The sequence below is a fragment of the Salmo trutta genome, chromosome 23 (assembly GCF_901001165.1).
Source record: "Salmo trutta chromosome 23, fSalTru1.1, whole genome shotgun sequence".
NCBI classification, from domain to species: Eukaryota; Metazoa; Chordata; class Actinopteri; order Salmoniformes; family Salmonidae; genus Salmo; species Salmo trutta.
This window is the reverse complement of record NC_042979.1, coordinates 9,202,733-9,274,821: the sequence shown is the minus strand read 5'-3', so window position 1 is coordinate 9,274,821 and position 72,089 is coordinate 9,202,733. Positions and strand designations below refer to the sequence as shown.

The 72,089-nt window shown below is 44.2% G+C and overlaps 1 protein-coding gene across 2 annotated transcripts; it reads right to left on the bottom strand.

Moving 5' to 3' along the window:
* Positions 1-21,436: 21,436 nt before the first annotated feature.
* LOC115159245 (kinesin-like protein KIF2A) lies at positions 21,437-42,357 on the bottom strand. 2 transcript variants are annotated; one of them, XM_029708766.1, is made up of 20 exons: positions 42,181-42,357; positions 39,760-39,854; positions 38,666-38,794; positions 38,477-38,531; positions 37,630-37,761; positions 37,037-37,137; positions 32,733-32,828; positions 32,550-32,607; positions 32,198-32,360; positions 31,884-31,974; positions 31,666-31,729; positions 31,460-31,551; positions 31,102-31,244; positions 30,591-30,906; positions 27,931-27,998; positions 27,562-27,693; positions 25,512-25,656; positions 24,534-24,635; positions 22,409-22,544; positions 21,437-22,069 (listed from the first exon to the last, which is right to left on the bottom strand). In XM_029708766.1, exons 1-20 carry the CDS (start codon positions 42,242-42,244, stop codon positions 21,984-21,986), a joined length of 2,268 nt encoding a protein of 755 aa, XP_029564626.1. In that variant the 5' UTR covers positions 42,245-42,357; the 3' UTR covers positions 21,437-21,983. The 2 variants fall into 2 exon arrangements, with proteins under 2 accessions (XP_029564626.1, XP_029564627.1); XM_029708767.1 differs by having other exon boundaries at positions 27,592-27,693.
* Between the last annotated feature and the right edge of the window lie 29,732 nt (positions 42,358-72,089).

The window sequence follows — 72,089 nt, the reverse complement described above, 5'->3', positions numbered from 1 at the left end:
ATATGATAAAAGGTGAATCGCGTAAACACAGTTCACTTTCATAGCAGCCACGTTGTATACCTTCTCGCATCTATGCGCGCTCCTCCTCTCACCTTTTCCCTTTGCTTGTGGACTTCAATGCACAACACATCAGCTGTAGAAGACCAGGCGAGAACCTTTCCAAGCCAAACCATATCATAAACGCTACACACTACCTACATCGGTGTCACCATATTAGCTAAAGTAATGTCATAGTCAACATAGCTAATATAACTAACGTGTTAGTAAACCCGCTACAATCATGCAGTAACGTTACAGTGTACAGTCCGTAAGCAGTTTAGCAGTTACATCAATGTGCCCCGGTTCCTATAAATGAGTAAAACCAAAATCTTACCTAGACTTGAAAGAGTTCCAGTGGTGTGTTGTATAGTCATACCCAGCTAGCTAACATAGTATCCCTCTGTTTGAGCAGGGTGTTTGAGTCGACTAAACTAGCTATCAGTGTCTCTGTTACTTCTTCAAGGCCTATATTCAGTCCGATCACACTTCATTGGTTATGCACATTAAAGGCAATGTTCCTGCGCTCATAGAGAGTATAACACATTCACGGTCATCGCTGCATATTTTGCTGCATATGTCGCCTCATTTGGAAATTACCTTTAAATGTCAAGCGAGCTATAATGCAGATCTACCGCTGATTGGATTGAATCCCGGCCTTGTATCTGCAGACAAACGGCTGCCTAAGATAAATACATTGTTTAGACACCTTCTGGGTTGAAGTTATGAGTCACAAAGTCAATATTCCTTATTTCCACCCAGGTTTGTTGGCTTCTTAAAATACAATGATACTTTTTTCAGATTTTTTTCAGCTAATGGCATAATCTATAGGTCTATATGTACATACTGTAGGTAGGAATGAGCTATATATCTGAAGAGAAGCTTTGGAAAGTTAGAAAGCAAACAAAGCAAGACATTCTAATAAATAAAGCCTTGATCAATTTTCAGTACGTCTGTGTTTTTGTTGTTTATCTACAATGTAACACATACAATATGCAAACAATATATATATATATGACTTATTATATGACTGTTTATTTTACATTTAAAACATTAATTTGCAAAGTGTTAGTATGACGTACTTCCATAAACATTTCTGTAATGACAATTATTGTTCATATGGGATGCAAAGCTTGAAAAACGGTTAACACTTTACTTGACACCTAGTGCCTTTGGGTTGCACCAACATGCATTAACTCTTAAACTGGGTTAAATCAAGGTGTATCTATTAATCTTGTTGCACCAAATTTTAAACCTAGTTTTAAATTAAACCTAGTTAAATTAAATCCTTCCTCTAATATAAGTTTAGTTTTCACTTTAAACCTAGATACATTTTAAGCCTGTTGCTCAATTAATTAAAAAATATAAACTTAGATTAAAGATTAATTCTAAACTGACACTTTAGGTGGTTTAACTGATAAAATGGTAGCATATCTACTGTGGAGAGACCAGAACGAGTTCCTCAGAGAATAATTAGAGACAGGTTGAATCCTGTTGAGTTTTAACTCATTATTAGTAGGCTATTTACATGCCCATTTTGTACAACAATTGAATTGGGGTTTATGATATGCCCAGCCTTGGTACGAATGATAATGTTATGCAACATGCTGTAAGGGGCCTGATAACGGTAACATTGTAGTGAAGTAGCACTAACGTTCATTTTAACTTGCATTATAGGCATTGATATTTACCAGTTATTTATCCAAATCCAGGCAGCTGATGTTCTGAAAGAGCTGCAAAATCTGGACCCCTACAAATCAGCCACGCTAGACAATCTGGACCCTTTCTTTCTAAAATGATCTGCCAAAATTGTTGCAACCCCTATTACTAGCCTGTTCAATCTCTCTTTCGTGTCGTCTGAGATTCCCAGATTGGAAAGCAGCTGCTGTCATCCCCCTCTTCAAAGGAGGGGATACTCTTGACCCAAACTGCTACAGACCTATATCTATCCTACCCTGCCTTTCTAAGGTCTTCGAAAGCCAAGTCAACAAACAGATTACCGACCATTTCGAATCCCACCGCACCTTCTCCGCTATGCAATCTGGTTTCAGAGCTGGTCATGGGTGCACCTCAGCCACGCTCAAGGTCCTAAACGATATCGTAACCGCCATCGATAAGAAACAATACTGTGCTGCTGTATTCATTGACCTGGCCAAGGCTTTCGACTCTGTCAATCACCACATCCTCATCGGCAAACTCAATAGCCTTGGTTTCTCAAATGATTTCCTCGCCTGGTTCACCAACTACTTCTCTGATAGAGTTCAATGTGTCAAATCGGATGGCCTGTTGTCCGGGTCCCTGGTAGTCTCTATGGGGGTGCCACAGGGTTCAATTCTTGAGCCAACTCTTTTCGCTGTATATATCAATGATGTCGCTCTTGCTGCTGGTGAGTCTCTGATCCACCTCTACGCAGACGACACCATTCTGTATACTTCTGGCCCTTCTTTGGACACTGTGTTAACAACCCTCCAGACGAGCTTCAATGCCATACAACTCTCCTTCCGTGGCCTCCAACTGCTCTTAAATACAAGTAAAACTAAATGCATGCTCTTCAACCGATTGCTGCCTGCACCTGCCCACCCGTCCAGCATCACTACTCTGGACGGTTCTGACTTAGAATATGTGGACAACTACAAATACCTAGGTGTCTGGTTAGACTATAAGCTCTCCTTCCAGACTCACATCAAACATCTCCAATCCAAAGTTAAATCTAGAATTGGCTTCCTATTTCGCAACAAAGCATCCTTCACTCATGCTGCCAAACATACCCTCGTAAACCTGACCATCCTACCGATCCTCGACTTCGGCGATGTCATTTACAAAATAGCCTCCAATACCCTACTCAATAAACTGGATGCAGTCGATCACAGTGCCATCCGTTTTGTCACCAAAGCCCCATATACTACCCACCACTGCGACCTGTACGCTCTCGTTGGCTGGCCCTCGCTTCATACTCATCGCCAAACCCACTGGCTCCAGGTCATCTACAGACCCTGCTAGGTAAAGTCCCCCCTTCCCTTATCTCAGCTCACTGGTCACCATAGCAGCACCCACCTGTAGCACGTGCTCCAGCAGGTATATCTCTCTGGTCACCCTCAAAGTGTCACGTCCTGACCATAGTAAGATATTATTTTCTATGGTAGAGTAGGTCAGGGCGTAACAGGGGGTGTTTTGCTATATTTTCTATTTCTATGTTGTTGTTTTTGGGGATGATCTCCAATTAGAGGCAGCTGGTCCTCGTCTCTAATTGGAGATCATATTTAAGTAGGTTTTTTTTCCCCACCTGTGTTTGTGGGCAGTTGCATTCTGTTTAGTCTCTGTACCTGACAGAACTGTGATCTGATCGTTTTCCTTTTTGTTATTTTGTCTTTAGTGTTTTTGAGTTAATAAATTGAATCATGAGCACTCAACATGCTGCGCTTTGGTCCCCTCTCTACGACAGCCGTTACAGAACTGCCCACCACAAAAGGACCAAGCAGCGTGGAAAGGAATGGACCTGGGAGGAAGTTCTGGACGGCAAGGGATCCCGGACATGGGAGGAGATCCAGGCTGGAAGGGATCGCCTCCCATGGGAACAGGTGGAGGCAGCGAGAGCAGAGCGGCGATGAGAGGAGGAACTAAGCCCGGCAACAAGGCAAGCACAAGAGACAGCCCAAAAAATGTTTTTTTGGGGGGGCACACGGGGAGATTGGCAGAGTCAGGTTGGAGACCTGAGCCAACTCCCCGTGCTTACTGAGGGGGCAAGTGATCGAGCAAGCACCATGTTATGCTGAGATACGCACTGTGTCGCCAGTGAGCAGCTACCTGTCACAACGCCTCGCGCTTGTCGGGCTACGGTGGTTATCCAGCCAGGACGGGCTGTGCCAGCCATAATCTCCAGACCTCCGGTGCGCCTCCACAGCCCAGTACATCCTGTGCCTGCTCCTCGCACTCTCCCTCCAGTGCGCTTCCACAGCCCAGTACGTCCTGTGTCTCCTCTCCACACTCGCCCTGAGGTGCGTGTCATCAGTCTGGCGCCACCTATGCCAGTCCCACGCATCAGACCTCCAGTGCGCATCCCCAGTCCGGAGCCTCCAGCGAAGCTCCCCAGTCCGGAGCCTCCAGCGACGCTCCCCAGTCCGGAGCCTCCAGCGAAGCTCCCCAGTCCGGAGCCTCCAGCGACGGCTCCCCAGTCCGCAGCCTCCAGCGACGGCTCCCCAGTCCGCAGCCTCCAGCGACGGCCCCCCAGTCCGGAGCCTCATGCGACGGCTCCCCAGTCCGGAGCCTCCAGCGACGCCTCTCCAGTCCGGAGCCTCCAGCGACGCCTCTCCAGTCCGGAGCCTCCAGCGACGCCTCCCCAGTCCGGAGCCTCCAGTGGTGGTATGCAGCCAAGAGCCTTCTGCAACGGTCTACAGCCCAGAGCCTCCAGTGGGGGTCGGCAGTGCAGAATGGGAGCTACGCCCGGAGCCAGAGCCACCTCCGTAGTGGGAGGATTGGCGAAGGGGGGGTGTAGCACAGGAACCGTCGTTGACGGTGGCCACCCTCCCTTCCCTCCCTTTAGGTTTGGGGTTGTTTTTGTGGGTTTTTTTGTTTTGAGGTGCAGTCGGGGTCTGCACCTTCGGGGGGGGTACTGTCACGTCCTGACCGGTAAAAGGGGTCATTTGTCATTGTAGTATGGTCAGGGTGTGGCAGGGGGTGTTTTGTTTGTTTTGCGGTTGGTTTGTTTCATGGGGATTTGTTCTAGTTTTCATTTTCTATGTTCATTTTCTATGTGTGGCCGAGTACGGTTTCCAATCAGAGGCAGGTGTCTTTCGTTGTCTCTGATTGGAAGCCATACTTAGGCAGCCTGTTTTTTCCTTTGGGTTTGTGGGCGGTTGTTTTCCGTATAGTCTGTGCACCTTACGGAACTGTTTTGTCTTATTGTTTATTTTTGGTTAAGTGTTCACGTTAAATAAAGAAGATGAGCACTTTACACTCTGCGCCTTGATCCAATCCTTCCGACAGTTGTGACAGAACCACCCACCACAGAAGGGCCAAGCAGCGTGGTAAAAGGCAGCAGAGGTATCTGGAGTCCTGGACCTGGGAGGAAATCCTGGACGGGAAAGGACCCTGGAGGCAACCTGGAGAGTATCGCCGCCCGCCGGAGGAGATAGAGGCAGCGAAGGCGGAACGGCGTTACTGGGAGGAATGGCTGGAACGTCAGGAGGAGGCTGAGAGGCAGCCCCCCCAAAAAAACATTTTGAGCCGTGGAGCCAATCATGGAGTCAAGCCCGGAGCTTGACGCAAGATTCCGGAAGGAGGTACTGGAGGAGAGGGCACGACTGAGCAGGCGTGCAGAGGGGCGAGCGATGCATTACGGGGTGATGCGCACTATCTCGCCCATCCGCACGCACAGTCCGGTGCGGTCCGTACGGGCGCCGCAGCGTTGCCGGGCTAGAGTTGGCACTCAGCCAGGAAGGAGTGTGCCTGCTCAGCGCATCTGGCCGCCAGTGCGTCTCCTCGGCCCATTTTATCCTGCGCCTGCTCTACGCACGGCAGCCCTCATTCCCCAGCACAGCCCAGTTCGCCCTGTGCCAGCGCTCCGCCCGTGCCGGGCTACAGTGACCATCCAGCCAGGACGGGTTGTGCGGGCCGTGCGCTCCAGACCTCCAGTGCATCTCCAAGACCCAGTGTACCCTGTGTACGTCCTGTTCCCTGTGTACGTCCTGTTCCTCCTGTTCCTGCTCCCCGCACTCGCCCTGAGGTGCGTGTTACTAGTCTGGCGCCTCCTATGCCAGTCCCACGCATCAGGCCTCCAGTGCGCCTCCACAGCCCAGTACGTCCTGTTCCTGCTCCCCGCACTCGCCCTGAGGTGCGTGTTACTAGTCTGGCGCCTCCTATGCCAGCCCCACGCATCAGGCCTCCAGTGCGCATCCATAACCCGGTACAACCAGTGCCTGCTGTGAGCACTCGGCCCTTACTGCGTCTCCCCAGTCCGGAACCTACAGAGACGGCTCCCCAGTCCGGAGCCTCCAGCGACAGCTCCCCAGTCCGGAGCCTCCAGCGACGGCTCCCCAGTCCGGAGCCTCCAGCGACGGCTCCCCAGTCCGCAGCCTCCAGCGACGGCTCCCCAGTCCGCAGCCTCCAGCGACGGCTCCCCAGTCCGCAGCCTCCAGCGACGGCCCCCCAGTCCGCAGCCTCCAGCGACGGCTCCCCAGTCCGGAGCCTCATGCGACGGCTCCCCAGTCCGGAGCCTCCAGCGACGCCTCTCCAGTCCGGAGCCTCCAGCGACGCCTCTCCAGTCCGGAGCCTCCAGCGACGCCTCCCCAGTCCGGAGCCTCCAGTGGTGGTATGCAGCCAAGAGCCTTCTGCAACGGTCTACAGCCCAGAGCCTCCAGTGGGGGTCGGCAGTGCAGAATGGGAGCTACGCCCGGAGCCAGAGCCACCTCCGTAGTGGGAGGATTGGCGAAGGGGGGGTGTAGCACAGGAACCGTCGTTGACGGTGGCCACCCTCCCTTCCCTCCCTTTAGGTTTGGGGTTGTTTTTGTGGGTTTTTTTGTTTTGAGGTGCAGTCGGGGTCTGCACCTTCGGGGGGGGTACTGTCACGTCCTGACCGGTAAAAGGGGTCATTTGTCATTGTAGTATGGTCAGGGTGTGGCAGGGGGTGTTTTGTTTGTTTTGCGGTTGGTTTGTTTCATGGGGATTTGTTCTAGTTTTCATTTTCTATGTTCATTTTCTATGTATGGCCGAGTATGGTTTCCAATCAGAGGCAAGTGTCTTTCGTTGTCTCTGATTGGAAGCCATACTTAGGCAGCCAGTTTTTTCCTTTGGGTTTGTGGATGGTTGTTTTCCGTTTAGTCTGTGCACCTTACGGAACTGTTTTGTCGTATTGTTTATTTTGGTTAAGTGTTCACGTTAAATAAAGAAGTTGAGCACTTTACACGCTGCGCCTTGGTCCAATCCTTCCGACAGTTGTGACAATTATTGTAGTCCTTTTGTAGAACCACTTTATAACCTGTAACATCTAGGCAGTTAAGAGTTGAATGCTTTGCTCACATTGAACAACGATGTTTAACATGCTTGCCAAAAATTAAGTGTATAAACCGTATTTGATTTAATAGGGGCCTAGATGTGAACAAACACACACCTTCCATAGGTCCTCCAAATAACAATATGGTCATCATCATCATCGCAAACGACACCGCCCTTCGATTGTGATCTGTCTCTTAAGTTTTCTTCTGCATCTCTCCTATATAAGTCGTTTGGTAATAGCTATTTAATTATTTTCTAGATGACAGTCAAGTGAATTATTCATGCAACCGTGAAAGCTCGCTACTAAAGTCTGCAATATTTTCTTGATAGGTAAGTGTTTTTCTTCAAGGAGATAAATACTATATCATCAGATTATATGACAGATTATTAGTTTGACTTTGAACCTACTATTTCAATTTAATATTGGAAAATGTTAAGTGTACAAACTCTGAAAAGATAATGACATTGAAAATAATCCTTTATTTAATTTAAGGGTTAATAAAGTTCAAAGATCATGGTTCAAAGTTAGAATAAGCTGGATGAGCTATGTTCGATACTATCCTATCAACGAGACATTAAAAACTGTAATATCCTATGTTTCATGAGTTGTTGCTGGATCATACATTGTACAGTTAGCTGGGTTTTCTGTGCATTGGCAAGACTCTTGGTCAACAACCGCTGGTGCGTGATCGCTAACATGCTGACCACACCGCCCACGTTGCCTGCGCGAGTGTTGCAAAATAAATTTACACATTTCTTTTTCACCTTTATTTAATTAACCAGGTAAGCTAGTTGAGAACAAGTTCTCATTTACAACTGCAACCTGGCCAAGATAAAGCAAAGCATACATGTTATTCAATCACTTCATTCAAACTGCGAGCGTCTACATAGCGAAGCTCTAAAATAGAACTTGGTTCTATTTTTGACACTTGACTCTCTGCAAGTCCCGCCTCCAATCTCCTCATTGGTTTTTAGGAGCATGTACCCATGTGGGTGATTGAAAGCTAAACAGAGGTCCACAGTCCAGTTGGTGGTGGTAATACACCTTAAAGTTGGTTGCCAACCATCATATAAAGTCCGAAGAAGCCAAAAAAGAAGACTGAAGGAGGAGAGATTACAAGAATATGTGGATTAATTGACGGAGTAGAGGACCTTGTGCATTTCAGGTAAAATAACAACCCAATGTTTATATCACAGGACAAATTAGTTAGCAACAACTAGCTAGCAAGCTAGCTAAATGGCCATGAATATTACATGCTTTTCGACCTGTCCCCAAATTAATACAGGCGGTTCAGAGTTCGTTTTGATATTTCACCCTGTGCGTCCTGATCGCGTCAAGTGTGGATGGACAAAATCAACATGTGCGCGATGGCGCACTCGGACGCACGCAAGTGCTCGGTCTAGTCAGCATGTAAGATTAAGGAAGTCTCAATGTTTTGCTTGTCTGAATTAGAGTACTTCATGATAAACTGTAGACCATATATATATGGACCATAGGAATATTGGTGTAGACCATATATATATTCGTATATATTTGTAGCTGTCTATTTACCACCACAAACCGATGCTGGCACTCAATGAGCTGTATAAGGCCATAAGCAAACAAGAAAATGCTCATCCAGAGGTGGCGCTCCACAGAGATGCGTACAAAGCTCTCCCTCGCCTTCAATTTGGCAAATCTGACCATAACTCTATCCTCCTGATTCCTGCTTACAAGCAAAAAGTCAAACAGGAAGTACCAGTGACGCGCTCTATATGGAATTGGTCCAATGAAACGGATGCTAAGCTACCAGGACTGTTTCGCCAGCACGGACTGGAATATGTTCTGGGATAAATCCAATGACATTGACGAGTATACCACATCAATCATCAGCTTCATTAATAAGTGCATCGATGACGACGTCCCCACAGTGACCGTACATACATATCCCAACCAGAAGCCATGGATTACAGGCAACATCCGCATTGAGCTAAAGGCTAGAGCTGCCACTTTCAAGAAGCAGAACACTAATCTGGGCGGGACACAGAACTCCTGCTACGCCCTCCGACCAACTATCAAACAGGCAAAGCGTCAAAATACAGGATGACAATGATGCTCGTCGGATGTGGCGGGGCTTGCAAACTATTATGGATTACAAAGGAAAACCCATCCGTGAGCTCCCAGTGACACGAGTTTACCAGATGAGCTAAATGCATTCTATGCTCGCTTCGAGGCCTAAATGACTCCCACCCCGTAGCAATCACATCTGTAGCCATGAAATGCTTTGAAAGGCTGGCCATGGCTCACATCAACACCATCATCCCAGAAACCCTGGACCCTCTCCAATTCGCATACCGCCCCAACAGATCCACAAATGACACACTCTTTTGCACTATTCCTTTCCCACTGGACAAAAGGAACACCTACATGAGAATGCTGTTCATTAACTACAGCTCAGCGTTCAACACCATAGTCCCCTCCAAGATCATCACTTAGCTAAGGACTCTGGGACTGAACACCTTCTGCAACTGGATCCTGGACATCCTGATGGGTCGCCCCCAGGTGGTGAAGGTAGGCAACAACACATCCGCCACGCTGATCCTCAACACAGGTCCCCTCAGGGGCGCGTGTTTAGTCCCCTTCAGTACTCCCTGTTCACCCACGACTGCGTGGTCATGCACAACTTCAACACAATTATTAAGTTTGCAGATGACACGATGGGTGGTAGGCCTGATCACCAACTACGATGAGGCCGCCTATAGGGAGGAGGTCAGAGACACTGCCAGGACAACAACCTCTCCATCAACGTGGGCAATACAAAGGAGATGATCGTGAACTACAGGAAAAGGAGGGCCAAGCATGCCTCCATTCACATCAACGGGACTGTAGTTGAGCGGGTCGAGAGCTTCAAGTTCCTTGGTGTCCACATTACTAAAGACCTATCATGTACCAAACACACCAAGACCGTCGTGAAGAGGGCTTTACAAAGCCTAGTCCCCCTTAGGAGGCTGAAAATATTTGGCAAGGGACCTCAAATCCTCAAAAGGTTCTACTGCTGCACCATCGAGAGCATCCTGACTGGTAGCACACACAAAACTCACACACACGAATATTGACGACACACACACATACATTCACATTCCTTCACACTCTTCACATACGCTGCTGCTACTCTGTTTATTATCTATACATAGTCACTTTACCCCTACCTACATGTACATATTACCTCGACTAACCCGTACCCCTGCACAGTGACTCCGTACCGGTACCTCTTGTTTATAGCGTCGTTATTGTTATTTTGTTATTTTATTGTGTTACTATTTTTCCTTTCGTTTATTTAGCAATTTTTGGTTTGTTTGTTTGTTTGTTTAACTCTGCACTGTTGGTTAAGGGCTCGTAAGTAAGCATTTCACGATAATGTCTATACATGTTGTGTTCGGTGCATGTGACAAATAACATTTGATTTGAAATCATAATGTGGAATAAGGTAAAGATCAGTCTGTGTTCCAGTACACTCTTAGAAAATAGAGTTCCAAAAGGGTTCTTCGGCTGTCCCCATAGGAGAACCCTTTTTAGTTCCATGGAGAACCCTTTTGGGTCCCATTATAGAGCCTTCTGTGGAAAGGGTCTGACCTGGAACTAAAAAGATTCTTCAAAGGGTTCTCCTATGGACAGGGGAAGAACCCTTTCAGGTTCCAGAGAGCACTTTTTTTCCTAAGAATGTAATAACAAACACTTTTAATTAATTATTGAATTAATCATTAATAGGTAACATGTTTATACTTTTATCCAGTGTATAGTAATGTTATTAAGAGTAACATTTCTGTGAAGTGATACCTATGAAAACAATAGTGTTCCTGCAGCTGTGCTGCGACTCTGTATAAAAAGTGAATTCTAAAGAAACTAACTCTGCAATATCTCTGTTCTTCAGCACATCTCATTTCCATCAGATTGACAACTAGGTAAAGACATTCAGTGATCAGAAGTGAAGGAATTTCAACATGACCAAATAGAGTGCATCAGAGGTATGTATCCCTCAACAGAGGCTGTCATCATTCCATTGATGTTGTTTTCAGATCAGTCTCCAATTGAAAAAAGATAATACCAAGGAATTTAACACCAATACCATTGAATTTAGTCACACCAGACAATATTGTTTCTTTGATTGAAGAGGAAGAAATGCCTGCTTGTCATGTTGAACTGCCAGATGAGATCAGTGACTGGACTAAATAGCATGTGAAACAATGGGCTCTGGGAGAGCTTAAGATAGACCCTGAATGTCAAAATATCCTGTACATAAGAAAAACGTTAATGGTGCTTTTTTTAAATACAGCACCTATAGAAATATGGGATGTTTCATCAAGCAAACGTGATCATTCAAAAGAGAAATGAATGAGTTCAGGCTATGCAATCCATACTCTTTTCACCGACATCATGATGCCCACAGTTACAAATCTGACTTTGTCCTGAATGTAACAGAGTCCGATGCATTGAACTTTATAGAGCCCTACCCTGATTATAACGCACTCATCAACATAGATAAAGGAACAGAAGAGGAGAAAATTACAAAGTTTACTGATAAAGTTGTTCGTTTTGTGGCAGACTGTATGAACAGCCGCACAAATGGCACCATTAATTTTGGTGTGGGTGCCGGATTACCGCGGCATGGGCAAATTTTGGGAGTTTGAATCAGGGACAAAGATTGTTCACAAAATAATCTGCCTTGTGCCATTGGGGGAGATTTTGAGAAAGAACATATTGAAGCAGCCAAGAAATGTATCAAGACACCCAGGTTTGTAAAGGTTCTCAACCCCAATACGACATTATCAGAAAAATATGTAATTGAGGTTGACATTGTTCCTAACTACGGACACTGTGGAGAAAACATTCACCATGTCAATAACGTGGACAAAAGTATGAGAAAGGAAAAGGCCAATATGAAGAATAAGGACAATGATGCAGGGAAATGTTTTTACATTCGTAGCAGCAGGGATCTACTGCACCCCAATACCATGACAGATTATGACAGCTTTAAAAACATCCAGGCTATTAAAAATCTATCTATTCAAAGAAAAAAGGCAGAGGAGGAGTGCCTGTCTTCAGTCAAAAAAGGCATCCAGGGCTCCAGACTCAGCAATATGATAAGAGGTGAATCGTGTAAACACAGTTCACTTTCATAGCAGCCACGTTGTATACCTTCTCGCATCTATGCGCGCTCCTCCTCTCACCTTTTCCCTTTGCTTGTGGACTTCAATGCACAACACATCAGCTGTAGAAGACCAGGCGAGAACCTTTCCAAGCCAAACCATATCATAAACGCTACACACTGCCTACATCGGTGTCACCATATTAGCTAAAGTAATGTCATAGTCAACATAGCTAATATAACTAACGTGTTAGTAAACCCGCTACAATCATGCAGTAACGTTACAGTGTACAGTCAGTAAGCAGTTTAGCAGTTACATCAATGTGCCCCAGTTCCTATAAATGAGTAAAACCAAAATCTTACCTAGACTTGAAAGAGTTTCAGTGGTGTGTTGTATAGTCATACCCAGCTAGCTAACATAGCATCCCTCTATTTGAGCAGGGTGTTTGAGTCGACTAAACTAGCTATCAGTGTCTCTGTTACATCTTCAAGGCCTATATTCAGTCCGATCACACTTCATTGGTTATGCACATTAAAGGCAATGTTCCTGCGCTCATAGAGAGTATAACACATTCACGGTCATCGCTGCATATTTTGCTGCATATGTCGCCTCATTTGGAAATTACCTTTAAATGTCAAGCGAGCTATAATGCAGATCTACCGCTGATTGGATTAAATCCCGGCCTTGTATCTGCAGACAAACGGCTGCCTAAGATAAATACATTGTTTAGACACCTTCTGGGTTGAAGTTATGAGTCACAAAGTCAATATTCCTTATTTCCACCCAGGTTTGTTGGCTTCTTAAAATAAAATGATACTTTTTTCAGATTTTTTCAGCTAATGGCATAATCTATAGGTCTATATGTACATACTGTAGGTAGGAATGAGCTTTATATCTGAACAGAAGCTTTGGAAAGTTAGAAAGCAAACAAAGCAAGACATTCTAATAAATAAAGCCTTGATCAATTTTCAGTACGTCTGTGTTTTTGTTGTTTATCTACAATGTAACACATACAATATGCAAACAATATGTATATATGACTTATTATATGACTGTTTATTTTACATTTAAAACATTATTTTGCAAAGTGTTAGTATGACGTACTTCCATAAACATTTCTGTAATGACAATTATTGTTCATATGGGATGCAAAGCTTGAAAAACGGGTAACACTTTACTTGACACCTAGTGCCTTTGGGTTGCACCAACATGCATTAACTCTTCAACTGGGTTAAATCAAGGTGTATCTATTAATCTTGTTGCACCAAATTTTAAACCTAGTTTTAAATTAAACCTAGTTAAATTAAATCCTTCCTCTAATATAAGTTTAGTTTTCACTTTAAACCTAGATACATTTTAAGCCTGTTGCTCTATGAATTAAAAAATATAAACTTAGATTAAAGATTAATTCTAAACTGACACTTTAGGTGGTTTAACTGATAAAATGGTAGCATATCTACTGTGGAGAGACCAGAACGAGTTCCTCAGAGAATAATTAGAGACAGGTTGAATCCTGTTGAGTTTAACTCATTATTAGTAGGCTATTTACATGCCCATTTTGTACAACAATTGAATTGGGGTTTATGATATGCCCAGCCTTGGTACGAATGATAATGTTATGCAACATGCTGTAAGGGGCCTGATAACGGTAACATTGTAGTGAAGTAGCACTAACGTTCATTTTAACTTGCATTACAGGCATTGATATTTACCAGTTATTTATCCAAATCCAGTCAACTGATGTTCTGAAAGAGCTGCAAAATCTGGATCCCTACAAATCAGCCACGCTAGACAATCTGGACCCTTTCTTTCTAAAATGATCTGCCGAAATTGTTGCAACCCCTATTACTAGCCTGTTCAATCTCTCTTTCGTGTCGTCTGAGATTCCCAGATTGGAAAGCAGCTGCTGTCATCCCCCTCTTCAAAGGAGGGGATACTCTTGACCCAAACTGCTACAGACCTATATCTATCCTACCCTGCCTTTCTAAGGTCTTCGAAAGCCAAGTTAACAAACAGATTACCGACCATTTCGAATCCCACCGCACCTTCTCCGCTATGCAATCTGGTTTCAGAGCTGGTCATGGGTGCACCTCAGCCACGCTCAAGGTCCTAAACGATATCGGAACCGCCATCGATAAGAAACAATACTGTGCTGCTGTATTCATTGACCTGGCCAAGGCTTTCGACTCTGTCAATCACCACATCCTCATCGGCAGACTCAATAGCCTTGGTTTCTCAAATGATTTCCTCGCCTGGTTCACCAACTACTTCTCTGATAGAGTTCAATGTGTCAAATCGGATGGCCTGTTGTCCGGGCCTCTGGTAGTCTCTATGGGGGTGCCACAGGGTTCAATTCTTGAGCCAACTCTTTTCTCTGTATATATCAATGATGTCGCTCTTGCTGCTGGTGAGTCTCTGATCCACCTCTATGCAGACGACACCATTCTGTATACTTCTGGCCCTTCTTTGGACACTGTGTTAACAACCCTCCAGACGAGCTTCAATGCCATACAACTCTCCTTCCGTGGCCTCCAACTGCTCTTAAATACAAGTAAAACTAAATGCATGCTCTTCAACCGATCGCTGCCTGCACCTGCCCACCCGTCCAGCATCACTACTCTGGACGGTTCTGACTTAGAATATGTGGACAACTACAAATACCTAGGTGTCTGGTTAGACTATAAGCTCTCCTTCCAGACTCACATCAAACATCTCCAATCCAAAGTTAAATCTAGAATTGGCTTCCTATTTCGCAACAAAGCATCCTTCACTCATGCTGCCAAACATACCCTCGTAAACCTGACCATCCTACCGATCCTCGACTTCGGCGATGTCATTTACAAAATAGCCTCCAATACCCTACTCAATAAACTGGATGCAGTCTATCACAGTGCCATCCGTTTTGTCACCAAAGCCCCATATACTACCCACCACTGCGACCTGTACGCTCTCGTTGGCTGGCCCTCGCTTCATACTCGTCGCCAAACCCACTGGCTCCAGGTCATCTACAAGACCCTGCTAGGTAAAGTCCCCCCTTCCCTTATCTCAGCTCACTGGTCACCATAGCAGCACCCACCTGTAGCACGTGCTCCAGCAGGTATATCTCTCTGGTCACCCTCAAAGTGTCACGTCCTGACCATAGTAAGATATTATGTTCTATGGTAGAGTAGGTCAGGGCGTAACAGGGGGTGTTTTGTGTTTTTCTATGTTTTCTATTTCTATGTTTAAGTTCTAGGTTTCTATTTCTATGTTGTTGTTTTTGGGGATGATCTCCAATTAGAGGCAGCTGGTCCTCGTTGTCTCTAATTGGAGATCATATTTAAGTAGTTTTTTTTCCCACCTGTGTTTGTGGGCAGTTGCATTCTGTTTAGTCTCTGTACCTGACAGAACTGTGATCTGATCGTTTTCCTTTTTGTTATTTTGTCTTTAGTGTTTTTGAGTTAATAAATTTAATCATGAGCACTCAACACGCTGCGCTTTGGTCCTCTCTCTACGACAGCCGTTACAGAACTGCCCACCACAAAAGGACCAAGCAGCGTGGAAAGGAATGGACCTGGGAGGAAGTTCTGGACGGCAAGGGATCCCGGACATGGGAGGAGATCCAGGCTGGAAGGGATCGCCTCCCATGGGAACAGGTGGAGGCAGCGAGAGCAGAGCGGCGATGAGAGGAGGAACTAGCCCGGCAACAAGGCAAGCACAAGAGACAGCCCAAAAATGTTTTTTTGGGGGGGCACACGGGGAGATTGGCAGAGTCAGGTTGGAGACCTGAGCCAACTCCCCGTGCTTACTGAGGGGGCAAGTGATCGAGCAAGCACCATGTTATGCTGAGATACACACTGTGTCGCCAGTGAGCAGCTACCTGTCACAACGCCTCGCGCTTGTCGGGCTACGGTGGTTATCCAGCCAGGACGGGCTGTGCCAGCCATAATCTCCAGACCTCCGGTGCGCCTCCACAGCCCAGTACATCCTGTGCCTGCTCCTCGCACTCTCCCTCCAGTGCGCTTCCACAGCCCAGTACGTCCTGTGTCTCCTCTCCACACTCGCCCTGAGGTGCGTGTCATCAGTCTGGCGCCACCTATGCCAGTCCCACGCATCAGACCTCCAGTGCGCATCCCCAGTCCGGAGCCTCCAGCGAAGCTCCCCAGTCCGGAGCCTCCAGCGAAGCTCCCCAGTCCGGAGCCTCCAGCGACGCTCCCCAGTCCGGAGCCTCCAGCGACGCTCCCCAGTCCGGAGCCTCCAGCGAAACTAGAAACACTTATCTCCCTCACTTATCTCCCTCACTAGCTTTAAGCACCAGCTGTCAGAGCAGCTCACAGATCACTTCACCTGTACATAGCCCATCTATAATTTAGCCCAAACAACTACCCCTTCCCCTACTGTATTTATGTATTTATTTTGCTCCTTTGCACCCCATTATTTCTATTTCTACTTTGCACTTTCTTCCACTACAAATCTACCATTCCAGTGTTTTACTTGCTATATTGTATTTACTTTGCCACCATGGCCTTTTTTGCCTTTACCTCCCTTATCGCACCTCATTTGCTCGCATTGTATATAGACTTATTTTTCTACTGTATTATTGACTGTATGTTTGTTTTACTCCATGTGTAACTCTGTGTTGTATGTGTCGAACTGCTTTGCTTTATCTTGGCCAGGTCGCAATTGTAAATGAGAACTTGTTCTCAACTTGCCTACCTGGTTAAATAAAGGTGAAATAAATAAATATGCTAACTAAATATCGTCGAGTCAAGTTGTCCTTCGTCATCATAGGGGTTATGGATGGGTGCAAACTGCTGGGGAATCATCTCGCATATTTTCTGGGTCATACTGTAGGATCAATTCCCTTGGACGGAGGCCCCCCTCCGGCTCCGGTCTGAAATAGCCCCCGCCTCTCATCTGCAGCATCCTTTTTGGCTTTGGCTTTTAAGTTTTTTCCAGCACACTTTTATTCGATTTGGGTCCCTCTTCTCTTTAATCTGTGTCGATCCATTACATTTGTCGCATAAAATGGCCCAGGTGTCTTCCTTCTTTTTGACAGTGGTGTTGTCTGTCTTTTTATCCTCCAGTACGTTACTAAATTCCTCCTCAGCTCCGACAATTGTTTTTTTTCATAAGCGGAGAAATTTGAACTTCTTTGACGTGCCATGATCAGGTTGCTAGCGGACAAATAAAACATGTCTAAATAACTAAGTAATGCCAATAATACATAATATTGTATGTGAGCTATCTTAGTTTATAAACTAGCTAGCTACAGTAGCTAACATTAGCTAACAAATTAGTTTTCTGTCTAGTATAGTACTGGCAAATAACGGATTTGATTTCAAATCAGCCAACCCATGAGAACCTTTCACGATGGAGTTGCAGTAGTTCTAACATTAACTTTCATTGTTATTATTTTATCAAGGAACAGCAACTTTGTGGCCTCATTTGCCAAGTAGGCTAGCTACTTTGTTTCAACTCACGAAATACCTCATATATTGGTAACGTCACTAATAGTTTTAAACCGTTAATCATAGATTTACTGATCCAGATTTAAAATTAAGTGGTGCAACACATCTCTGATTAATTATAAACCTAGATTTACAAAACCTAGATTAGCTCTAATCCTAGATTAATTTAAACCATGTTGGTGCAACCCACCCATGGTTATAACCATGTCATAATATGTCGTAACAGCTAACAACTTGGCATAACACTGTCATGACACAAAGGCGGGAAAAAAATAAACGTTCTCTCACTGACAACTGCGTTTATTTTCAGCAAACTTAAAGTGTAAATATTTGTATGAACATAAGATTCAACAACTGAGACATAAACTGAACAAGTTCCACAGACATGTGACTAAAATCAATGGAATAATGTGTCCCTGAATAAAGGGGGGGTCAAAATCAAAAGTAACAGTAACAGTCAGTATCTGGTGTGGCCACCAGCTGCATTAAGTACTGCAGTGCATCTCCTCCTCATGGACTGCACCAGATTTGCCAGTTCTTGCTGTAGATGTTACCTCACTCTTCCACCAAGGCACCTGCAAGTTCCCGGACATTTCTGGGGGGAATGGCCCTAGCCCTCACCCTCCGATCCAACAGGTCCCAGACGTGCTCAATGGGATTGAGACCCGGGCTCTTCGCTGGCCATGGCAGAACACTGACATTCCTGTCTTACAGGAAATCACGCACAGAACGAGCAGTACGGCTGGTGGCATTGTCATGCTGGAGGGTCATGTCAGGATGAGCCTGCAGGAAGGGTACCACATGAGGGAGGAGGATGTCTTTCCTGTAACGCACAGCGTTGAGATCGCCTGCAATGACAACAAGCTCAGTCCGATGATGCTGTGACACACCAACCCAGACCATGACGGACCCTCCACCTCCAAATCGATCCCGTTCCAGAGTACAGGCCTCGGTGTAACGCTCATTCCTTCGACGATAAACGCGAATCCGACCATCACCCCTGGTGAGACAAAACCGCGACTCGTCAGTGAAGAGCACTTTTTGCCAGTCCTGTCTGGTGGTTTGTGCCCATAGGCGACGTTGTTGCCGGTGATGTCTGGTGAGGACCTGCCTTACAACAGGCCAACAAGCCCTCAGTCCAGCCTCTCAGCCTATTGCGGACAGTCTGAGCACTGATGGAGGGGTTGTGCATTCCTGGTGTAACTCGAGCAGTTGTTGTTGCCATCCTGTACCTGTCCCGCAGATATGATGTTCTGATGTACCGATCCTGTGCAGGTGTTGTTACACGTGGTCTGCCACTGCGAGGACAATCAGCTGTCCGTCCTGTCTCCCTGTAGCGCTTTCTTAGGCGTCTCACAGTACGGACATGGCAATTTATTGCCCTGGCCACATCTGCAGTCCTCATGCCTCCTTGCAGCATGCCTAAGGCACGTTCATGCAGATGAGCAGGGACCCTGGGCATCTTTCTTTTGGTGTTTAAACCCTTTACAATGAAGATCTGTGAAGTTATTTGGATTTTTACGAATTATCTTTGAAAGACAGGGTCCTGAAAAAGGGCCGTTTATTTTTTTGCTGAGTTTATATTGTAAACTCAGCAAAAAAAAGAAACGACCCTTTGTTCAGGGACACATTAAATTTCTGTTAGTCACATGTCTGTGGAACTTGTTCAGTTTGTCTCAGTTGTTGAATATTGTTATGTTGATACAAATATTTACACGTTAAGTTTGCTGAAAATAAACGCAGTTGACAGTGAGGACGTTTCTTTTTTTGCTGAGTTTATGCGTTTCTTTTTTTGCTGAGTTTATGTATGGGGGACAGATGAAGGGGTAGTCATTCAGAAATCATGTCAACCCGTATTATTTTACAGAGTGAGACCATATAACTTTTGTGGGTTATTTTACTTCTGAACTAATTTAGGCTTGCCTAAACAAAGGGGGTGAATACTTATGCAACGACTATATTTTAGTTATTTAATTCGTATTAATTTGTAAAACTGTTTAAAAAAATGTCACTTTGACATTATGGAGTATTGTGTAGATCAATGACCAAAAAAAATACAATTAAATCTATTTCAATCCCACTTTGTAAAGCACCAAAATGTGAAAAAAAGTGCCAAGGTGTAGACATTCTATAGGCACTGTATATGTTAAAATAAAGTTAGCCTACCACCCCAAAAAATACACACAATTGTTGCGACTGGAGATTATGGTCTGTAAGGATGTCAACATCTGAATAATTCTTGTCAGAACACATAGAGCAGAAGGTCCAGTCAGTCAGGTGGTTCTTTATTCTTTAAGCCAGGCAGTTACATTTGATGCACACATCAATTATCATAAGGTACCGTAGTCAAGTTCTAGTTACACCGCAGCAGCTAGGTCCAAACTCAGTCCTTTTCATCACTATACATCTGTACCTCCATATTTCCTTTTATAAAGGACTTTAAAATGGGATGGGGGGAGAAAAGAGAAACTTATTACAAGATTCATAGTACGAGGGTATTTCTTCACTTAATAGCACATTGATTGCCTTGTAAACAGAACGGACAGACAACTGCGACTGTGCTTGTTAAGAGGCAGGTTGGTACATATAAATATTTATCCTAGCAAGTAACACATACAGCAGTTTTATACAAGCTAGTCATTAGAAGCATTTGTAAGACAGTGTTTCCCCAATATTCTTAGGAGAGGCACAATGTCCCTCAAAAACAACATCGGAAGGTTGAAGCCACTGAACATTTCAACCAGTCTTTTTAGATGTTGAGGGTTGCACGCCTTGCCTAAGAAATGGTTGGGAAAACCCTGTTGGAGAAGGTCCTAAAGAGTAGTGCATTTATATACAGTAGACACACGAGGGTACAGTAGGTTTATGTAAGGGCTAATCAACAAGGGGCTATGCGCTCTATGGAAAAATAACGCGCTAGCCGAGTGGAACTGACCTTCCACGGAGTCGCATTATTTTCCAGAGAACGCTTAGAGCCCGAGTTTATTATCCCTTTCATACAATGGTTATAAATTAACACATTTGCCGCTAGAAATGTGTTAATTTGCTTTTAAGAAATTTGTTCAACATCCACTGAAGTAGCTAGCAAGTTTATGTACTAGATAGCTACAGTAGTTGCCTTGGTAACCAAACAAACAGACTTGCAAGTTTAGCTAACCAAACCCTAGACCAAACCATCTGTCCTAGCTTGCTATTATGAAAATGTAATTCAACAATGCCAATAATGTTTTCAATTCGACTTTTGCTTTCAAAAGCAGCTCAAACATCGAGCACGTAAGAATGAACTATAGCCATTGAATTCTACCGTGCTGATATGCCCTGTGTTATAGGGAAATAATGCACGCTCTAGAATGCCCTTCAAGCCAAACAGAAACGAGTATTCAACAACTCCAATAAAGTACAATCACAGCTGGTTTGTGCATGCATGCATCTGGTTGGTTCCCAGTCCAACACATTATCACTTCCTCAACCTATATAGGCTACATGATCAGAACAGGTGGTCAGAAATGTATTTCCTACTAAATCAGTGTTTGTTGCTCTTGGTCCTGGAGAGTTGAATACAGTTTGTGCAGGCTTTTGCCCCAACCTAGCACTAACACATCTAATTCAGCTGATCACGGTCTTGTTGAGTCAGGTGTGTTAGTGCTGGGCTGGAAAGAAAGCCTGCACACACTAAAACTCTCCAGGAGCATGATTGAATACGGTAGTTAAGTTACTAAATAAATACGTTGTTTTGATTCTTAAAATTGTCTGCAGGTAAAATCGATCATATCTTACAGTTTGTGTTATAAAAAGGTGCATAAAGAAATCCTTCCCCCTTTTCTTTGTTTAAATGAAAATCGGTCAATAGTTGTTTCACCACATAGATACATTACCCATGTACATACATGGAAAGAAGAGAGAATCTGCCCTCGGTTTAACAGATGGATAAATGGATGGATGGATAGATGGATGGAAGATATTTACAAGCAGTAATGAGAGCCTGTACATAGAGAATAGGGCAACACCTCATGATCCTTCAATCATAAAATACATCATAGCATGGATCTTATTTAGGTCTAAACAAATGTCTAAATAATTTGCTTGTACAACAGTTGTTTCCAGATGTTTTGTGCTGTGACCCCTATTTCTTTTAATGCCTTTTAAATGTCAATATGCCTCTCTGGACAAATGAAACAATGCTTTAGGCCACAACCCACATTTGGATATCCACAACCCAGTACCGGAATGGGCCCCGACCATCTTTTAGGGACCATGGCTAAGGACATCAGTTATGTCATGCTTATGACAGTCTCAAGTAGCCTTAATGTCGGAGGGTTCCAGTTAAGTGTTGAGATTAGTGATGTGTGTACGTACATATGTGTGTCTGAATGTGTGTGTCTAAAGAGCGCGAGGCCTCTTGGGGTTGATCTGTTTGCTCGCCTGCTCCTCTTCCTGGAGCGTAGAACGGAAACCCTTCACTTTGTCTGAGAGAGGAAGGGAGCGGGAAAGAAAGAAGGGAAGAGAGACAGGAGGGAAGAGGGAGGGGAGGAAAGGAGGGAGGAGAGGAGGGGGGAGAGGAGGGGGGAGAGAGGAGAGGAGGGAGGAGAGAGGGGAGGAAAGGAGGGGGGAGAGAGAGGAGGGGGAGGGGGGAGGAAAGGAGGGAGGATGGAAAGGAAGAGAAGGTAGAGGCTTAGATATAATCAGTAACATATGCTATGAAATGGCATCCTGTTTCTTACTTCCAATTAACATGACATGAATCACAGTTAATTTAATGATTGCTTAGTTCCGATCTAGAATCGGTTATTAGAATCCCACATTACCTCTGAGCTCAATGAGGATGTCTATCTTCTGATCCAGGATCTGTTCTAGCTGCGTGGCGTAGGAGTCTACGTCGTAGTCCACTTCCTCTGTCATCTCCAACAGAACCTTCTCATCCTCCAGCCAGCGGATAGACTCCTGCACCGGACACAGACGGGAACACACACAGAGAATGAAACGCACCGGACACAGACGGGAACACACACAGAGATGGAAAGGCACAGGACACAGACGGGAACACACACAGAGAATGAAACGCACCGGACACAGACGGGAACACACACAGAGAATGAAACGCCTACTCTGAACTAATTTATAAACTCAGCAAAACAAGAAACGTCCCTTTTTCAGGACCTTGTCTTTCAAAGATAATTTGTGAAAATCCAAACGACTTCACAGATCTTCATTGTAAAGGGTTTAAACACTGTTTCCCATGCTTGTTCAATGAACCATAAACAATTAATGAACATGCACCTGTGGAACGGTCGTTAAGACACTAACAGCTTACAGACGGTAGGCAATTAAGGTCACAGTTATGAAAACTTAGGACACTAAAGAGGCCTTTCTACTGACTATGAAAAACACCAAAAGAAAGATGCCCAGGGTCCCTGTTCATCTGCATGAACGTGCCTTAGGCATGCTGCAAGGAGGCATGAGGACTGCAGATGTGGCCAGGGCAATAAATGTCAATGTCCGTACTGTGAGACGCCTAAGACTGTGCTACAGGGAGACAGGACAGACAGCTGATCGTCCTCGCAGATGAGTAGTGTGATGTTTGGTACATCCGAACATCACACCTGCGGGACAGGTACAGGATGGCAACAACAACTGCCCGAGTTACACCAGGAACGGCACAATCCCTCCATCAGTGCTCAGACTGTCCACACTAGGCTGAGAGAGGCTGGACTGAGGCCTTGTTGGCCTGTTGTAAAGCAGGTCCTCACCAGACATCACCGGCAACAACGTCGCCTATCGGCACAAACCCACCGTCGCTGGACCAGACAGGACTGGCAAAAAGTGCTCTTCACTGACAAGTCGCAGTTTTGTCTCACCAGGGGTGATGGTCGGATTCGCGTTTATCGTCGAAGGAATGATCGTTACACCGAGGCCTGTACTCTGGAGCGGGATCGATTTGGAGGTGGAGGGTCACAGCATCATCGGACTGAGCTTGTCGTCATTGCAGGCAATCTCAACGCTGTGCGTTACAGGGAAGACATCCTCCTCCCTCATGTGGTACCCTTCCTGCAGGCTCATCCTGACATGACCCTCCAGCATGACAATGCCATCAGCCATACTGCTCGTTCTGTGCGTGATTTCCTGCAAGACAGGAATGCCAGTGTTCTGCCATGGCCAGCGAAGAGCCCGGATCTCAATCCCACTGAGCATGTCTGGGACCTGTTGGTTCGGAGGGTGAGGGCTTGGGCCATTCCCCCCAGAAATGTCCGGGAACTTGCCTTGGTGGAAGAGTGGGGTAACATCTCACAGCAAGAACTGGCAAATCTGGTGCAGTCCATGAGGAGGAGATGCACTGCAGTACTTAATGCAGCTGGTGGCCACACCAGATACTGACTGTTACTTTTGATTTTGACCCCCCCTTTGTTCAGGGACACATTATTCAATTTCTGTTAGTCACATGTCTGTGGAACTTGTTCAGTTTATGTCTCAGTTGTTGAATCTTGTTATGTTCATACAAATATTTACACATGTTAAGTTTGCTGAAAATAAACGCAGTTGACAGTGAGAGGATGTTTCTTTTTTTGCTGAATTTATTAAGAAGCAAAGTGTAAAGAAGTATCGTTCGTGTTTGGAACAATCTGTTGACTGCATTTGACCTAACAAAACAGAATGAAAACTTATAGTGAATCTAACAGCAAGGAGAAGGAACTGTGCTGATCGAGTGACATGTTGCAAGGCTTGTTGTGTGTGGAAAGCAGCCACAAGAGCAGACAGGAGACAACAAACGGAATAAACTATAAAAACGAACATTACGCGGCTGAATGGCGTTTCAAAATATTGCATGCAATATGGATCCCTTGCGATATGGATTTTGCACATGTTAAAATTGCAATTTCGATGGCAATTTGATTCATTTTGCAGTCCTACTCTGAACTATATGTGTGTGTGTACCTGAAACACAGCTCGGTGGTCTTCCAGCACCTGTTCCTCCATCTCCACCAGCTGAGACACAGCCTCATGAAAGGTAAAGAGCTGGGGGGACACCTCCTCTTCCTGGAGGGGAGGAGGGGAGAGAGAGAGAGAGAGAGAGAGAGAGACGCCAACGGAGGGAGGGGAGAGAGAGAGGAGGGTGAGAGAGAAGGATAAAGAGAAAGAAAGAGAAGAAATAGAGATGAGAGAAAAAAAATGTATACTGTACTATCAACTCATTCTAATACTCTGAAGAACCACCCACTTTTTATTTGACAGTAAATCAGTGTATAAGCCAGTATATACAGTGCCCTCCACTAATATACCCTTGGTAAATATGAGCAAAACGGGCTATGAAAGAAATTCTCCAGCTGTGATGCTTGGAGTTTTTTTGGGCCACTTAAACCATCCTTCTCACCGTGCGTGGGGTCAATATAGACACACGTCCTCTTCCAGGCTGATTGTTAACATCTCCAGCTGCTTTAAACATCTTAATTATTGCCCTAACAGTGGAAATGGGCAGTTTCAACCGTTAAGCTATTTTCTCATAGCCATTTCCTGATTTGTGCAGCTAAACAACCTTTTGTCGCACATCATTACTGTATTCTCGGGTCTTTCCCATAGTGATGGATGACTATGGGAACTTGGCCTGTGTGTCACCTCATATTTATACCCCAGTGAAACAGGAAGTCATGGCTTACCACTTAAGTGTTCCTAATCACTCAGGTGAACTTAAAAACGTAACATTTTACTCATAAGAGGGGGTGCCAATAATTGTGGCACATATGTTTCGGAGAAAAATATTTAAAGGTTACATTTTTGTGAAAATGTTGAATGAAAGACCAAGAGGATAAACAGCAAAGACATTTTTTTCACAGGCCGTTTTGCTCATATTTGCCAAGGGTGCCAATATTAGTGGAGGTAACTGGACAGTAGGTGTGTGTGTGTGTGTTTTCTTACGTTTTGTTCACAGAGCAGTTTGAGGTCGTCCCTCTGAGGGGAGCTGCCGACCCCCCACTGAGCCTCCAGGACCTCCAGCTGGGTGACGCTGTGTCCTCCCCGCCCCTCCATCATCACCCCTGGGTCCACCGTCAGCTCCTTCACCCTGTCGATGCACACAAACACCACCCACAGACACACACACCGGCACGCAAGAACACACATGTACGCACACACATTAGTAGTTTTCCCTGACCACATGATCTGACCTTTTTGATTGGTTAAAACAGTCAATGAACCAATGGGAACGAATGGAGACATTCTTAGGCAGGAGTGTGAAGGACAAGCTGGGAAAGAAAAACATGAAAAACTAAAAAAACTGCTTCTGAAATTAATGTATGAAAGAGTGAAACATATAAGCATGTCACAATTCAGCAATGACAAACTGAAGGTTAAAGGTCATGAACAGTCAAAATCATGTTTTTCATGAAATGCATGATATTTGAATAAAATCAGATCAAAGTGTGAAAAATGACTGTTGCTTCTACATTGATAAAGTTTGATCATAAAGTTACTGGTCCCCTCCCATGTGTCAAACACTTGGATTGCTGCTCTGGCACCCCTATGGTGGAACAAGCTCCCTCACGACGCCAGGACAGCGGAGTCAATTACCACCTTCCGGAGACACCTGAAACCCCACCTCTTTAAGGAATACCTAGGATAGGATAAAGTAATCCTTCTAACCCCCCCCCCCCCAAAAAAAGATATAGATGTACTATTGTAAAGTGGTTGTTCCACTGGATATCATAAGGTGAATGCACCAATTTGTAAGTCGCTCTGGATAAGAGCGTCTGCTAAATGACTTAAATGTAAATGTAAATGATTCAGGAGGCGGGATTAATAAGGGTTTAGGGTGACATCACCCTAACTCTCATTTTAATACACCAATGGTAACATGATATTCTCTTATCTAATTTAAATAAGTACCGCCTTGTAACCAACATCGGAGAAGGCGTATTTTAAGAGGGGCGTGATTTATATAGCTAGATAGCTACTCAACTGGTGTCAAAATCTGGAGGTTGTCAGCAAACATAATTAAACGTTTACCCTATTCATCTATGGCAAAGATACTTATATATAGGTCTGGTATTAGCTAGTTACTGGCTAGCTAGGTATTCAGCCAGCATGGAACAAAAGGGGGGGTCATTCAAAACTCTGGCTCAGTTGTCAATTTAACACATCCGTCAGTGCTGCTGTGAACCATATCACAAGATACATGCCAAAAAGGAGATGTATAAAAATCATTGATGCATTGATTAAATCATTGATGCAAATTCAATGTCGTTTGAGCTGCTTTGTGTATCACCAAGTTTTCTTGAGATGATTTTACTGCTAAACTGCTCACTGCATCCAAGTTGCTTGACAGAGGTGTTTCAAAGAGCTGTCAGTCAAGGCGAGCTCATGAATATTAGCTCCCCGTCCACTTAGCCTGTCTTTTCAAACTTCCTGGTAATTAGCCATGAGAAAAAAAGAAAATGTTCTACAATTTGAAGCATTTCTATTCACAAAAAAATATTATGGGTGATATTTTAGTCACTCAAAAGGCTATTTTACATGGGAATCAGAATGACTCTTCGGGACCTTTAAATAAATTATATCAGTGCAGGTTAAATAAATTATATAAATGAAAAAATGGAAACAAGCTGAAAAACATGAGGCCGTGCAGGTTTGTAGCCATCCCTTACTTTTATGGTAACCAGACATTAGCAACACTTAAGTCAATGGAAAGGGGTACTTAGGAGTAAAAAATAAAGGAATAGGTAAAAGTTACCCCTAACCCCTGGTCCAGGATCAGAGCGATATTTTCTTTATGGCCTGACTGGCTTTATAGTTATTATAAGGTTACAGTTCATCTGATCCTAGATCTAGGGTTAGGAGTAACCTCTCACTGGAGTCGAATGAGAGGCAGAACAGAGGATGGGTTTGTATGTGAGCTAGTGGAGATCACAAACATAGGAACGAAGAAGATGAAGTAAGTACGGTAGGTAAGAGATTAGTAGAGATGAGAGACCTGGTGGGAGAGGTGGGAAAGTCATCGTACTCGTAGGTATTAGTGGGGGAGAGCTCAGCACGACTCCCCCCTCCACCACCCTGCTGCTGGGAGAAGGGGATGTCTGATGGGCTGATCCCAAACTCCTTCACTCTGGGGAGGGGGAGAGAGACACACACAAAGCGACGGAGAAGATCCAGTCAGGATAAGGTCTGATCATACATTAGAGGGTAAATGATCTGTCTCGTATCAAGAAGGGGGAGTGAGACGAGATAGAGGGGGAAGGTCATTCTGCAATGACAACTTGAATTCAACTTCTCCCTTATCAACCAACAGTCTTAAGTAATTAGTCGTTGGTGAGATGTAGACAGTCAGTTAGCGTGGTCTCACCTGTTGGCGTATCTCAGAGTGTTTAGAGTGTTTTCACAGGAAGCCATTCCAGGAGATATAGTGGCAATCTGTGGGGGGAAATAACAGTTACTACATTGTTAGAAAATCATCATAATCGTTGGTGCTTAATAAATAAACATCGAACCAGGAAGTTGTGAAGACCAGGAAGTGTTGAAGGGACAATCTGCTGTAGCTACATCCATATATATAGTTATGAATAATATAACTTCACGAGTTTAGTACCCCATCAGAACCCAAAATATAAGCTTGTTTTACTCTAAACAAAGTAAATGTAAACAAACACTGTGTCACGTCCTGACCATAGTAAGATGTTATTTTCTATGATAGAGTTGGTCAGGGCGTGACAGGGGGTGTTTTGTGTTTTTTTCCCTATGTTTTCTATATCTATGTTTAGTTCTTGTTTTCTATTTCTATGTTGTTGTTTTTTGGGATGATCTCCAATTAGAGGCAGCTGGTCCTCGTTGTCTCTAATTGGAGATCATATTTAAGTAGGGTTTTTTTCCACCTGTGTTTGTGGGCAGTTGCATTCTGTTTAGTCTATGTTCCTGACAGAACTGTGAGCTGATCGTTTTCGCTTTTGTTATTTTCTTTAGTGTTCTGTGTTAAAATAAAAAGTCATTATGAGCACTCAACACGCTGCGCTTTGGTCCCCTCTCTACGACAGACGTTACAGAACTACCCACCACAAAAGGACCAAGCAGCGTGGAAAGGAATGGACCTGGGAATAAATTCTGGACGGAAAAGGACCCTGGAGTCAACCTGGGGAGTATCGCCGTCCGCAAGAGGAGATAGAGGCAGCAAAAGCGGAGCGGCGTTATTATGAGGCGCTGTACCAACCACGAGGCAAGTGCGAGAGACAGCCCCAAAAAACATTTTTGGGGGGGCACACGGGGAGATTGGCAGTCAGGTTGGAGACCTGAGCCAACTCCCCATGCTTACCGTGGGGGGCGAGTGATCGAGTAAGCACCATGTTATGCGGGGATGCGCACTGTGTCGCCAGTGCGCAGCTACAGCCCGGTGCGCTCGGTGCAAGCTTCCCACAGTTGCTGTGCTAGCGTTGGCATTCAGCCAGGAAGGAGTGTGCCTGCTCAGCGTTCCTGGTTTCCGGTGCGCCTCTTCGGCCCAGGTTATCCTGCGCCAACTCTACGCACGGTACCCCCAGTTCGCCAACACAAACCTGTGCGACCTGTTACAACGCCCCGCGCTTGCCGGGCTACGGGGTTTATCCAGCCAGGACAGGTTGTGCCAGCCATAAGCTCCAGACCTCCAGTACGCCTCCACGGCCCAGTATACCCTGTGCCTGCTCTGCGCACCCTGCCTCCAGCGACGTTCCCTAGTCCAGAACTCCCAGTGATGTTCCCTAATCCGGTGAGACCTATTCCAGCTCCACGGAAGAAGCCTCCAGTGATGATCAATGGTCCGAAGCCTGCAGAGATGATCCATGGCACGAAGTCTCCAGTGATGATCCATGGCCCGGAGCCTGTAGGGATGATCCATGGCACGAAGCCTCCAGAGATAATCCATGGCCCGGAGCCTGTAGGGATAATCCATGGCAAGAAGCCTGTAGGGATAATCCATGGCAAGAAGCCTGTAGGGATGATCCATGGCCCGGCGCCTGTAGAGATGATCCATGGCCCGGAGCCTCCAGTGATGATCCATGGCGCGGAACCTGTAGTGATGATCCATGGCACGGAGCCTCCAGCGGCGCTCCCCAGTCCGGAGCCTCCAGCGGCGCTCCCCAGTCCGGAGCCTCCAGCGACGCTCCCCAGGCCGGAGTCTTCAGCGACGGCCTGCAGCCCAGAGTCTTCGGCGATGATCTACAGTCCGGTTCCTTCGACGATTCACGGTCCGGTAGTACTAAAGCAGAGGGATCAGCGGGTGGAGCGGGGGTTACGCCCCGAACTGGAGCCGCCTCCTATGCTGGAGGATAAGGTTATGTGGACTGCACTAGAGCCGCCATAAACAGTAATTACCCACCCTACCCTCCCTTTTTTGTTTTTGTTTAGTAGTAGCATTCGGAGTCTGCACCTTTGGGTCCGTCCTGACCATAGTAAGATGTTATTTTCTATGGTAGAGTTGGTCAGGGCGTGACAGGGGGTGTTTTGTGTTTTTTCTTCTTCTATGTTTTCTATATCTATGTTTAGTTCTAGTTTTCTATTTCTATGTTGTTGTTTTTTGGGATGATCTCCAATTAGAGGCAGCTGGTCCTCGTTGTCTCTAATTGGAGATCATATTTAAGTAGGGTTTTTTCTCCATCTGTGTTTGTGGGTAGTTGTATTCTGTTTAGTCTATGTTCCTGACAGAACTGTGAGCTGATCATTTTCGCTTTTGTTATTTTCTTTAGTGTTCTGTGTTAAAATAAAAAGTCATCATGAGCACTCAACACGCTGCGCTTTGGTCCCCTCTCTACGACAGACGTTACACACTGTATAACCTCAAAACATGGTTAAAACTATAATTTTGATATCATGGATGGCCAGTCCTTGCATCCATAGAGCCATCTATTAATTTTAGAGTGGTTACATTTCTCCAGCCCCATCCCTCAGCTTTTTAGCGAAACGGGGCGGGGAAAACGTTTTGTTATTGTTTCAACTGCTGATCGTCACTTTAAAGGAGATGTATGTACAGTATTATCTCACCATGCAGGTCCTGGAATTCTCCCCGATGAAGGAGTCTCTGAGAACCTGGGTCAGCTTGCTGGCTCTGAACGGGGTGTGGGGCTTGTTCCGACCCAGGGCTCTGATACACTCCTTGAGCGCCAGCAGGCTCTTGTTGATCTCGGCCCCCTCCAGGCGAGTCTGGCGGTCTGCGCTGGACGTGTCGGCCCCCCTCTCGTTCCCCGCCAGGTCGATCAGCGAGAACTTGCCGTGCATCTTCCCTCGCCGCCTCAGAATGATCTGGAACACAGCGTGGCTACGGGACGAGTGGGCGTTGGCCGAGGTCTGACCTGACGTCCTGGGAGAGAGGGAGAGATGGAGGGTGGAAGAGGAGGAGGTGCGAGAGATGATAGAGAGGGGAGGGAGGGAGAGTAAGCAGCAGGAAATGACTGGCAGGAATAACATCCATATCAGATCTTTAAAATAAGTTAACGCCAGTCAATTAAACCATCCCACTCCACCCCTCCCTCCTACTCGCCCTCTGTGGTTTTACCTGCAGCTGTTTCCAACCTCTATGAGTTTGAGGACGTCTTCAGTACATTTGACGTCCCTCTCCTGCAGCCCCACCACCTGCACCTGCTGCTTCCCATCCTCCAGAACCCTCAGCTTGGCTTTCCGGTTCAGCAGGTCAAACACCTAGAGAACCACAACACAACCACGCGGCCAGGTTAACATAACCACAAACGTCCTTCAGCCCACGCCGTTTGGCTTTACGGTTCAGCAGGTCAAACACGTACAGAACCACAACCCCAAACACGGTCATATAAACACAGTCGACACAGCCACCCTCCAGGCTTTACGGTTCAATATAGGGGGTTTGAAGATGCATGTATTGTGGCGACTCCACTTGCCTTCCCACTGTAGATCTCAAAGAAGGTGGCGTAGACATTGAGGTCCAACTTCTTGTAGTTTGGCTTCTTCAGCATGAGAAACACGTCTCTCGCTGCAAAGAGAGAAAGGGCTTCACTGAAGAGACACAGCTTCACGCAAATACGCAGAAAGAGCACGTTTTGAACTAAAGAGAGAGAGAGAGAGAGACATGGTGTAGTGTTCGTACCAGCCAGTGCGTAGATCCCTTTAGAACAGTCCTGGTTCTTCCCAGAGAAGTCTCCTCCCATAGTCTGAAAGGGAAAGAGGTGAGCTTATCTCCCAAACGAAGGCAACGTGCCAAAAAGAGAAAGCCTAGAAAGCGCTTGCTAGCATACAGCATTATCAAGTTAGCCTTCAAGTGTTAGCTGACACGCGCGGGAAGTGATCATCATCGGTGCCACTCACATGCGTTTTCCCACTTCCTGTCTGTCCGTAGGCGAAGCAGGTGGCCATTCCCCTCTCAAAGATGGTCTCCACCAGTGGTCGGGCGGTGAACCTGGGGACAGGGGACGGTTGACTTGAAAAGATAGTTCACCCAAATCACAGTAAAGATACTCTAGATTACAATATTATACTTTGAACTCAAACTTTCAAATAAACCGTGTTATGTCAACGGGAGTTTTGACACACAGACACATATCGTGATCATTTTTGTTCTTGAAAAACGTAGCTCTGCACCAGACGCTATTACCTCTTGGGAGTTAAGAAGGGAAACTTACCGGTAGACCATGTCATTGTCGGCGCTGTCGTCAAAGGCGTAATCGAAGCGGAAGGTCTGGTTCTCCAGGTATCTGGTCAGGTCCACCTTCTGCTTGGGCTCATGGACCATCACCACGTCCTTACTGGGGATGGTGATCACATCCAGGTCCTTCATAGTCAACTCTGGTGTGGGGGGGGGGGGGGGGGGAGAGAAAGTTCTGAATAACCCACTGCAACATTTTGAAACATAAATCACGTTTCCATGAGAATGTGTGAGGAATGCGATGCTTATGCTGCTGCTAAACCTCTGCATGTAAAAGACCATGTAACCCGAAAGTTGGTGTGCCTGCGTTCGATTTATGAAATTTGTACCTTTTTTATTGAGGGGCCGTGCTCGTACACACACACATATCCTGTGCTCCTCGTCGATCTGAAAGTTGAAACAATGTCATACAAGACGGGATTTAGTTAGTGGCCAATGAAGACGTGTCACCACTCTATGAAAATAGACCTGCGCCTAACCAGTTTAGCAGACAGATATAGACATAAACGTACCAGATCAGCGGTGGTTAGAGGCCTGTAGTCCAGACTGGCTCTGAAGTCTCTGATCATACACATGATCTCATAGTTAGGCACAGTGACATCTACCTCCTGGGAGAGAACGACATAGTCAAAAGTGTGTGTGTGTGTGTGTGTGTGTGTAAATGATGCGTGGGTTACCGCAGTCCCCGCGGATATATTGTGTGGAGGAAGGGCGAGTTGAATAAAGAAAAAACAATGCATAAAAAAAATCCATAAATGGTGCAATTTATACCTATAAGCTACATTGAGGATTTTCTTTCATTATTTTAAGCTATCTGGTATTAGTGAGTAAGCCTAAGCTTTAGGGCCTAACTGTACATGCGCCAAATAGCCTACACTCCAAAAACCAAATGCTTTTGGGAACACAGAATAAGTTAACGTCAACTACGGAGGAGAAAGGACACTCTAGGAAAAAAGCTACGAAACGGAGAGTTGAAAATAAAGAGAAGGGAGGGCCAGAAAAGTCATGTTTGGGAAAGATTTGGTGAAGTGGTAAAAGAGGATGATAGCAGTGATGATTGTGAGGCGCCATAGTCACAAGACAGGGACTTCAAATGGGCCTATGGCACGTCAAGGGAACTTAGCCTACTGTTCAGATGGGTTAAATGGAAAGTGAAATCTGGACACTGACTGTAGATCTATAACCTCTCACATAGCCTTAATATTAACTCCTTCAGAATCAAGCATTTCTTGCAGTAAAACGATACACCAAATGTAGGCCACATTATGACTCGGGAACAGGAGATGATTTATTTCTGATTTATTTCTTTCAGCATCTTGAGAGAATGCAAATGTGCAGTTAGATACCGTCTGTACATTTACATTTACGTCATTTAGCAGACGCTCTTATCCAGAGCGACTTACAAATTGTCTGTAGAGGTGCTATCTTTATCAGCATAATAAAAGCTGATAGTATTTCAACCACATAAAATATGCATCCAAGCCGAACTGAAATCTTATCAGAAACATGAAACATGATGTCATTTGGAAATGACCGTTTTTAATTTGAATTTTTTTAGCATTTTATCCCGGTCGCTAAACATCTTTGCTCCACGAAAGAAGCCGAAATGACAGAGAAAATGTTACCGATGTCAACTAAATTGAAGCATTCATTCTATCGATGCATGATATTATTCTGGTGAGCAAGGGTTTATTTTTGTCTTCTAGGGCAACATATGAGGACAGAAGAGAATCTGCATGTTTCTAATTATAGACAAGTTAACTAACAAATAGCCTACCAAAATGTCGGAAATTATAAGCAGAAACATGCACAATATTTATAAAACCCCTTCAAATGAGTGGATTCGGCTATTTCAGCCACACCTGTTGCTGACAGGTGTATAAAATCGAGCACACAGTCATGCAATCTCCATAGACAAACATTGGCAGTAGAATGGCCTTCCTGAAAAGCTCAGAGACTTTCAAAGTGGCACCGTCATAGGATGACAGCTATCTAACAAGTCAGTTCGTCAAATTTCTGCCCTGCTAGAGCTGCCCTGGTCAACTGTGAGTGCTGTTATTGTGAAGTGGAAACGTCTAGGAGCAACAACGACTGAGCCGCAAATTGGTAGGCCACACAAGCTCACAGAACGGGACTGACAAGTGCTGAAGCGCGTAAAAATTGTCTGTCCTCGGTTTCAACACTCATTACCGAGTTCCAAACTGCCTCTGGAAGCAACATCAGCACAAGAACTGTTCGTCCCGAGGTTCATGAAATGGTTTCCATGGCCGCACACAAGCCTAAGATCACCATCCGCAATGCCAAGCATCAGCTGGAGTGGTGTAAAGCTCGCCGCCATGCAACTCTGGAGCAGTGGAAACGTGTTCTCTGGAGTGATGAATCACGCTTCACCACCTGGCAGTCCGACGGATGGATCTGGGTTTGTCGGATGGCAGGAGAACGCTACCTGCCCCAATGCATAGTGCCAACTGTAAAGTTTGGTGGAGGAGGAATAATGGTCTGGAGCTGTTTTTCATGGTTCGGGCTAGGCCCCTTAGTTCCAGTGAAGGGAAATATTAACGCTATAGCATGCAATGACGTTCTAGACATTTCTGTGCTTCCAACTTTGTGGCAACAGTTTGGGGAAGGCCCTTTCCTCAGCCCCCGTGCACGAAGCGAGGTCCATACAGAAATGGTTTGTTGGTGTGGAAGAACTTGACTGGCCTGCACAGAACCCTGACATCAACAACCTATGGGATGAATTGGAATGCCGACTGCGAGCCAGGCTTAATCGCCCAACATCAGTGCCCAAACTCAGTAATGCTCTTGTGGCTGAATGGAAGTAAGTTCCAGCAGCAATGTTCCAATATCTAGTGGAAAGCCTTCCAAGAAGAGTGGAGGCTGTCATAGCAGCAAAGGGGGTCCAACTCCATATGAATGCCCATGATTCTGGAATGAGATGTTCGACGAGCAGATGTCCACATACTTTTGGTCATGTAGTGTACCTACAGTGGCTTGCGAAAGTATTCACCCCCCTTGGCATTTTTCCTATTTTGTTGCCTTACAACCTGGAATTAAAATTGATTTTTTTTTGGGGGGGGGGGGTTGTATCATTTGATTTACACAACATGCCTACCACTTTGAAGATGCAAAATATTTTTTTCTTGTGAAACAAACAAGAAATAACACAAAAAACTGAAAAGTTCAGCATGCATAACTATTCACCCCCTCAAAGGCAATACTTTGTAGAGCCACCTTTTGCAGCAATTACTGCTGCAAGTCTCTTGGGGTATGTCTCTATAAGCTTGGCACATCTGGCCACTGGTATTTTTGCCCATTATTCTAGGCAAAACCGCTCCAGCTCCTTCAAGTTGGATGGGTTCCGCTGGTGTACAGCAATCTTTAAGTCATACCACAGATTCTCAATTGGATTGAGGTCTGGGATTTGACTAGGCCATTCAAATGTTTCCCCTTAAACCACTCGAGTGTTGCTTTAGCAGTATGCTTAGGGTCGTTGTCCTGCTGGAAGGTGAACCTCCATCACCAGTCTCAAATCTCTGGAAGACTGAAACAGGTTTCCCTCAAGAATTTTCCTGTATTTAGCGCCATCCATCGGTCCTTCAATTCTGACCAGTTTCCCAGTCCCTGCCAATGAAAAACATCCCCACAGCATGATGCTACCACCACCATGCTTCACTGTGGGGATGGTGTTCTCAGGCTGATGAGAGGTGTTGGGTTTGCGCTAGACATTGCATTTTCCTTGATATTCAAAAAGCTCAATTTTAGTCTCCTCTGACCAGAGTACCTTCTTCCATGTGTTTGGGGAGTCTCCCTCATGCCTTTTGGAGAACACCAAACGTGTTTGCTTATTTTTCTCTTTAAGCAATGGCTTTTTTCTGGCCACTCTTCCGTAAAGCCCAGCTCTGTGGAGTGTATGGCTTAAAGTGGTCATATGGACAGATACTCCAATCTCCGCTGTGGAGCTATGCAGCTCCTTCAGGGTTATCTTTGGTCTTTTTGTTGCCTCTCTGATTAATACCCTCCTTATCTGGTCCGTGAGTTTTGGTGGGAGGCCCTCTCTTGGCAGGTTTGTTGTGGTGCCATATTCTTAACATTTTTTAATAATGGATTTAATGGTGCTCCGTGGAATGTTCAAAGTTTCAGATATTTTTTTATAACCCAACATTGATCTGTACTTCTCCACAACTTTGTCCCTGACCTGTTTGGAGAGCTCCTTGGTCTTCATGGTGTCGCTTGCTTGGTGGTGCCGCTTGTTTGGTGGTGCCCCTTGCTTGGTGGTGTTGCAGACTCTGGGGCCTTTCAGAACAGGCGTATATATACTGAGATCATGTGACAGATCATATGACACTTAGACTGCACACAGGTGGACTTTATTTAACTAATTATGTGACTTTTGAAGGTAATTGGTTGCACCAGATCTTATTTAGGGGCTTCATAGCAAAGGGGTGAATACATATGCACGCACCACTTTTCCAGGGGGATTTTTGTATAATTTTTTAATTTCACTTCACCAATTTGGACCATTTTTTGTATGTTCATTACATGAAATCCAAATAAAAATCAATTTAATTGACAGGTTGTAATGCAACAAAATAGGAAAAATGCCAAGGGGGATGAACACTTTTGCAAGGCACTGTAAATCAGGCAAAAGAAAATCCTTCACCCCATGTCAAAAGATTGTTCCACCGTCTCTGCTGACTGTAGCCTACAGGCATTTTCTATATTAGCGGGTTAGGGTTGGGTGCAGGCATCAGATTTATACTTTATCCCATATTCAGTAGTCGGGCGGTTGTGGGTGAGCAAACTGTGACCCTACCTGTGCCTTCTTCTCTCTCAGCTCCTGTTGTTGCAGCCGCCTTCTCTCTCGTTTCTCCTGCAGTTTCTCCACCTCCTTCACACAGTTGGATTTCCGCCGCGCTGAACCCGTACAGGGTAGGAAAACACAATTATCAAAATCTAGCATAAATGTACAATAGTGGTCCATTTTCATTTCTACTGTCCCTTTTCAATATACTTCAAAGCAAATACACAAGGATAAAACCATGAGTGCTAAGCAACACATTCAATAAGCTCATAATAAACCCCCCCCCCCCGGAATAGAGAGCAGCTCAGCTCAGTGAAAGAGCTATTCTCTGGCTGCCTCTCTATTCTCTCAGCAGTACAGCTGGACTAATAGGCCTATCTGTGTCTGTCTGCCTGGGAACATTAGATCACTGGTCATGTGTCCCATCATCATAACCCACCAGACTCAACATCACATCTCATCACAGCAGAAAGCTCCAATGGGAGATTTACAACAAACAACAACAAAAAAACGACTAGTTGTTAACATGGCAAATGTATTTAACAATAACCAGGACTATTTAGCGATACAAAGCTGCAGTGTGTGTGTGTGTGTGTGTGTATTACCGTTCTGCTGCTGTTGTAGTGTCATCTGCTGTGTCTGTAGGGCTGTGAGTGGTGCAGGTGGGGGTGGTTCTGGTTGGCTCTGCTGGTGCTGTATCTGACTGGGTCTGGCCCGCGTAGTCCCCACCGCTGCAGCTGGAGACACAACATACAGGACATTTTCGTCATGCACGTACATTTTCTTTAGTACATTTACATTTACTACATGACATATTATCTTTGGGCATCTCATCTTCTTATTGATGGCTTTTTAAATTCAGAATAGGAGTAATGACAGTCTTATATCTGTCATCCTCAGGTGATTGTCAGTAAATGATCTTGACATTAATATGCTATCTCTCCCCAGACCCTCTCTCTACTTTCTATCTGTGTATTTATCTATTTTAGACTGTTGCTACAGATCTCTCTCTCTCTCTCTCTCTCTACAGATACCAAGGTCTCGCTCTTCCTCTCTCGTCTCTCTTTATCTCTCTATTGATCTCTCTGTCTCTGTCTCTCTCCCTCCAGATATCCCAGTGCCTGAGGGGTATTTTCACCGCGTATTCACAGATGGCACACCTGTTGCTTCTATTGAAACAGAAATAGAGATCTATTACTCTCATGGTACAGTGGGTCAGTAGGACGTTATGTGGCAGCCTGGTTAAACCCAAAATGGCACCCTATTCCCTATATAGTGCACTGCTGTTGACCAGAGCCCTATGGGCCCTGTTGAAATGCAGTGCACCATAAAGGGAATAGGGTGCCATTTGGGACACCGACGTAGTCTCGCGTTGACAGACTTCTAAAGTCTCGTCTTTGCTCAGGAACGTGAGGAGGCTCGGCGATCAAAGTTCTGTTGAAGCCGTCTTGCCTCTGTTTTCTCTTGCTGGGGTTTCAGTCTTGGGGGGTACTATTGTCCGTCGGTTCTACAAGAGACAAAAGAATACCATATGAACGTAAAGACGCAAACGGGACACATGAAAACAGCTAACACTTTCCCATGATTAAAGTATACTGTACAGACTTTTGGCCAGAGCACAGTACACTATAAGATAATGACCTTGGGTGGCTTGATTTGTTTGGCAGCAGAGGTGATAGAGGTGGCAGGAGGGGGGGTCTCAGGACTCTGTACTGCCTCCTCTTCAGGGGCCACATCTGGGTTCAGAGCAAATATGCTCTCCAGGTCAATCTGCATGGGAAGAGGGTGCAACATACATGTTAAAACTCTGTTCCAGCCTCTCCAACCTAATGTGTGTATGTATATACACACTGAGTGTACAAAACATTAGGAACACCTTCCTAATATTGAGTTTACATCCCCCTTTGCCCTCAGAACAGCCTCAATTTGTCGGGGTATGGACTCTACAAGGTGTCGAAAGCGTTCCACAGGGATGCTGGCCTATGTTGACTCCAATGCTTCCCACAGTTGTGTCAAGTTGGATAGATGTCCTTTGGGTGGTGGACCATTCTTGATACACACGGGGAACTGTTGAATGTGAAAAACTCAGCAGCGTTGCAATTCTTCCCACACTCAAACCAATGCACCTGGCACCTACTACCATACCCTGTTCAAAGGTGTGGTAGTAGGTGCCAGCCATACACAATCCATGTCTCATGGCTTAAAAATACTTATTTGACCGGTCTCCTCCCTTTAATCTACACTGATTGAAGTGGATTTAAGTCACATCAATAAGGGATCATAGCTTTCCCCTGGATTCACCTGGTCAGTCTATGTCATGGAAAGTGCAGGTGTTCCTAATGTTTTGTCCACTCAGTGTATATCGGAGGGGTTGGGTGAGAAAAAAAACAGAAGACAAATGAACGTCTCGTATGGAATAATAAAGTCATCTCTTAACTCAGGAAAAGACAAGAATGTCAAACATGTGCAGTGAGATTGATTAACAATTTACCAGTGACATTTAAGAAGTGAAATAGGCTACCATGTTAAAACGTGTAATCCTGAAGGGGGGCACACACGCACGCACAAACAAACACAAACAAACACACACACACACAAACTACTTAAAGGCATCCGTAGTAAAGCCGATTTGCTTTGTGTCCTAAAACTTTCAACGCCCCATCTGGTACAAGCTGATAGGGGGTCAGACATGACCGATTAACACACACACACACACACACACACACACACACTACCTCTTTCCCTTTCGTATCTCCATTCTCTATCCATTCCACCGTGACACTCTCGTTGTCTTCATTCAGTGATGTGACCATTGCCTGGTGGATTCGACCTGCAGGAAACATGTTATAAACATATACCAGCTTCAGTGTAGACTCCTACAGGTTAGAGAACCATGACATGATGGATTTGTGACCACATGACATGATGGATTTGTCCTGGCTGCCATAGGTGGGAGAAAACAGTTGTAGACTCATACAGTCATACACTCTGGCTATTGAAATTCAGCCAATGACCACGACACACTAGATCACACTGACCAAAGAGGATGGCGATGAGACCAGCCAAAATCGGCCAGTACGGGCAGAGGCCTTCAGTAACAGATGTGTCCCTGGATCTGATTGGTTGACATTTAAAAAAGCTGCACATGCATGTCAACATTTGACTGCTTCAAGGCATTTTGATATGTTACTGTACATGCAAAATGGTTTGTTTCCATAATGTTTCTACATGTGTCATTCTAAATAGCTATAGCTCTTCTGTTATGGATGAGCCCAAACTACTACAAGCATTAAAAAATACAGTCACACAGTTGTTTGAGCAGATCATTTAATTAAATCAAACAAGACAGGTTCATTGCTGCAGAATCACTAAGCGTGTGTCTTTTGCTAGTCCTTCCCTGGAGGTAGAGCAGACGAGAATGAAATAAATAGCAACCGAACACTATTCACTTTAGACTAGCAAAGACTACTATGTAAAGAAGTAGCTAGTAGGCTATTGTCAGTCAGTGGCTAGCCGACTAAAACTCAACGATTTACGATGGGGTTGAGCGGCGACTAGTGTGGGAGAACTGGCCTTCCGACGTCACATAAAATGGAAGTTTTTATCAAAAACGATGGATTTCAGCACCCAAAGAATAGCCCGCAATTACACATGACAGGAAATAGGGGAAAACTGATAACGGATTAACAACATTGTAGTTACTCAACAATACTAACCTAATTGACAGAGTGAAAAGAAGGAAACCTGAACAGAATACAAATATTCCAAAACATGCATCCTGTTTGCAACAAAGCACCAAAGTAATACTGCAGGAAATGTGGCAAATCAATACACTTTATGTCCTGAATACAAAGTGTTATATTTTGGGCAAATCCAATACAACACCAGCTTCAACACCACTCTCCATATTTTCAAACATAGTGGTGGCTGCATCATGTCATGAATATGCTTGTAATTGTTAAGGACTGGAGTTTTTCAGGATAAAAAAGAAACAGAATGGAGCTAAGCACAGGGAAAATCCTAGAGGAAAACCTGGTTCAGTTTGCTTTCCATCAGACACTGGGAGATCTTTCAGCAGGACAATAACCTAAAACACAAGGCCAAATCTACACTGGAGTTGCTTCCCATGAAGACAGTGAATGTTCCTGAGTGGCAGAGTTACAGTCTTCACTTAAATCAGCTTAAAAATCTATGAACTGAAAATGGTTGTCTAGCAATGATCAACAACCAATTAGACAGAGCTTGAAGAATTTTGAAAAGAATCATGGGCAAATGTTGCACAATCCAGGTGTGGATTTACCCAGAAAGACTCACAGCTGTAATTGTGATTCTAACATATATTGATTAACTCAGGGGGTTGAATACTTATCTAATCAAGATATATTAGTGTTTAATTGTTTTCATATTTTTTCACAAATGTTCGAATTTTTATTCCACTTTGACATTACAGATTATTCTCTGTTAGATTGTTGACAAAAAAATCTTAATTAAATCAATTTTAATCACACTTTGTAATGCTTCAAAACGTGGGAAAATGAAGGAGTATGAATACTTTCTGAAGGCACTGTAGTACGTGTAACATAATGTAACTCAAGAGCTACGATCAAGGGCTAGGCTTAAAGGAGAATCGCCATATTCAACGTCTCCTGTAAACCCAGATTCTGGTTCAGAGCTGAACGGTCTTCTGTGACTATTCCCATTAAGACAGTTCGCTAAACGATATATCATATATCTGAATCCTATATCATTACCAGGCAGCCAGCACGGCCTATAACCGCACAGGTGGATGCATCCATGCCAATATAAATCATTAATCCCTGTTAGCCAGCCGGCTAGCTTCACCCAGTAATTGAGTAAAGGCTACAACTAGCTGGCTATAGCTCCGTCATTCAAGGTAATAATAACCGATTTGATTTGACTGCCGCTATGTCAGACAGGGACCATGACAGTAGGATGAGAATGGGTCTAGTACCGTGCACAGATCTCTAAGCCATTGCTAGGCTAGGTATCCAACTCAGCACCCTGCCTGACTGGCTAGGCGCTGCCTTGTACCAACAAAGATGATGTAGCTAACGCGACAGCGCCTCAATGAAAAAAAAAGCATCTTTATCTAGCTAGCTAGCGGACGAGGAGAGAGAGATATCTCTCTGTCTTACCATCACTCCGTTTGATTTCCACGTAAATGCCGATGAGGATCTTTCCGAAGACAGCGACGGCCATCCCTCATGTGTGTAGTATGTGTGTGTATGGCTGTAGTATGGGGTGTGTATTTGTTTAATTTTAAGGGGGACCAAGTCGCGCCGCAGAAAAGAGAAACCGGGAGGAGGTCAGGAGGATAGAGGGAAGCAGTGCGCATGCGCAAAGACTAGCTCGCTCCATCAGAGTGGAGACGCATCCAAGAAGCGAGTTGGATTTGATTTTTGCTTAGTCTTCTAGCTAGCTACAATTGCTATATTTATGCGATTTTCTGTTGATGTGCATTTGGGTGAAAAAGCAGCACGCTTAAATGTGTTCATTGCGAAATAAGAGGCTTATCGGGACTAATTCCATAAATGCGTTTAATTCACGATTTATAACCAATGATTGAGTAATTAATAGTCGATAAGTATAACATGTTTTATTATAAATGTTTATAATTCGAACAATTATTATAAGCATTGATAAATATGATAATAATTCATACATTTTAAGTAAATAAAAAAATTGTCAACACATGGTTAAATGCTCTGTTTTGATTTAAATGTTAAAGGCCCAATGCAGCCGTTTAAAAAAAAATCTATATCAAATAATTTCTTGGTAATAATTAAGTACCTTACTGTAATAGATTTCCATTAAAATTGGCAAAAATAGCTTTTTAGCAAAAAACGATTTCTAAGCAAGAATTTTGCTAAGACTGTCTGGGAGTAGTCTGAGTTGGGAGGGGAAAACTGAAAACTAGCTGTTATTGGCAGAGAGGTTTAGAACTCTCTTTGTATTGGTCTATTAACCAATTTACCGCCTGGTGATGTCACCATAGAAAGCCGAAACTCCCGCCCATGCAAACCTGCTGATTAGAAAATTGTATTTTTAACCATCAAGATTGTAGATTGTATTTTCAACCAGCAACTACCAGGAAAGGGCATTGATAAAACATGTTCACACTTTTACAGTGTTAGTTTCATCAGCTGTTGTACAGTATGATATAAAACACAGGGAACATAATTGGTACTGCACTGGGCCTTTAATCTCCTCCTCTTGTGTTCACCTGCACTTTATTGTTCTGAAAACCAAATCCAGAAGACCCACTAATCACGGACCGACACGTCTTTTTTTGGGGCAGTCCGGACCGGCCTTGATTTCAACATCCATGGATGTTGATTCTTGGTCCAGACCGGAACCAATCATAGACATCTATGTTTCACAAGTTTGGACAGCACAGTACAGGCTAGCCGGCTGCCCAGGCTAGTCATCACAGTACAGTAGAGCACAGCAGAGTACATTACATTACAGTCCAGTAAAGAAAATAAAAATAGAGTATAGTACAGCACAATGTAGTAGAGCACAGTTGAGTACAGTAAAGAAAAGTATTGTTCAGTACAGTATAATGTACTCTACTGAACTAAACTGTACTGTACTCTACTGAATTAAACTATACTGTACTGTACTGAATTAAACTATACTGTAGTCTACTGTACTCTACTGAATTAAACTTGACTGTGATGTACTCTACTATACTCTACTCTAGTGAAAAAACTCTACTGTCCTGTACCGTACTTTACTGTGCTCCACTGTACTGAACTGTGCCGTACTGTGCTATTCAAACTTGTGAAACATTTCTGTAACCGTTACTGAGAACATTATTGTAGTTGAAGTGGTCTGTTGGTTTATTCTGTAGGTTGGACTACTTTGAACATTATCGCTGCCAGTTTTGAAGCTTTTGAAAAAGCTAACATAAGTGTATGTGAGATAACAGCAATAATAAATATTATATTTTGCAATCTTTACTTGGCCTCTCTGTCCTATATTAAATGGATTAAAAAAATATTAGTGTGACATAATGCTTACATGTATGTGCAGTTGAAATTTGGCCATAGAATCAATTACCAAAACAAGACGTATTTTCAACATCTGTAAATTATGTCTTTTCAGCTTTCATTCAGAACCTACAATTAATCTAACTTCAATGTCTGAAAAATATGTATTCTAGATCCATATTGTGTGCCTCTCAATAGCTGCCTGGGAGGAACAATGTGTCTGCATCTCAATCAGTGATGCAGTCATCATTGCACACATGGTCTCAGAATGCACCATTGTTTCTCCGTATGAGGGGCTACAAAGAATCACATTGTAGCGTAAGCAAAAAAACTACCACAACTATGTCATTAAGTAGCCTGGTCAGCAGCTATAGTGGGCGCAATGAATCTCCACTATCATCTGGGCACGCTGATAATAAATTCCACCGGTCTGTACATAAAACATCCTTCCTTCAGGCTGCAAAGGCATCGGTGTCCTCCATATCTAGCTTTAATGGCGTGCCACCGAAAAACAACAGGGGAAATATGCGTACTGTTTTAATAAAACAATTTCCACCGACATTCTCAGATTTTCAGACAACTTCCGGATGTTGCACACCGCGTCCAACCAATCAGGTTACAGCAGCCGGTTGTTTACCCCTGGCTAAACATGGGGCGCAACATCAGGAAGTGGCATTAGGAAATAGCATTAGCCACTCTAACATGGTAGTGGAAAATTGTTTTACAGTATGCATATTTCCTCCGTTTTCTTCAGACGGCACGCCATGAAGCTAGTTAAGGAGGAAACTGATGCCTTTGCAGCCTGAATGGAGGATGTTTTATTACGAACCGGTCGTTCGAGGGGCATGAGTATGTTACCGGCAGGGCAATTGAAGCCCTGACGATAGTGGAGATCCATAGCGGCCACTAGCGGCTGCGCAGGCTAGTCAACATTTTCGTAAAAACAGCCATTTTTTTCTAATCAAGTTGTTTTCCACAGAAAGTTAAACTTTTTTCACATTGACTGTTGGAATGGATAATTACCTCTACTTATTTTCATCAAGTTAAGATCAACAAAAGAGAAAGTTGAATGGGGCCACTATAAAGTATGTGCAGAGTTTTGTGAGCGGTGTAGTCGGATCATGTCATTCCCACGTTGGACCACACCACAGCAGCAGAGGGCCATCTAGGAGCCATCTCTCTCCTGGGACATTTTTAAATACTTTACAAATGCATCCTATTCTCACATTTCACTGTATCTGATTGGGAGATTCCGCCGAGAAAGTGAGAACAGAGGGATGCATTTTGAAAGTGTATAAACAAGTCCATTACTTGTATTTCACATGTTATATTTCACATTTCACTTTTTGTTCCTGAAGAAAACTATAGTTTGGTGAGTTGCTGGATAGTTTTGTGCTGTTGTAAATCTAATACCACTCATTAATATAGGTCAAACAGTCACTCTGTGGATGATGATGGTGCATTTACAGTGACTCCTGGTGGCATGTAGTCTAGCAGTTAGAGTGTTGGGACAGTAACTGAATGGGTCTGGTTCAAATACCTGAGCCAACAAGATGAAACATCTGTCTACAGTATGTACGCTTGAGCAAGGCACTTAACCCTAATTTGCTCCTGACCCTGTAAAACAACACATTTATCTGGTGTATATGACAATATATTATATATATATATAAATAAGACATCTGTTAGGGAAGCTAGCAGCAGTAACACAGTCCCTCCTATAACCAGCCCTGAGCGGCAGCTGTCACTTCTACACGGACAGAACTACCATCCTTTCCAAAAGATGAATTAAGCTGCCTCTCTCTCTCTCTCTCTCTCTCTCTCTCAAATACACACACACACACACCCTGCCTCTCTCTCTCCCCCTGCCCATCAGTCCAGAGGTCCCATCCATTCCCCAAGGTGTCGGCCAACAATGTCTGGCCTATCTGTTTCCCCAGCAACCACGTCCCTCGCTGTCAGCAGTGAGGGACTACTTTCTGTCTGTTTGCTTTGGATCCCATAGGATTAATGAGGACACAGTACAGCTTAATGGTGTTTGATGATTGTTCTTTGTGTGTTTATAGGAGGGATGTGTGTGTGTGTGTGTGTGTGGGGAGAAAGAGTGTGGGTGTACAATATCATAAATGGACATGAATTTCCTTATGATCAAAGGAAGTACTTAACAAATACACCATTGGCACCAAGTCATATTCATTACATTATCATCACTGTTCCCCAAGCTGATTCGTCAAGTTGGACTGTAAGCCCATCTGTAAGCCCATCAGCCCACAGCAACCTGCCATGCATAGGTAATTTGGAGATCATTCACATTATTTTACATACCAATATTTAATGTACTGCAGGGAGGGATCGCTGGTAGTCTCTATTTTGCAGTCATGGATCATTCGTGATGCAAGCAGACAGTGCATATGGAGATCCCTTGAAGGGGGTCTGAGAAGGATTTGGGGATTGCTCAATTCCCCCTCAACCAGCCTCCTCTCTACTCTCCACTCGAATAGCACAAGCCTCACTCTCAGGCTGTAATAGCCTCGCTTTTTTAATTTTTTAATTTTACCTTTATTTAACTAGGCAAGTCAGTTAAGAACAAATTCTTATTTTCAATGACGGCCTAGGAACAGTGGGTTAACTGCCTTGCTCTCAGGCTCCATCCAGGCCTGCAGTCATGTCTTAGTCTAAGTCAGGTCCCAAGTGGCTCTGTTGGTAGAGCATGGTGCTTCTGACAGCAACGTTGTGGGTTTGATTCCCATGGGGGACCAGTACAAAAAAAATGTATGTATTCACTACTGTAAATTGCTCTGAATAAGAGCATCTGCTAAATTATGTAAATGTATGGTCAATAACTCTGGCATGTATATGAAATGTACACAAGTGACAATAGCCATTTCCACTGTGCAGCCAGGACTGAGTGCGTACTCTCTCTCACAAGTGTCAGCAATGCTTTCTCTCCCAGAATGCCCATCTAAATTAAGGCATATCAGGCCTGCATAGCACTAATGATACCTCATTGTTAGTTTCCTTAGAGCCTGCTTTTCAACCTGGTTGATACTGTAGAGAGGCCTGCTATACATACCATTCCACTGTCTGGACATACAACTAACTGGCACCAAGATGACCCGAGAATGGCTTCCTCATTCTCTCTGTGTGTGTGCTGTGACATGGCAGACATCCCAGTGCTAATTACCATTGTCATGACTGTAGATCTGAGCTGAACAGAATAGTCAGGAGGGAGGAGCATTCCGACCAGTGTTCTGTTTTTTCTTAGTGGACAGTGGGAGCCATATAAATATAATAACTAGAATGTATGTACGTACACACCACAGAACCTTGATTACAATGGGAATGTCCATTTTGGTAATTGTAGTTATATGTGGGGAGCAGAGGCAGGGGAACAGATTCCGTGTCTAATGGTTTCTGGCAGAGATGGGCCCTTAGTCCTGTTCACTGGAGCTGCAACATCCCCCCTAGGGATACACTGGCTGTTAGAGCTATCGCTCCTCTATTTTATATCACTCTATCCCTCCTCTCCTCCCTTTGTTATACATGTCATTAAAGACGTTTTTTTATGCATGTCGTTATCTCATGTACTCTTAAATCTAGGCTACATATCCTCTATATCCCCACATATCCTATACGCATCGTTCTTTTTAATAGGAAATGTCTTTTCAACCAAACAATTTATACTGTGTAGAGTCAAATTTTCAGGATAGATTTACATTTACGTCATTTAGCAGACGCTCTTATCCAGAGCGACTTACAAATGGGTGCATTCACCTTATGATATCCAGTGGAACAACCACTTTACAATAGTACATCTATATCTTTTTTGGGGGGGGGGGGGGGGGGGGGGTTAGAAGGATTACTTTATCCTATCCCAGGTATTCCTTAAAGAGGTGGGGTTTCGGTTTAGATGGTCGATAATGGTTAGTAATCTGAGGTTCTAAATTGGTATTTATACAGTACCAGTTAAAAGTTTGGACACACCTACTAATTCCAGGGTTTTTCTTTATTTTTGCTATTTTCTACAATGTAGAATAGTAGTGAAGATATCAGAACTATGAAATAACACATATGGAATCATGTAGTAACCAAAAAAGTGTAAAATGAATCCAAATATATTTAATATTTGAGATTCTTGAAAGTAGCCACCCTTTGCCTTGATGACAGCTTTGCACACTCTTGGCATTCTCAATCAGCTTCATGAGGTAGTCACCTGGAATGCATTTCAATTAACAGGTGTGCCTTGTTAAAAGTTAATTTGCGGAATTTCTTTGCTTAAAGTGTTTGAGCCAATCACTTGTGTTGTGACAAGGTAGGGGTGGTATACAGAAGACAGCCCTATTTGGTAAAAGACCAAGTCCATATTATGGCAAGAACAGCACAAATAAGAAAAGAGAAATGACAGTCAATCATTACTTTAATCCAGAAAATGTCAACAACTTTGAAAGTTTCTTCAAGTGCAGTCGCAAAAAGCATCAAGCACTATGATGAAACTGGCTCTCATGAGGACCTCCACAAGAAAGGAAGACCCAGAGTTACCTCTGCTGCAAAGGATAAGTTCATTAGAGTTAACTGCACCTCAGAAATTGCAGCCAAATAAATGTTTCACAGAGTTCAAGTAACCGACACATCTAAACATCAACCATTCAGAGGAGACTGTGCGAATAGACCTTCATGGTTAAATTGCTGCAAAGAAACCACTACTAAAGGACACCAATAATAAGAAGAGACTTGCTTGGGCCAAGAAACACAAGCAATAGACATTAGACCGGTGGAAATCTGCCTTTTGGTCTGATGAGTCCAAATTTGCGATTTTTGGTTCCAACCGCTGTGTCTTTGTGAGACGCAGAGTAGGTGAACGGATGATCTTTCAACAGGACAATGACCCAAAACACACCTTCAGACTGTGTAAGGGATATTTGACTAAGGAGAGTGATGGAGTGCTGCATCAGATGATGCCTCCAAAATCACCCGACCTCAACCCAATTAAAATGGTTTGAGATGAGTTGGTCGCAGAGTGAAGGAAAAGCAGCCAACAAGTGCTCAGCATATGTGGGAAACATTTTGAGACTGTTGGAAAAGCATTCCTCGTGAAGCTGGATGAGCGAATGCCAAGAGAGAATCTGAAACATGACATATATTTTGATTTATTTAACAATAATTTGGTTACTACATGATTCTATATGTGTTATTTCATAGTTTTGATGACTTCACTATTATTCTACAATGTAGAAAATAGTCAAAATAAAGAAAAACCCTTGAATGAGTAGGTGTGCCCAAACTTTTGACTTGTACTGTATGTTTTCAGTACTCATGTCTTGCCTTGGGCAAAGTTTAGGGTAAGGGTTTTTGCTAGGGTTAGTTGTTGTGTTGGGGTGTTGACATGAAGCTAGGGCTAGGGTTTTGGCAAGGGTTAGGGTTGAGCTGGGGTGTGGACATGAAGCTAAGTTTAGGGTTAGGAGTCTATTAAAATGCTCCCCAAGGCATAAAGAGGATGGGAAAAGGAGGAATAAGAGTGAAACGTGAAAGGGAGGCGGAGAGAGGAGGAGGGGAAGAGAAAAGGAGGAGGCGGATGAAAGGGGAAACGGGTGAGGAGACCTCTCGGGACAGGGTGCATGACTTTGAAGTGCATTCTAGGATAGCTTCTCCCACCACTATGATGTTTTCTCATTATGTTTTCATAGGCTGTCCTTCCTGAGGCCTGTGTGAAATCTAAAAGTCCAGGAGAATCCAATCTAAAGGGTATACTATAGGAGAGTGGCAGAAATGGACTTTTCTTGTCTACAGTATTTTTCAGATTGGAGCTATCATTATCAAATCCACTCTTTAATATAGTTTGATATTGTCATTATACTGATACTCTTGACTAAGTTTACTAGTCATTAAGGACAATAACATATTGCCTATTCAATCCATGAATGACCTTTTAGCCTGAGATTTATGTATGCTTCTTCTCCCTGTCCATCCAAACACATGTCTATAAATTGGGTTTGACAGACGACACTTCCCTATTTCTTGAATTATTTTCACTCTCGTCATGATTTCGTCATGTTAATGGCAATAAAGACATATTTTAAGTCAAACTCTTTATAATGATAATAAGCAGATGATCCTTGGCTTCCTAACGACCGTGTGAGGCCTAGTTGTCAGTCCGAGGGATTGTTTACGGTTGTGAAGACGAGAAGACGCTCGTTACATTTTCCTCAGATTTATGGCAAATGCAATTCTACCTCTTTATAATGACAATAAGCAGATGCTCCTTTACCTCATAATGACTGTATGAGGCCTAGTCGTGTCAGCCAGAGAGGCTGTCTATGGTTATGGTGCTCTCCTTATTTTGAACATAGTCAGTAGAGAAATGAGCATCATTCAAGTTAGCTCGGGATCGGCATGCCTGACGTGAACTACATTTTAGATGATCTCCTAGAGCTCTATAATGATCCAATACATGACCTCAAAACAGAAGCTACTGTATCTAAACTAGCTCTCAAGACAGGAGTGGAACAGAAATCCAATACAGCCAGACAGACCCCGGCGCCAGGATAAAGTGACTAAGGGGGCTGTTGAAATCGGTGAGGGAGTACAATTCTGGGGGGGGGGGGGGGGGGTCTTACATTGGAATTATATTGAATTATGCTTATATCACATTATACCACAATAAACATAACGGTCAAATGTCGAGATTCTGAGACCACTGATTGAGTGCTTTTGAAGTGACAGGTTGGCCTGAAATCTGTAGCCTGTCTCTGATATGTTGTATCAGCAGAATGGACAGTGGCCTACACACTAAAGCAAGGCCGTTTTGGTAAGGAATATAGGCTACAAGATAAATAAGCTGTTTGTAATAGGTGAATTGCCTTATGTGAATGAATCTGTACAAACAGCTGTCTTACCAAAATAATGCAAACTAAATGCTGAAAGTAGTAGCCTAGTTATTCATGCATGGGGGAAAGAAATACTGAATCGCAATATGACTTAGAATACCGACACAACTGTGAATGCGAACAAATGAATGTGAACAGAACAAAACAGCGCTACCAGGTAGGCCACGTAAACAAAATATCAGATCGATAAAGGCATGACACAATCTATACTGAACAAAAATATGAACACAACATGTGACAATTTCAAAGATCTTACTGAGTTACAGTTCATATGAGGAAATCAGTCAATTGAAATTAATTCATTAGGCCCTAATCTATGGCTTTCACATGACTGGGAATACAGATATGCATCTGTTGGTCACAGATACCTAAAAAAAAAGGTAGGGGCGTGGATCAGAAAACCAGTCAGTATCTGGTGTGACCCCCATTTGCCTCATGCAGCGCGACACATCTCCTTCGCGTAGAGTTGATCAGGCTGTTGATTGTGGCCTGTGGAATGTTGTCCCACTCCTCTTCAATGGCTGTGCGAAGTTGCTGGATATTGGCGGGATCTGGAACACACTGTTGTACACATCGATCCAGAGCATCCCAAACATGCTCAACGGGTGACATGTCTGGTGAGTATGCAGGCCATGGAAATACTAGGACATTTTGAGCTTCCAGGAATTGTGTACAGATCCTTGAGAAATTGGGCCGTGCATTTTAAATTTTACCTTTATTTAACTAGGCAAGTCAGTTAAGAACAAATTCTTATTTTCAATGACGGCCTAGGAACAGTGGGTTAACTGCCTTGTTCAGGGGCAGAACGACAGATTTTTACCTTGTCAGCTCGGGGATTCAAGCGGTTACTAGTCCAATGCTTAGTAGTAACGGCGGATGAATGGCACGACAATGGGCCTCAGGATCTCGTCATGGTATCTCTGCATTCAAATTGCCATTGTTAAAATGTAATTGTGTTCGTTGTCCGTAGATTATGACTGCCCATACCATAACCCCATCGCCACCATATGATGCACTCTGTTCACAATGTTGACATCAGCAAACTGCTTGCCCACACAACGCCATCTGCCCGGTACAGTTGAAACCGGGATTCATCCGTGAAGAGCACACGTCTCCAGCGTGACAGTGGCCATCGAAGGTGAGCATTTGCCCACTGAAGTCGGTTACAATGTTGAACTGCAGTCAGGTCAAGACTCTGGTGAGGATGACGAGTATGCAGATGAGCTTCCCTGAGACGGTTTCTGACAGTTTGTGCAGAAATACTTTGGTTGTGCAAACCCACAGTTTCATCAGCTGTCCGGGCGGCTGTTCTCAGACGATCCAGCAGGTGAAGAAGCTGGATGTGGAGGTCCTGGCCTCGCGTGGTTACACGTGGTCTGGGGTTGTGAGGCCGGTTGGACGTACTGGCAAATTCTCTAAAACAACGCTGGAGGCAGCTTTTGGTAGAGAAATGAACATTCAATTCTACGGCAACAGCTCTGATGGACATTCCTGCAGTCAGCATGCCAATTGCAAGCTCCCTCAAAACAGAGACATCTGTGGCATTGTGTTGTGTGACAAAACTGCACAGTTTAGAGTTGCCTTTTATTGTCCCCAGCATAAGGTGTAATGATCATGCTGTTTAATCAGCTTCTTGATATTCCACCTGTTAGGTGGATGGATTATCTTGGCAAAGGAGAAATGATCACTAACACGGATGTAAACAAATGTGTGCACAACATTTGAGAGGGATAAGCTTTTTTACACATGGACCATTTCTGGGATATTTCATCTGTCCTCGGTTGCAACACTTGCTTCCAGAGGCAGTTTGGAACTCAGTAGTAACGTCAGCACAATAATTGTTTGTCAGGAGCTTCATGAAATGGGTTAACATGGCCGACCAGCCACACACAAGCCTGAGATCACCATGCGCAATGCCAAGCTTCGGCTGGAGTGGTGTAAAGCTCGCCGCCATTGGACTCTGGAGCAGTGGAAATGCATTCTCTGGAGTGATGAATCACACTTCACCATCTGGCAGTCCGACGGACGAATCTGGGTTTACCGGATGCCAGGAGAATGCTACCTGGCCCAATGCATAATGTCAACTGTAAAGTTTGGTGGAGGAGAAATAATGGTCTGGGGATGTTTTTCATGGTTCGGGCTAGGCCCATTAGTTCTAGTGAAAGGAAATATTAACGCAACAGCATACATTGACATTCTAGATGATTCTGAGCTTCCAACTTTGTGGCAACCGTTTGGGGATGGCCCTTTCCCGTTTCTACATGACATGCACAAAGCGATGTTTCTATGATGAAACATACCGATATGTAGCAATACATCAGTTGGGTCTGTGCATTGGAATTACATTCGGATATTATTCAGACCCCTTGACTTTTTTCACATTTTGTTACGTTACAGCCTTATTCTAAAATTGATTAAATTGTTAAACATTTACATAAGTATTCAGACCCTTTACTCAGTACTTTGTTGAAGCACCTTTGGCAGCGATTACAGCCTCGAGTCTTCTTGGGTATGACGCTACAAGCTTGTCACACCTGTATTTGAGGAGTTTCTCCCATTCTTCTCTGCAGATCCTCTCAAGCTCTGTCAGGTTGGATGGGGAGCGTCGCTGCACAGCTATTTTCAGGTCTCTCCAGAGATGTTCGATCAGGTTCAAGTCCAGGCTCTGGCTGGGCCATCTCAAGGACATTCAGAGACTTGTCCCGAAGCCACTGCTGCATTGTCTTGGCTGTGTGCTTAGGGTCGTTGTCTTATTGGAAGGTGAACTTTCGCCCCAGTCTGAGATCCTGAGCGCTCTGGAGCAGGTTTTCATCAAGGGTCTCTCTGTAATTTGTACCATTCATCTTTCCCTCGATGCTGACTAGTCTCCCAGTCCCTGCCGCTGAAAAACATCCCCACAGCATTATGCTGCCACCACCATGCTTAACCGTAGGGATGGTGCCAGGTTTTCTCCAGATGTGACGCTTAGCATTCTGGCCAAAGAGTTCAATCTTGGTTTCAAGAATAAGGCTGTGGAAACAGGATGCACCTGAGCTCAATTTCGAGTCTCCTAGCAAAGGGTCTGCATACTTACAGTACCAGTCAAAAGTTTGGACACACCTACTCATTCAAGGGTTCTACATTGTAGAATAATAGTGAAGACATCAAAGCTATGAAATAACACATATGGAATCATCTAGTACCCAAAAAAGTGTAAAATTAATCAAAATATATTTCTGATTTTATATTCTTCAAAGTAGCCACCCTTTGCCTTGATGACAGCTTTGCACACTCTTGGCATTCTCTCAACCAGCTTCACCTGGAATGCCATTTCCAACAGTCTTGAAGGAGTTCCCACATATGCTGAGCACTTGTTGGCTGCTTTTCCTTCACTCTGCGACCAACTCATCCCAAACCATCTCAATTGGGTTGAGGTCGGGTGATTGTGGAGGCCAGGTCATCTGATGCAGAACTCCATCACTCTCCTTGTTCAAATAGCCCTTACAGAGCCTAGAGGTGTGTTGGGTCATTGTCCTGTTGAAAAACAAATGATAGTCCCACTAAGCGCAAACCAGATGGGATGGCGTATTCCTGCAGAATGCTGTGGTAGCAATGCTGGTTAAAAGACAGCGGTTGGAACCAAAAATCTCAAATTTGGACTCATCAGACCAAAGGACAGATTTCCACTGGTCTAATGTCCATTGCTCGTGTTTCTTAGCCCAAGCAAGTCTCTTCTTCTTATTGGCATCCTTTAGTAGTGGTTTCTTTGCAGCAATTCGACCATGAAGGCCTGATTCGCAGTCTCCTCTGAATGGTTGATGTTAAGATGTGTCTGTTACTTGCAATTTCTGAGGTGGAGTTAACTCTAATGAACTTATCCTCTGCAGCAGAGGTAATTCGGGGTCTTCCTTTCCTGTGGCGGTCCTCATGAGAGCCAGTTTCATCATAGAGCTTGATGCATTTTGCAACTGCACTTGAAGAAACTTTCAAAGTTCTTGAAATTTTCCGTATTGACTGACCTTCATGTCTTAAAGTAAAGATGGACTGTCGTTTCTCTTTGCTTATTTGTGCTGTTCTTGCCATAATATGGACTTGGTCTTTTACCAAATAGGGCTATCTTCTGTTTACCAACCCTACCTTGTCACAACACAACTGATTGGTTCAAAAGGATTAAGAAGGAAAGAAATTCCACAAATTAACTTTTAACAAGGCACAGCATTTCAAATCAAATTGAAATGCATTCCAGGTGACTACCTCATAAAGTGGGTTGAGAGAATGCCAATAGTGTGCAAAGCTGTCATCATGGCAAGGGTGGCTACTTTGAAGAATCTCAAATACACTGCTCAAAAAAATAAAGGGAACACTTAAACAACACAATGTAACTCCAAGTCAATCACACTTCTGGGAAATCAAACTGTCCACTTAGGAAGCAACACTGATTGACAATAAATTTCACATGCTGTTGTGCAAATGGAATAGACAACAGGTGGAAATTATAGGCAATTAGCAAGACACCCCCAATAAAGGAGTGGTTCTGCAGGTGGGGACCACAGACCACTTCTCAGTTCCTATGCTTCCTGGCTGATGTTTTGGTCACTTTTGAATGCTGGCGGTGCTTTCACTCTAGTGGTAGCATGAGACGGAGTCTACAACCCACACAAGTGGCTCAGGTAGTGCAGCTCATCCAGGATGGCACATCAATGCGAGCTGTGGCAAGAAGGTTTGCTGTGTCTGTCAGCGTAGTGTCCAGAGCATGGAGGCGCTACCAGGAGACAGGCCAGTACATCAGGAGACGTGGAGGAGGCCGTAGGAGGGCAACAACCCAGCAGCAGGACCGCTACCTCCGCCTTTGTGCAAGGAGGAGTAGGAGAAGCACTGCCAGAGCCCTGCAAAATGACCTCCAGCAGGCCACAAATGTGCATGTGTCTGCTCAAACGGTCAGAAACAGACTCCATGAGGGTGGTATGAGGGCCCGACGTCCACAGGTGGGGGTTGTGCTTACAGCCCAACACCGTGCAAGGACGTTTGGCATTTGCCAGAGAACACCAAGATTGGCAAATTCGCCACTGGCGCCCTGTGCTCTTCACAGATGAAAGCAGGTTCACACTGAGCACATGTGACAGACGTAACAGAGTCTGGAGACGCCGTGGAGAACGTTCTGCTGCCTGCAACATCCTCCAGCATGACCGGTTTGGCGGTGGGTCAGTCATGGTGTGGGGTGGCATTTCTTTGGGGGGCCGCACAGCCCTCCATGTGCTCGCCAGAGGTAGCCTGACTGCCATTAGGTACCGAGATGCAATCCTCAGACCCCTTGTGAGACCATAAGCTGGTGCGGTTGGCCCTGGGTTCCTCCTAATGCAAGACAATGCTAGACCTCATGTGGCTGGAGTGTGCAAGCAGCTCCTGCAAGAGGAAGGCATTGATGCTATGGACTGGCCCGCCCATTCCCCAGACCTGAATCCAATTGAGCACATCTGGGACATCATGTCTCGCTCCATCCACCAACGCCACATTGCACCACAGACTGTCCAGGAGTTGGCGGATGCTTTAGTCCAGGTCTGGGAGGAGATCCCTCAGGAGACCATCCGCCACCTCATCAGGAGCATGCCCAGGCGTTGTAGGGAGGTCATACAGGCACGTGGAGGCCACACACACTACTGAGCCTCATTTTGACTTGTTTTAAGGACATTACATCAAAGTTGGATCAGCCTGTAGTGTGGTTTTCCACTTTAATTTTGAGTGTGACTCCAAATCCAGACCTCCATGAGTTGATAAATTGGATTTCCATTGATTATTTTTGTGTGATTTTGTTGTCAGCACATTTTAGTATGTAAAGATCTAGGATGTGTTGTTTAAGTTTTCCCTTTATTTTTTTGAGCAGTATATAACATATATTTAGATTTGTTTAACACTTTTCTGGTGACTACATGATTAGTAAAAATAAAGAAAAACCCTGGAATGAGTAGGTGTGTCCACTCTTTTGACTGATACTGTATGTAAAGAAGGTATTTCAGTTTTTTTATTTTTAATACATTTTAAAAAATGTCTTAAAACCTGTTTTTGCTTTGTCATTATGGGGTAATGTGTGTAGATTGATGAAGAAACACATTTATTTAATACATTTTAGAAAAAGGCTGTAACATAACAAAATGTGGAAAAAGTCAAGGGTTCTGAATACTTACCGAATGCGCTATATATTGAATTCTGCTTATATCACGCTATACTCAGCTTGAGTGAAAGCCTTGTCTTTATTAACATTGGACCCAACACAGAACTTTTGACATGAGAAACAAAATGCTGCATCTACAATAACCGAGTATTCCAGCCACTCTCTTTCTATGAACTAGTTGCTATTAAAATAACATTTTTGAACATGAAACCTGGTAGGATTGTAGGCTAACCTGGGCTGGCTCCTCTGTTCCAAGATCGTCAGGAACAGTCGGAGGTGGAGGGGGCTGTGGAGCCATTATCCTGGTGGAAGGGTGGATAGGCTCCGCATGCGGAGCTAGCTGGAACTCGACAGCATCATCAAATCAAATCAAAGCAAAGTTTATTTGTCACGTGCGCCGAATACAACAGGTGTAGACCTTACAGTGAAATGCTTACTTACAGGCTCTAACCAATAGTGCGAAAAAAGGTATGTGTGTGTGTGTGCGCATGTGTGTGTGTAGGTAAGTAAAGAAATAAAACAACAGTAAAAAGACATTTGAAAATAAGAGTAGCAAGGCTATATACAGACACCGGTTAGTCAGGCTGATTGAGGTAGTATGTACATGTAGATATGGTTAAAGTGACTACGCATATATGATGAACAGAGAGTAGCAGTAGCGTAAAAAGAGGGGTTGGCGGGTGGTGGGACACAATGCAGATAGCCCGGTTAGCCAATGTGCGGGGGCACCGGTTGGTCGGGCCAATTGAGGTAGTATGTACATGAATGTATAGTTAAAGTGACTATGCATATAAGATAAACAGAGAGTAGCAGCAGTGTAAAAGAGGGGTTGGGGGGGGGCACACAATGCAAATAGTCCGGGTAACCATTTGGTTACCTGTTCAGGAGTCTTATGGCTTGGGGGTAAAAACTGTTGAGAAGCCTTTTTGTCCTAGACTTGGCACTCCGGTACCGCTTGCCATGCGGTAGTAGAGAGAACAGTCTATGACTGGGGTGGCTGGGGTCTTTTTAGGGCCTTCCTAAATTTTTAGGGCCTTCCTCTGACACCGCCTGGTGTAGAGGTCCTGGATGGCAGGCAGCTTTGCCCCAGTGATGTACTGGGCCGTAGGCACTACCCTCTGAAGTGCCTTGCGGTCGGAGAGCAAGCAATTGCCGTACCAGGCAGTGATGCAACCGGTCAGGATGGTGCAGCTGTTGAACTTTTTGAGGATCTGGGGACCCATGCCAAATATTTTTAGTTTCCTGAGGGGGGAATAGGCTTTGTCATGCCCTCTTCACGACTCTCTTGGTGTGTTTGGACCATTCTAGTTTGTTGTTGATGTGGACACCAAGGAATTTGAAGCTCTCAACCTGCTCCACTACAGCCCCGTCGATGAGAATGGGGACGTGCTCGGTGCTCCTTTTTCTGTAGCCCACAATCATCTCCTTAGTCTTGGTTACGTTGCGGGATAGGTTGTTATTCTGGCACCACCCGGCCAGGTCTCTGACCTCCTCCCTATAGGCTGTCTTGTCATTGTCGGTGATCAGGCCTACCACTGTTGTGCCGTCTGCAAACATAATGATGGTGTTGGAGTCATGCCTGGCCATGCAGTCGTGGGTGAACAGGGAGTACAGGAGGGGACTGAGCATGCACCCCTGGGGAGCTCCAGTGTTGAGGATCAGCGTGGCAGATGTGTTGCTACCTACCTTTACCACCTGGGGGCGGCCCGTCAGGAAGTCCATGATCCAGTTGCAGAGGGAGGTGTTTAGTCCCAGGTTCCTTAGCTTAGTGATGAGCTTTGTGGGCACTATGGTGTTGAACGCTGAGCTGTAGTCAATGAATAGCATTCTCACATAGGTGTTCCTTTTGTCCAGGTGGGAAAGGCCAGTGTGGAGTGCAATAGAGATTGCATCATCTGTGGATCTGTTTGGGCGGTATGCAAATTGGAGTGGGTCTAGGGTTTCCTTTCAAAGCACTTCATGGCTACGGACGTGAGTGCTACGGGTCTGTAGTCATTTAGGCAGGTTGCCTTTGTGTTCTTGGGCACAGGGACTATGGTGGTCTGCTTGAAACATGTTGGTATTACAGACTCAATCAGGGATATGTTGAAAATGTCGCTGCTGGGCTTGGCGGTGGCCTCTGTGGTTTGATGCTTCTGCTGGTCATCGCTCTCCTTCTCCTTTGGCTTTGTTTGGGTACTTTGGCGAAGCCAATTTCTGATATCCATCATGGCATGGGCAGATTAGCTGGTTCGACCTAGCTAAGTAGGCTAAGGCTAATAACGATAACGCTTTTTACAGCTAGGTAAGAAGCTAACTAAACTCTGTAGTGGTGGGGCGTAAGGAAGAGTTGAGTGAAACAGCTTCAATGATAAACTTGTAAATCGAAAACAAATATTACAGGCGGAGGCTTATCGCGTTATTCACTTAGTCTACTACTGATGAGAAGCGTTTTTTCCCACTTTTTATGGGAACCCAAAGGCGTGAGAGAGAGAAAGCCACTGGGGTGATTACCATAGCCCCCCTACACACACCGTGGAGCGCTGTGTCCATTGTGTTGACAGCGCAGCGGAGATACAGATTTTGCGCCAACCTGTCACTCAAACATTTTTACTTATTTCTTATTTGTATATAGGGACATACAACTAACAGGGCACAAGTTTTAATTTAGGGGGCAAAGCCCCCTTTATCCCCCTCTTGGAGTTGGGCGCACAGCCAGACCTTCCACATATCCCCTATCAGCTACATAGATTATAAACAGTGGAGTCTCCATCTCTCTCTCTCATTCTCTCTCCCCCTCTCTCTCTCTCTCTCTCTCACTATCTCTCTCTGCCACAAAAGTGACTTCTATCAATGGAAAATGTATATCTTGCCAGTTGATGTTCCTTGTGTTTTTCAATGTGTTTCCATAGATTTTTTCTGAGGCAACATACAGTGCCTTGCAAAAGTACTCATCCCCCTTGGCCTTTTTCCAGTTTTGTTGCATTACAACCTGTAATTTAAATTGATTTTTATTTGGATTTAATGTAATGGACATACAGAAAATAATCCAAATTGGTGAAGTGAAATGAAAAAAATTACTTGTTTTAAAAAATTCAAAAAAATAGAAAACGCAAAAGTGGTGCGTGCATATGTATTCACCCCTTTTGCTATGAAGCCCCTAAATAACATCTGGTGCAACCAATTACCTTCAGAAGTCACATAATTAGTTAAATAAAGTTTACCTGTGTGCAATCTAAGTGTCACATGATCTCACATGAAAGGCCCCAGAGTCTGCAACCACTAAGCAAAGGGCACCACCAAGCAAGTGGCACCATGAAGACCAAGGAGCTCTCCAAACAGGTCAGGGACAAAGTTGTGGAGAAGTACAGATCAGGGTTGGGTTATAAAAAAAATCTGAAACTTTGAACATCCCACGGAGCACCATTAAATCCATTATTAAAAAATGGAAAGAATATGGCACCACAACAAACAAACCTGCCAAGAGAGGGCCACCCACCAAAACTCACGGACCAGGCAAGGAGGGCATTAATCAAAGAGGAAACAAAGAGACTAAAGATAACCCTGAAGGAGCTGCAAAGCTCCACAGCGGAGATTGGAGTATCTGTCCATAGGACCACTTTAAGCCATACACTCCACAGAGCTGGGCTTTATGGAAGAGTGGCCAGAAAAAAAGCCATTGCTTAAAGAAAAAAATAAGCAAACACGTTTGGTGTTTGCCAAAAGGCATGAGGGAGACTCCCCAAACATATGGAAGAAGGTATTCTGGTCAGATGAGACTAAAATTGAGCTTTTTGGCCATCAAGGAAACGTTATGTATGGCGCAAACCAACACCTCACATCACCCCGAGAACGACATCCCCATCCCCAGTGAAGCATGGTGGTGGCAGCATCATGCTGTGGGGATGTTTTTCATCGGCAGGGACTGGGAAACCGGTGTCAGAATTGAAGGACCAACGGATGGCGCTAAATACAGGGAAATTCTTGAGGGAAACCTGTTTCAGTCTTCCAGAGATTTGAGAATGGGACGGAGGTTCACCTTCCAGCAGGACAATGACCCTAAGCATACTGCTAAAGCATCACTCAAGTGGTTTAAGGGGAAACATTTAAATGTCTTGGAATGGCCTAGTCAAATCCCAGAACTCAATCCAATTGAGAATCTGTAGTGTGACTTAAAGATTGCTGTACACAAGCGGAACCCATCCAACTTGAAGGAGCTGGAGCAGTTTTGCCTTGAAGAATGTGCCAATCTTATAGAGACATACCCCAGGAGACTTGCAGCTGTAATTGCTGCAAAAGGTGGCTCTACAAAGTATTGACTTTGGGGGGGTGAATGGTTATGCACGCTCAAGATTTCTGTTTTTTGTGTTATTTCTTGTTTTTTCACAATGAAAAAATATTTGGCATCTTCAAAGTGGTAGGCATGTTGTGTAAATCAAATGATACAACCCCCCCCAAAATCAATTTTAATTCCAGGTTGTAAGGCAACAAAATAGGAAAAATGCCAAACACTTCCGCAAACATCCTTTATCTTTCATCCAGTGTGCTCCTGTGTTCATCATGCTCGGTCTGCCAAGCTGCTTCTTGTCATTTATTTCAGTATGGCCGCTTCATGGTTTCATGATAATTATCTGAACTCTTCAAGATCTGTCACACACTGTCAACATGAGGGTAGCAATTCATTTTCTCCTCTGACGACGCGTGAGCCGTCCCCTGAACCCAGATTACATTTCTTTGTCAATTTTATTTGAAAATGTATATTTCACCAAACGGGGGTGCCATTCAGATTGTCACGTGGGGCCGCGCTCAGAATCCATCTGATTCTCTGTCAGTGGAGCACAGTGCAGTCACAATAGAAATCAATGGTGTGATGGGGACAACCTGCTGTGGATGACAGGGAAAAGAAGAGGAGGAATCAAATGATGTGTGTCTGTAGTGTGAACGCTATTATTATTAGATATGCTTTGTAATTCAGAGATATTGCCACATGAATCAACATTTAATAGATACAGGAACATTTATTAAGGTAATTATAAAACATTCATTCTATACCACCACAAACAGCTTATGAAAGTATAAATGGGATGAAGAAATTATATTGTGTTCAGTCAGCCTATGAAGGGTTTCCAACCAGGTTTCAGATTTGACCTTTTGACATCGCTGGTCTAGTGGTCTAGGGACTGTTAAACTGAAGGATACTTCTCTCATGTGAAACACTACTTTCCTCTGTTTCTTGCGACGCAGTAGGCCTACATAACAAATGGGCCAAGGTACACTGTGCTGTAGCAAATGGTCTCCTCAGATGAGCAAGCTCACATTCTCACATCTTACAGTGGGAGAACATTTCTTGATCTCCCCTGGATCCTCTGAGAACATGCGTCGACAAAGCTGCTGGGGAGAAGACTGTTTTCTTGATGAAATATGCATGGTGTATTCAGCGTAAAAAAATATGTCACCACCATCTTACTCCAAACAGCATTCGCATGATCTGCCTTTATGAAAAATGTATGTGTTGTTGCGTTAGGAAACTTCAGCACAGCAAACGTCAGACCGATTAAGAAGAAATCAAAGCGCAGATCGTCACCGAGGAATAATTAATTCTCTTTTCAAGTGCAGTTGGTCGCCACAAACCTACACAGCACTGGGAGAAGCGTCGCTACTGGAGTGTGGAAGAGTCTGTGCTTGCATAAACAACGTCGCACATGTCCCACAGCTCTGTGCGCCGTATAAGAATCAGGACTCAAACAAAGTTACACTCCTAAGACAAGTCATGATAAAAAAAACACACTGAACTACAAACTATTGCACCGGGTATGAAAATACATGAATAAAATAAGGATATGGGGAAAAGAGAGACAACAGCATATCCAAAATGAGGTCTATGGGAGGTTAGCAGTTACGCAACAGAGTTGTAGAGACCAATGTGTTGATGAAGAAAATGAAACGCCTGCACTTCACGTTAAAAGATGATCTTCGATGTATGACCAGACACAGAGAGCCTTTAACCCCTGTCCTGTCTGTCTCTTTCTTTGAGGTATGTGGATTTATTTATGGCTGATGGGCTTCTCAGGGCCTTGTCCTCTGAGTCAGAAAAGAGTCACCCATGAATCACCTATACCCAGATTAAAGATGGCTGCCTACTGTAATTAATAACCAACCAGCTCCTCTCCTCTCAGCAGGACCAGGAAGGGCACTCAACCATAGGGTGCTACTGGCTTCCTGCAGTTGCAGTGCATGACCTATAGAGGATGCTCCTAACCACACTGACTGAACAACACTGATGCACTCATTCCCCCCATGCACACACTCACGCACACATACAGACATGCACATAGCTCCTCAAAGGTTTTCTACACTAGAGAGGGGCCTTTATGCCAACTGAAAAAGTGCTGACCACAGATGTATATGCATCACCATATGGTGAGAAAACAGTTGAATTTAATTGTGCACCAAGTGATCCGGGTTTTCAATCTGCTGCCAATGGCTTGTCAGTTGGCACTGAAATGTTCAATTCCAGACAACGCTAGACTAGATATGGTTGCACAACAGAAAACCCTCCTTTCCTCAGGTAGGCTATAGACAAGCTATTTTAACTAATTTTCAGTGTCTCTCTGTCTCTCTCTCCCTTATTCCCTCCCTCCTGCCCTCTCTGCCTACCCCATCTAACTCTTGCCCAGTCCGCTGTGAATATGCACAGATATTAAATGAAATCCATTTATCTCCTGTCATACAGCCATCCCCCCATTCATCTCCTCAGCAGAGGAAAGAGAACGGAATACCAATCTACCCTGACCACCCTTATTCTATGAATTCAGCCATCTCTTCCCAACTGTAGAATCCAGAGAATCCAGAGAAATAGAATTCTAATTATGCGCTGTTTTTTTGGAAATTCAGGGAATCTCTCCCATATGTAATACCAGCATGTTTCAAGCAGACCACCTTAGTCTCTGTGCCCAAGAACACCAAGGTAACCTGCCCAAATGACTACTGACCAGTAGCACTCACGTCTGTAGCCATGAAGTGCTTTGAAAGGCTGGTCATGGCTCACATCGACACCATCATCCCAGAAACCCTAGACCCACTCCAATTTGCATACCTCCCCAACAGATCCACAGATGATGCAATCTCTATTGCACTCAACACTGCCCTTTCCCACCTGGTCAAAATAAACACCTATGTGAGAATGCTATTCATTGACTACAGCTCAGTGTTCAACACCATAGTGCCCTCAAAGCTCATCACTAAGCTAAGGACCCTGGGACTAAACACCACCCTCTGCAACTGGATCCTGGACTTCCTGACGGGCTGACCCCAGGTGGTAAGGGTAGGTAACATCACCTCCGCCACGCTGACCCTTAACATAGGGGCCCCACAGGGGTGTGTGCTCAATCCCCTCCTGTACTCCCTTTTCAATAATGACTGCATGGCCAGGCACGACTCCAACACCATAATCAAGTTTGCCGATGACACAACAGTGCCTGATCACCAACAACAACAAGACAGCCTATAGGGAGGAGGTCAGAAACCTGGCCGTGTGGTGCCAGGACAACAACCTCTCCCTCAATGTAATCAAGACAAAGGAGATGATTGTGGACTACAGGAAAAGGAGGACCGAGCACGCCCCCATTCTCATCGACGGGGCTGCAGTGGAGCAGGTTGAGAGCTTCAAGTTCCTTGGTGTCCACATCACCAACAAACTATCATGGTCCAAACACACTAAGACAGTCGTGAAGAGGGCACGACAAAGCCTATTCCCCCCCAGGAGACTGAAAAGATTTGGCATGGGTCCTCAGATCCTCAAAAGGTTCTACAGCTGCACTGCCTGGTATGGCAACTGCTCGGCCTCCAACCGCAAGCCACTACAGAGTGTAGTGTGTACGGCCCAGTACATCACTGGGGCCAAGCTTCCTGCCATCCAGGACCTCTATACCAGGCGGTGTCAGAGGAAGGCCCTGAAAATTGTCAAAGACTCCAGCCACCCAAGTCATAGACTGTTCTCTTTGCTGCCGCACGGCAAGTGGTACCGGAGCGCAAAGTCTAGGTCCAAAAGGCTTCTCAACAGCTTCTACCCCCAAGCCATAAGACTCCTGAACAGCTAATCAAAGGGCTACCCAGACCCCTCTTTTACGCTGCTGCTATTCTCTGTTATTATCTATGCATTGTCACTTTAACTCTACCTACATGTACAAATTACCTCAATTACCCCAACTAACCGGTGCCCCCGCACATTGACGCTGTACTGATACCCCCTGTACATAGCCTCGCTATTGTTATTTTACTGCTGCTGTTTAATTATTTGTTACTTTTTATTTTCAATTTTTTACTTAACACTTTTTTTTCTTAAAACTTCTTAAAGCATTGTTGGTTAAGGGCTTGTAAGTAAGCATTTCACTGTAAGGTGACCTGTTGTATTTGGCGCTTGTGACAAATCAAATTTGATTTGATTTTACATGTAGGGTAAATTCGGAAAAGAGTGAGACATCATATAAACTGGGACAGCTTAATCCTGACTCGTTTATTTCTTGTTCTGACAAGAGAAAATCAAAACTATGGTTACAAAGCTCTTGCAGAGAAACCACAAAATCACAACAATTCATTGGTGTAACATCATAGAGGGAGGCAGAGCAAGCTTCAGACAGGAAGCTCACCTCGCAAAGCTTATAAGGTTATAAAACTGTCCAAAATAATGCACTGTGCCAACTTCTGATGTAAATGTGCATACTATGTGCTGGTGCATCAAAATAAATCAAAAAACGTTTCCAATATTATGTTGAAATGTTGAAATTCAGTCATTTTTTGTTGTTGTCTCGCTTTACCAACCATAGCTAGCTAAAGTAGGACGGCATGGAGTAGCTATAGTGGGACAGTCCTATAGGATTTTCCAATGGAGGAAAGACGTCCTGTACTTAGGTTATACAGGTCTCTGGTTCTTGTGTTCATTATGTATTGTAGTACTGTTATTAGTACTGTTATTTGAGAGAATTCAGAATAAATGGGACACTTTTTTGCATTTCCGTCTTCTGTAACCTCTTCAGACATCTATTCAACATATTAGCCCGGCAGGTGATACATTTCTGAAATCCTCAGATGTTTCCTAATCCCACAACTTTGAATTGAATTGTCACTGGGTACAATTAGGACTGTAATTATGGTGTCCCTGTTTATCTAATCTGCTGTCCCAGTCTACCAAATTCAAACTGAAAATATGCTTTTGACTCAGTGTACGGAAACGGATGTGTCATGCCTCCTATGAATATGATCAATTTTGGATTGTTATTTTGGATTAGGAAACATATTTAAGGTTTTCAGAAATGTATCATGTCTTGGGCTAACATGTTGGATAGATGTTGAAAGAGGTTACAGAAGACGAAAATGCAAAAAAAAGTGTCCCAGTTATTCCGAATTCACCATACACAGAGATCCACGGTTGATAAGATGGCAGAAGACTGACACAGCGAAAAGAGCCCTGGGCAGTGTGCTAGTAGGAATTAACATGTGTGTTTCACCCTGACAGCATTACCCAATATGGATATTACAGATAGGGAGGAGAGATGGATTTTACTCTACTGAGGATCTCGATTGAGAAAATACAAGGAACATCCCCTTCGTGTGGTGCAGCAGCCATTTTCCAACTCCTCTCTGACGGAACAAATGTCTTTGAACCAGACAGACTCCACAGTTGGCATGAAAGTTTCCCCTTCTGAATGATTTATAATTTTAAGTGGAAGGAAGAGACCTGTTAAAGTTAAGTTTACAGGACACAGAGAATGTTCTGGCTTTTATTCTAAATGACAGCTTGGCGAGGGAAGGGTTGTGAGAGGATAGCTTTAAGATATTGCTAACTGCCAGTGTTTTTAAATGATTCAACGTTTTTTTTATACAGAAAGGCTACCAGAGGTATCTACCATTTAGAGTTTTCTGGTGTTTCACTAGGTAAACAAAAGCAACAGTATGTTACCAGGTATATTGTAGACGTTCATATAAATCCTGTTGGAGAAATTGCCACAATATGCTACTTCATGCAGAAACCGATGATCTTAGAGAAAATCAATGTGCTATTGTCTTCCACGTGTACTGTATGTGTTGCCACAGCACAACCTCCTCTTAGTCTTCAGTCTCCCGGGGGATCCACTCTGTAGGTGAAAAGGTGTCTGACGTGCTGTTCACTCTGTGTTCATCTATTCTGGTCACGTTCGGGCCCAGGCTCAGCTCAGCTAACCCCCCGAAATGTAATCGCTGGCTGGGGCAGGCAGCGCGGTTGTCATGGAAACCCAGCACCCATCCGCCATCTTTGATTTGGATTGAAGCCAAGGTTGTGATTAGCTTCCTCTCCTCTCTTTTCTCCTGTCTTTCCCCCATATTTTTGGCAATGCGGCTGCTCTAAGTGGTGAAGTGGTGCTAAATGAGGACAAAGAGGGGTCCGGTCCTGAAATAGGCTGAGATGCACCAAACAACACACCTCAATTACAAAAACAGCATCAATAGTGTACACACACACAACATACTGGCCATGGCTACAGTATGAACTGTGGTGTGTCTAGATGTCTATTACCAGCCAGGGCCTGAAACACACGATCAATACCATCCCAGGGACTCATAATGACCCAATTACCGTCTCGAGGTTTGTCAATGCCACCTCTCTGAGGACGCTGTGTGTGTGTGTGTGTGTGTGTGTGTGTGTGTGTGTGTGTGTGTGTGTGTGTGTGTGTGTGTGTGTGTGTGTGTGTGTGTGTGTGTGTGTGTGTGTGTGTGTGTGTGTGTGTGTGTGTGTGTGTGTGTGTGTGTGTGTGTGTGTGTGTGTGTGTGTGTGTGTGTGTGTTCACCTTCTCTCATTCCCCACCCACACAGTGACATTTGAGAGGAAATGGCGGACTGGCAGAATCGTACGTACACAATCCTGTTCATGTTGGTGTGTCCTTATGGTTCACACTCGATGCTGATGTTAGGAAGTCCTATAGCGATATTTACGTGGGCTTCTCGAGGTGCTTCTAATAGTGAGGGACAGACGATCTACAGATGACTCTCTGCATATTGTCAAAGGCAATAATAATCAGAGGAGTAATGTAAATCCCACACAGACCCAGGTTACAACAGCAGTGCATTATAGGAGACGAACATCCAGTAGACAGGGCCAAAATGGAGACTTATCATTTAGTCAATACTACATCTGTTCTTCTGGGATTGTTCTATTCTCATGATGGATTTCATCAATACATTTTGTTCCTCTCGACCGGCGGATATTCATATGAAGAAGAGTTATAGACCGGGGGGGTGGGGGGGGGGGGCACTCTACTCAGACCCTCTAGTTCTGCAGTCCTGCTGGTTTCTGTCTCTCCCTGGTACTTACTCCCAAAAGGTTTTGCTTGTCAGCAATCAAGTTTTCAAGATATGTAACTTTCAAAATACAGAAATCATCCCCCTTTGATGCATTTTGCAATATATAAAAACGGGATTGCTGACAAGAAAAACCTTTTGGGACTAATGAAACAATTACCAAAACATAGTTTTTGGGTGGAGTTTTCCTTTAATTGGCTGGCCCAGCTGGTAGAAGTCAGTTATGGCTGTGAAGAAATGGACTCTTACAGAACACATCCATCAACACCCAGAGATTTTGTTAGAGGGACGGAGGGAGTGAGTGGGAGAGAGAACGAGAGAGATTTTGAAAAAGCAATCCAATCTCTTTTATTAGTCACAATGCTACAGCTCTCTCGCTCGCTCTCTCTCTCCCTCTCTCCCATCCTCCTTCTCTATGTGGTAAGAGTTGCCTAGGCAGGCAGATTTAATAAGCAGGCAGTAAGAGGGTCGTTTTAGGGCCCTTAGTATTTAAACTGAACAAAAATATAAATGCAACATGTAACAATTTCAATGATTTTACTGAGCTACAGTTCACATAAGGAAATCAGTCAATTGAAATAAATTCATTAGGCCCTAATCTATGGATTTCACATGACTGGCAGGGGCGCAGCAATGGTTTTGCCTGGGAGGGCATAAACCCACCCACTTGGGAGCCAGGCCCACACACTGAGAAACCAGGCCCAGCTAAACATAATTATTTTTTCCCCACAAAAGGGCTTTATTACAGACAGAAATACTCCTCAGTTTCATCAGCTACCCAGGTGGCTGGTCTCAGACAATCCCGCAGGTGAAGAAGCCGGATGTGGAGGTCCTGGTCTGGCATGGTTACACGTGGTCTGGGTACTGGCAAATTTTCTAAAATGGTGTTGGAGGCAACTAATGGTAGAGAAATGAACATTAAATTATCCGGCAACAACTCTGGTGGACATTACTGCATTCAGCATGCCAATTGCACACTCCCTCAAAACTTGAGACATCTATGGTATTGTGTTGTGTAACAAAACTGTACATTTTAGAGATGGCCTTTTATTGTCCCCAGCACAAGGTGCACCTGTGTAATGATCATGCCGTTTAATCAGCTACTTGATATGCCACAACTGTCAGGTGGATGGATCACCAACAGGGATGTAAAGAAATTTGTGCACAAAATTTGAAAGAACATTTCTGGGATCTTTTATTTCAGCTCATGAAACATGGAACCAGCATTTTACATGTTGTGTTTATATTTTTGTTCAGTAGAGTATTTTTAAGGATCCCTTTGCTAAGACAGCCGCTACTCTTCCTGTGGTTCAAACAGGAATAAAACTATTACATCACAATACAACAGCAGACTACATCATAAATAAAACAATACACCATACAAGACATTATTACATTATTATTATTTACATTTACAATACTACAATATTACAATGTGTGTGTGTGTATAGAGTGTGTGTGTTACAGTGTGTGTGCGTGTCTCTTCACAGTCCGCGTTGTGCCTTGAGGTGTTGCTTTACCTGTTTTTGAAATCTGATTTTACTGCTCGCTTGAGTTACTTGATGTGGAAGCGAGTTTCATGTAGTCATGGCTCTATGTAGCACTGTGTGTTTCCCAGAGTATGTTCTGGACTGTGGACATGACACCACCAACGTGTGGCTCAGTAGAGCATGGTGTTTGCAACGCCAGGGTTGTGGGTTTGATTCCCACGGGAGACCAGTATGGAAAAACAAAAAAATTTATGAAATGTATGCATTCACTACTGTAAGTTGCTCTGGATAAGAGCGTCTGCTAAATGACTGAAATGTAAATGTAATGTCTAGTGGGGTATGTATGGGTGTCTGACCTGTATATTAGCTGCTTGAACAGACAGTTCGGTGCTTTCAACCCATTTAATCCCTCTCACAAAGACAAGTAGTGACGCAGTCAATCTCTTCGCTACTTTGAGCCAGGAGAGATGGACTTAAGGGCCAGCCGTGCTGCTCTGTTCTGGGCCAACTGTAATTTGCCTATGTCCTTCTTTATGGCACTTGACCATATAACTGGGCAGTAGTCCAGGTGTAATAAATTGTTTGTGTGTCAAGAAAAGCAGAGCAGCGCTTTATCACGGACAGACCTCTCTCCGTTTTAGCTACCGTTGCATCAATAAGTTTTGGCCATTTCAGTTTACAATCCAGGGTTACACCAAGCAGTTTAGTCTCCTCAACTTCCTCAATTGCCACAATATTCATTTCAAGTTTTAGATGAGATTCAGGGTTTAGCGAATGATTTGTCCCAAATACAATGCTTACAGTTTTTTTATATATATATTTAGGACTAGCTTATTTCTAGCCACCTATTCTAAAACTGCAGCTCGTTGTTAAGGGTTGCAGTGATTTCACTTGCTGTGGTAGCTGACGTGTATAATGTTGAGTCATCAGAGTACATAGACACTCTGGCTTTACTCAAGGTTTGCCGATGGGTCATTGTGTCAGTCTTGTGAGTTCATTGGCATGCAAAGTGTGTGTGTGTGTGTGTGTGTGTGTGTGTGTGTGTGTGTGTGTGTGTGTGTGTGTGTGTGTGTGTGTGTGTGTGTGTGTGTGTGTGTGTGTGTGTGTGTGTGTGTGTGTGTGTGTGTGTGTGTGTGTGTGTGTGTGTGTGTGTGTGTGTGTGTGTGTCTGGTTGTTGGCTGGTGACTAGGTCAGATGCAGCCTATAAATGCCTCTGCTAAATAAGTGTAATTATTTCTGGCTGCAGGTGACTCATGCATGTTTTATTCCCCATCTGGACCTGCACAGTACACAACGATCTTAAACGATCTCTCTCTTTATACTGTATAACTTCTCACTCGCTCTCGTTTTCACTCTCTTTTCCCTCTGTCACTACTTCTCTCCCTCTCTCTCAAATCTGTCCCTCTCTCTCCCCCCTTCATCCTTGTGTGTGCGTGCGTGTGCATGAAGCACGAGCCAATGTTTGTGTGTACAAGAAGGCGAGAAACCGATATTTGGGTCGTTCTTGAATTGTGGTGGCATTTGGGCATGGCCTTTTGAAAAAAAAATGAACTTCATTTTTGTAGATAAAAACAATAATAAATGTATCTGGGTACATCTTCCCATTCTAAATCAACTAATATGGTGGCTTAATGACTTTAAACATTTTTTACCAATATGATAACATTTTGCCACCAGTAGGACTAGTAACACCAATAATGGTAAGACCAATGAGACATTTTAGGTAAATTAGGATTTTTCTGAAATGGAGGCCACAAATGCTAAGGTCATCAATCCTTTAAAATAATTTACTAAAGTGATATGATTCATTATTTTGCTCACAGTGTTATTTCCCTTCATTTAAATTGCGTGACACCAATTGACACTTTGGATTGTGACACACAAAAGTATCAATAGAATCCTAAAATGCATAAAAAGGGTGGGATTACCTAATCATTTCCTTTAATATACACACCTCCCACAAGGACAGTTTTCCACTGGAGAGAATGCTCAATGTCCTTTTTTTAAATGTAACTTTTTTTTATTTCACCTTTATTTAACCAGGTAGGCCAGTTGAGAACAAGTTCTCATTTACAACTGCGACCTGGCCAAGAGAAAGCAAAGCAGTGCGACAAAAACAACAACACAGAGTTACACATAAACAAACGTACAGTCAATAACACAAAAGAAAAGAAAAATAGAAAAATCTATGTACAGTGTGAGCATAAATTTTATATC

Coding starts and splice junctions, on each gene's coding strand:
- LOC115159245 (XM_029708766.1), bottom strand. CDS start 42,244: ATGGCCGTCGCTGTCTTCGGAAAGATCCTCATCGGCATTTACGTGGAA. Junction 31,245..31,459: donor TTGAGATCTACAGTGGGAAG/GCAAGTGGAGTC, acceptor GTGGTTCTCTAG/GTGTTTGACCTGCTGAACCG. Junction 27,694..27,930: donor ACTCTGAGATACGCCAACAG/GTGAGACCACGC, acceptor CCCCCTCCCCAG/AGTGAAGGAGTTTGGGATCA.